The sequence below is a fragment of the Bidens hawaiensis genome, unplaced genomic scaffold (genome assembly GCF_021521415.1).
Source record: "Bidens hawaiensis isolate Kalapana, Puna unplaced genomic scaffold, B.hawaiensis_p1.1 tig00000369_1, whole genome shotgun sequence".
NCBI lineage: Eukaryota > Viridiplantae > Streptophyta > Magnoliopsida > Asterales > Asteraceae > Bidens > Bidens hawaiensis.
Window position 1 is genome coordinate 179001 of NW_027491028.1, and position 72089 is coordinate 251089.

The window sequence follows — 72089 nt, forward strand, 5'->3', positions numbered from 1 at the left end:
ACAGTTAGTAAGATACATAAGTGCCCCAATTGCACTGAGGTATGGTACTTCGGGACCAAGAATTTCTTCATTATCTTCGCAAGGACGAAATGGATCATTGTCAACATTGAGTGATCTAACAACCATCGGTGTGCTTAAAGGATTTGCTTTGTCCATATTGAAACGTTTTAAGAGTTTCTCAGTATAAGTTGACTGATGCACAAGTATCCCATTATGCATATGCTCAATTTGTAAACCAAGACAATATTTGGTTTTTCCAAGATCTTTCATTTCGAATTCTTTCTTTAAAAGAGCAATTGCTTCATTAATTTCTTTTTGTGTCCCAATTAAATTTAGATCGTCAACATACACAGCTATGATCACATATCCTGATGTTGTCTTCTTGATGAAGACACATGGACAAATAAGATTATTTGTGTATCCTTTGCTTATCAAATAATCACTCAAACGATTGTACCACATCCTTCCAGATTGTTTCAGTCCATACAAGGATCTTTGTAATTTGATGGAATACATTTCCTTAGGCTTTGAGCTTATTGCATCGGGGAGTTTAAATCCTTCGGGAATTTTCATATAGATGTCACTATCTAGTGATCCATACAAGTAAGCCGTGACAACATCCATAAGACGCATCTCTAAATTTTTAGAGACTGCTAAGCTGATTAAATATCTAAACGTAATAGCATCCATGACAGGAGAATACGTTTCTTCATAGTCAATTCCTGGCCTCTGAGAAAAACCTTGAGCTACAAGTCTTGCTTTATATCTTGTAACTTCATTTTTCTCATTTCGTTTTCTCACAAAAACCCATTTATATCCTACAGGTTTCATTGACTTTGGTGTAATGACAATAGGTCCAAAAACCTTTCGATTGTTTAGTGAGTTTAATTCAGCTTGCATAGCATCTTTCCATTTGTTCCAATCTTGTCGATTTTTACAATCATCTACAGATTTTGGTTCAGGGTCATCATTTTCTTCCATGATATCGCTTGCCACAGAATAAGAAAATATATCATCAATATTTTCCATTTTATCTCGATCCCACATTATATGTGATTTACCATAGTTTATTGACAATTCTTTATTGGAATCATTTATTTCTTCCTGAGGAAATGTTATATCATTTATTCTTTCCTGAGGGAAGGTTTTGTCAATCATTCTTTCCTTAGGGTCAGTATCCTTCTCAGAACCCTTTCTTTTTCGAGGATTTTTATCCTTTGAACCGATTGGCCTTCCACGTTTTAAACGTTTTTGAGATTCATGAGGTGCATTATTATGGTTTTGCTTGCTTGGAATCTCCACTCGAGCTGGAGCATTAGCAGCTGGTATATGAGATTTAGTGACCCTGTTTATATCAGTAAATGCATCAGGTAACTGATTTGCAATTTCTTGTAGATGTATTATTTTTTGAACCTCTGTCTCACTTTGTTTTGATCTTGGGTCTAGGTGTAACAATGATGGCACACACCATGATATATCTCTTTCTTGCTTTTTCATTTCTCCCCCTAATGTCGGGAACATTGTCTCGTTAAAATGACAATCAGCAAAACGTGCTGTAAATACATCACCTGTTAAAGGTTCAAGGTATCTTATGATGGAAGATGTTTCATATCCAACATATATTCCCAACCTTCTTTGGGGACCCATTTTTGTGCGTTGTGGTGGTGCAATAGGAACATACACAGCACAACCAAAAATTCTAAGATGAGAGATATTTGGCTCATTTCCATAAACAAGTTGTGTGGGAGAGTATTTATGATTTGCACTTGGTCTTACGCGGATTAATGATCCAGCATGCATAATTGCATGACCCCAAATAGAAACAGGGAGTTTTGTCCTCATTATTAATGGTCTAGCTATTAGCTGTAGGCGTTTGATCAACGACTCGGCTAAGCCATTTTGTGTGTGTACATGAGCAACAGGGTGTTCTACAACAATCCCCACAGACATGCAATAATCATCAAAAGCATGTGATGTAAATTCTCCCGCATTATCAAGCCTTACTCTTTTAATGGTATAATCCGGAAAATGTGCACGTAATTTGATAATTTGAGCAAGAAATTTTGCAAAAGCAACATTACGATTCGATAATAAAGAGATATTAGACCATCTGCTGGATGCGTCTATTAAGACCATGAAGTATCTAAATGGTCCACATGGTGGATGAATTGGTCCACATATGTCACCTTGAATTCTTTCAAGAAACATTGGTGTTTCTTTATCGACTTTTAATGGCGAAGGCCTTGTAATTAATTTTCCAAGAGAACAAGATGTACATTGAGGCATTTTATCTATTTTGTGGATCTTTTGACCTTTCAGTGGATGCCCATGTGTATTTTCAATGATCCTTTTCATCATTGTGGATCCTGGATGGCCTAATCTGTCATGCCATAAGTTTATGATACCAGAATCGCAACAATTTTCTTTGACTGCCATATGTGCTTGAGGCACATTTATATATGTATAATGCAAACCAGAATGGAGCATTGGCAATTTTTCCAATATTTGATCTTTGCTTATGATATGCAAATATTTTTCATTACTAACAGTCATTGACTGAGTATCATATCCATTATGATATATGTTTCTGAAACTCAACAAATTTCTTGTTGATTTTGGGGAAAATAAAGCATTTTCTATTTTGAGCTTTGTACCATTTGGTAATGCTAAATTAGCTTTTCCCACTCTTTCTATCAAGTTTGTAGGACCTGATATTGTATTGATGATCCCTTTTGTTGATTTCAGTTTATAAAAATATTTTTTAGATCTAAGTATAGTATGCGTGGCTCCACTATCCGCTATACATATATCTTCTTCATTTGTTTGATCTTGTGCTCCGGTGATTTTCATTTTAAATCTTGAAAAATATTAAGAAAAAAAAAATAAGTGTATAACGAAGACATATGATATTTTAATAAGAACTTTATTTAATTGAAACACAAGTAGTACATGAAAGAGGAACTACATAATTAAAGATAATGAGAACACACTTAATAACTGCATCTAATTATAGTAGTCAAGCAACTTTGTTTCAAAGTTCTACCCCAAAGTCTTCAACGCTCAGCTCAGCATTGATATTATTAAAGTTATCAACATGGTTCACTTCTTTCTCTTTTCCTTTTAGAGAGGCTTGGTACAGTTCACACAGATGTGGAGCTGTGCGACAAGCCTTTGCCCAGTGGTTTGTACTTCCACATCTAAAACATGAAGTGCCATTGTTTTCGGACCTACCAGCTTCATTCCATTTATTTTGGTGGTTGGAATTAGTATTGTGTGGGACATGATAATTATTGGCTCTCTGGTTACGACCACGGCCACGACCACGACCGTAAGAGTTATTGTTCCATTTGAATGGACGCTTACGATCATTAAAATGCCTTTTGTCAAAATGACCACGTCCACGTCCATGGCCTCGTCCTCGACTTTGTTCCCATTTATGATCAGAATTTTTATGAGAACTTTTGTGAGCAACATGTGCTTCTGGTATTGCTAATGAACCCGTGGGACGAGATTGATGATTTTTCATCAATAATTCATTATTTTTCTCTGCTACAAGGAGTAATGCATTTAGATCAGAGTATCTCTTAAAATTCTGCAAACGATAATGTGTTTGCAAGTTTATATTTGATGCATGAAACATGGAGAAAGTTTTCTCTAACTTTTCTTCCTCTGTTACGGGATACCCACAAAATTCTAGCTTTGAACAAATTCGGTATAAAGCAGAGGTGTAATCATTTACCCTCTTAAAATCTTGGAACCTAAGACTGTTCCATTCATCTCTAGAAGTAGGAAGTAAAACTTCCTTTAGATGACCGAATCTGCTTTTCAAATCTTCCCATATCATATATGGGTTATCATAATTAAAATACTCATGCTGTAGTAATTCATCAATATGTTTATGGATGAAAACATCAGCTCTTGCTTTATCCTGGTCAGAGCAATCATTGTATTCTTGGATTGCGTCTAACACATCCATAGATTTTAAATGTCTTTTGACATTTGCTGTCCAAGACATATAATTTTCTCCAGAAATGTTGAGTGCAGGGAATTCGAGTTTTGCTATATTTGACATTTTGTTGCTAAACATAATAAGATAAATATTAGAATCCATATATATATCAATCAACAATGAGATACAATACATTGGTAGAGCTATAAACATATAAAAGAAAATTCAGATGGGAGATTAAAAATTAGAATGAGAAGTAGTATAAGCATTATAGTGACCAACAGTAAAACCGGGTGAATCATTTTGAGAACTTTATCTTGGATAAATTTAATAAAAAAAATGTTTGTTGTAAATGAAATGGGGTTAATGATTGGTTATTTATAGTGAAAATTTATAACCTTTTACAACGGTTATATTACCGTTTATAACGGTAACATTACCGTTTGTGTGTATATATATAATATATAATATTAATTATTTTAAAGTAAGATAATAAATAAGATATTAAATACAGTTTATTTTATAAAATATATATAATTAGTATGCACAATAATAAGAATAGAATTGTTAGTGTAAATAAATCTAACTTCTAAATGAGATATTAGTGTGCATATATAAATAAAAGTTAGAATAGTTATCAAATTTTAATAACAATGTTTATACACATTATTGCTATTACTCAGTATATTAGTTAGTATATGTATATGCATAGATATATATCTAATGTACATAATTAAAGAAGTGTTTATGATGCTTATGTAGATACATTTGGGTCTATTACCTTTCTTGGTTAGGATATAAGCGGCTCGTGCTGATAACGTGTTATAATATTAGCTCTAACTATAACAATATTATTAGTGTAATATGAGAAGTTGAAGATAACAAAACAAGAGGATAAGCAAATATATGATTCAGTAACTTTTTTGATGGTGTCTTCTTAGATTACAAAGGTAGATATATATACAAAAAGGTAATACTATTTAGGGGACATGTTCATTAGTTGGGATTGAAAATTTGGCATCCATCACATGGATGTGTCTTACCGACACTTTCATAATACTTATGTGGAGTGTTCATGTGGCCAAGACTTTTGACAAATGTGAAAATGTGTTATACAACTTGTAAAATCGTCGGTGGTTTCACAACAAAAAACAATAATTCAAGAATTCACCCGATTCATATTATTCATTCAAGCTCTATATGCAAAATTATCATTTCCTAGAATTAAAAATGAAAACCCTACCCCTAAATCTAAAATTACACTAAAACATACTATATGTTCTCTCTCATTTACAATTAAATAATATTTTTTATAACTTTATCATTACTATTTCTCTCTCCTTCATTCACAACCACTTTCAAAATATATTAAAAAATTATAGGGGATGAACAGTAATTTTTCAAATATACAGAAAAATCACTACGTTTTCTAAAATATAAAAACACTTCACTCACAACACCCTAAATCATTCTCTAAATTATAAAAACACTCTTCACATACTATAGGGCATTGGATGAGAATGCTCAAGTGTTAACACAATCTGCTTCATATACTTGTTAGCTCCAAATAGAAAACATAGACGTTACATTATACACTTATGAAGGAAGACATGCGATTGAGGGTTGGTGACCTAAGGTTTAATCGATTGGAATTTGAATGAAGTTTGGAACTAAGGAGAGACACAGAGAGCTAATTGGAAACATCAATGGAAATTGTCAATTGGAATGAGGTGGTCGACGACCCACCATTGTCGGAGAGGGGGGAGTACAGATTTATGTGATTCAGGATTTTAAGGCCCCTTCGGGCGTGAGGGTGGGGCCCAATGCACTTCGAGGCGTTAATTTTGTTTTTTATACATAAATATACAAATTATATTACCATTTCCAACTTAGTCAATAGTTTTTTTCAGTTCACTAAAGAAACCGACTCCAACCAATTCGTACGCGAATCGAGAACTTTATAAACCAAAAAGAAAATATCTAACCACCACCCATTGCCGTTCCAAATTTTTATCGCATCACTGCACTTCCCAAAAAGTGATCTACAGACTCAAGTGTTCGCATAAACTAAGCCGGGTAGGAAGATGATCCAATCAATCATCGCACAATGATGTTAACCTTCCTCGAGGTAAATCTACTCCATCTAGTAGCTTGAAACCCCATTCGGAAAAGACGCTAATAAACTTACCGGAATTCATCCTCAAGATCCAATCCCACAATCATTTATCGTTAGATCCAACCATGTTAACGTTAGCCACAACCAATCGTAACCCGAGAACCTGAGCATCACTCACCCAACCCGCGAGGATCTTTCCAAACCCAATTCAACCCGAACTTTTCACCTGATCACTAATCAAACAATCTTTGTGAATCTCTGTATTAAATACTCTTGGAAATCGCAAGCACATGGGAGCATTATACCACCAAAAATCTTTTCCAAAGTAACGCATTTCCCCATTTTCTTCTTTCATTCGAATAGCCGAAAGAGGAATCAAATCGTCATCACTCAGAGCATTCTCATCCCATTCTCCATCCTTATCTTTATAATTACACTAAAAACACTAGATTTCTCTATCCTGTTCAATTAAATAATATTTTTTATACATTTATCATTACAGTTTTCTCTCTCCTCTACTCACAACCAATCCAACAAATATTAAAAAATAAATAGGGCAAACAATGTTCCCCAAATTTACAAAAAAATCACTACATTTTTCTCTCCACCCTATAATTTACACTCACAACCACTTAAAACCTCACCCTATAATTTACATACTCTCCTCACATAAATTTAGGGGATGGGATGTGAATGCTCTCATATGATAAACAAATTTGATAATTTCAGCACACACCCCTTTTCCTTTAATAATTCTAGTCATCTCAGAATTATCTAATTTATCCCCATAGATGTTACAACATTCAAACTCATAACAAATTAGGATTATTGACAAACCTCCAATATCATTTGTATAAAGAGACAGGTTAAAGCTCATTAGCCAAAATACTGCCTCCAATTAAACCCAAGGAATTTTTCGAGACTTCCCTAACCCCCCCCCCCCCCCCAAAACCCCTCCCAAGAAATACAAGCCTTACATGGCCTTTAATTCTGTAGCGATACAAAGAAGATTAACATGAATTAAAGGCCATGTAAGGCTTGTATTTCTTGGGAGGGGTTTTGGGGGGGGGGGGGTTAGGGAAGTCTCGAAAAATTCCTTGTATTACACGGGCAATTAATTAAAATTTTAATATTTAAACATCAAGCAAAATACAATCAATAACACAATTGTCATATATTGTTAATACAATCACAAATTACATTAAAATTACAAAAATTAAAAAATAAAACATTACCCACGTATTTTATAAATAAGAAAAAATTTCCTTGTACACAACATGTGTTGTTGTATTGGTCAGATTACCTTGTTTATCAAGAATCAGAATCTTTAGGCCACACCTGCTTGTAACTCTTGACAAGGAGACGTATAGTTGTCCATGTGAAAATACAGGTTCTTTTAAGTACAAACCAACCCTTGATAATGATTGACCTTGGCTTTTTTTTATCGTCGTCGCGAAACATACTGCAAGGGGAAATTGTCGTCTTTGAAATTGGTATGCTATTTTGTTGTCTGATGGAGTCAGTGGCGATCTATGGATCAAAACTCTATGACCAATGTTAGTTCTAGAAATAATTTTGGCTTCAACTACGCGAGTACCTAAAGATATAATTTGGAGTCGAGTATCGTTACATAAGCCTTCTTTCTGGTTAAGATTTCTAAGGAGCATATCAGGAACACCAACTTTTAGCACCAGTTTGTGGTTTGGTAGTCCGGAAATTCTTAGACCATTAAGCAGTTCAGGAGAGTATAAAGTTGTATCAACAGTGTCATTGACATATTCTGAACTGCATATTGTATCTGAACTTAAGTACTCGACTTCATCACTTGGAAAAAACTTAAGCAAACTATCATTAATCTCATCAACATTTCGTTTGTTGGTTCAAGTATCGCTCTATCCTGAAAGTGTTGGGTTTATTGTGGAGGCTCGATTATTTTGGGTCCGGTTCAAGAGAACTATGGAGCAGAAAATTAGAGATCAAATGGGTTGGCCCGATTTGTTTAATTAAAGCCCATATTAGTTGTCTTGGTGAACAAGTAGAAAACCCTAATCTTGTATCTATATATTTAGACTTGTACTTGTAATTCCTCATCACGAGTGAGGCAGTAGCAATAATAAAATACCCTGGTTGCAGCCTGTGGACGTAGGTCAGTTTAGACCGAACCACGTTAAATCTCGCGTGTTCATCTTCGTAATATTTTTCTCTTGCAGATTATTTGTGTTTGTGTGTGTGTTGAAATACCCGAATCCCTAACAGAAACTAACGTTGGTTCTCGTAATTCTATAGAATATCAAAATATACAAAGTCAAAAAGTTTTGATATAGGATCAACTGAATTTTTTATAAGTAGATTATCAGGTATATCTATCGTTGCAACACCATCATTAGGACCGCCAATATTACCTTCACCTATACCTAAAATCCATTTAGCAAATAATCTGGTTTCTTCAACATCAGATGACGGCGTACCCATAGTTAACCTTAGGTTGTTTGTTAATCTCAAGACATTGCATTCACTCTAAATGTAAGAAGAACATAGAGAGGCGTTTACGATGTCTTGTCTAGCGCCCTTTTGAACTACAGGTAGTATTTGTCGAAAGTTTCCTCCATATACAACAACTTTTCCTCCAAATAGCAAATTAGAATATAAAAATCTTTTAAAGACCTGTCAAGAGCTTGAAAGCCATGTTTGTGGTGCATTGGAGCTTCGTCCCAAATTATTAATTTGGTTTTTTCTAATAATTGTGCCTCATCTGTACCTGGATCCATGTAACAAGTAGAATCCTCATTAAGATTTACCGGAATATGAAACCTGGAATGTGCTGTGCGACCTCCAATTAACAATAACGAAGCAATTCCACTTGAAGCAACAGTTGGGACGATTTCGCCTTTTGATCTTATGGCAGTTGATAAAGTCTTCCATAAGTACTTTTTACCTGTTCCACCATAACCATATACGAAGAACACACCCCCTTAATTATATTGAACAACCATCATTATACGATCAAAAACATTTTTTTGCTCATTAGTAATTGAATTAAATAGAGTTTGGAACTCTACTTTTAGCAAATTTTGATCGTATGACAACTCTTCTTGAATCAAACTATTAGATGCAATAGATATATACTCGGCATCGGGGAAAGGCATGGTTTGATATTTTCTTAAGCTTGAGTTGTTGCGCAGCAAGATTTTTTCAATCTAAAATAAAGTGAGGTTCTTGATTTGATCTTCAGTTAGCGATAACTCTATGAAAATTGAATAAAAAATTAAGTTGGTAATATTAAAGACTATATATATATATAGATATAAATATTGTAAAAGTAACTTCCAAAATATTGATACCTGGTGACTTTAAAAGACGTCGTTGGTTATAAAGAATGTCATCAGAAAGCCATTTCCAAGTATTTATCCAGACATGCTCTGGTCTAGAAAGGCAGTTGACAACGTTGTAGCGAACAATGTGCGTACTCCGTGACCCAACGATGAATGTCTTGCCTCTTCAATTGCCTCAATGTATTCTTGATCATCTTCTAACAATCCAAGAGAGTAGCAGGCGTCTCTAAACGAAGGTTGAAGACGACCGTTAACGGTACGGATTTCTTCGAACGATGTTGGACCTTTAACTCTGTTCAAAAGAATTCATAAGAAGTACGTTTCCCCAGCAGCAGGAGACACGGCATGAATTCTTCCTATGAAAAATCCCGATTTTCTTGGTTCCCAAAGACGGGGTTGAGCATCCAAACAAATTCAGTAGGTAATTCAACATAAGTCAATTTACGTGCGTTAGTATACTTTTGGTTGAATTTCATCCAAGCAGTAAACATGGAAGAGGAGACGCTTTCAACTTTTTCCAAGACATTATCAAGATCATCATCCGCACCATAAACTACATGTTCTTGTCCAGGAAAATGGAAAGGTAGGCGGGTAACAGAAGGCATCCTGTATTTTCGGTATGATGTCCATTACAGAATGCCTTATGTTACCCGCCTACCTTTCCATACGGCAAGCTTCCTCAGAAGCAGATAAATGACGACAATCATAAAATTGTTTGATCTCAACAACCTCTGGTTGTTCCACGTTTTCTTGTGTGTCGTTTTTGGAAAAATAAACAGTAGCTCGATCAGGTCCTTTATTTAAACAAATACTTCATAGATGACATCTGATTGCACCATTCAACATTAAACACATAACATAACATACCTCTTCATCAATTAAGACCATTGTCACACCCCGACCAAAGGCGGCGGAACATGCCGGGGTGCAACGAATTGCTGAAGAACACAAGACACTATTAAAGTGACAATATTTAAACAACTCATTAATTTCATTCAGTCACCAAAGTAACACATCTTGTTCATACAAATAAACACCAAATACAAGAAATAAATATTGTTCATTCTTCTAATAACCTGGCGGTATCAAATAGAATGACGTCTTCGAACTCCTAGTCAAGTAATAATCAAACCTGTAACAATACATAAAATAATATTTGTCAACATGTATGTTGGTGAGCAATTTCATAGTTTTGAGTATATATATCATATGAGCGAAATCCAAAAACATATATGAGACTATAAATAAAAAAGCATCAATCGTGGTATATAAAACATACGTAAATGAGGATCCTTTCTAATCGATAACAACCGGCATACTTGGATAATAAGGCCCTATTCCACTAGCACAATGCTAAAGTAGTTGGGGGAGCGTATGATCATACTTATTAAGGCTCAACAACAACATAAAAATAAACACTCGTGCAAGTAAAGCATATGAAACATATAACACACAATAGAGCAAGTATTTTAAGTATCATACACCCCAAAGTTTGTGGTTTGAATATCGAGTATATTAAATCATTCTTGTTTTGAATAATTATGCATGTTACCCCAAAAACATAAAAGGGAAAACGGGGGATGAAATGTACTCACGTTAACTAAGTAACTTGAAAGATTGATTCGTGAATAATCGGAGATCGGTTTAACGAGCAAGACCTAGATTAAACGGGTCTTAAGTTAGTAGGTAGTCTTGAAAGAGTTTAAAGTAAAATATGACAAGTAAATAAATGAAGTTTATGGTTTAAAATGTAAATATTTGAAAAATTAAAGACATGTTCTAAAAAAATAAGTTTACCCGAAACCGGGTCTTGGTATTCCATTCATAAATATTACTCAACCTATGTCAAGTAATTATGTGGGTTATTATGCACTACTACAAGACTCTTGGTTATATAAATACCAAAACGAGGTTTTAATCGAGTGTTCGGATTTGTCAATTTGAGTCTAGATAATTAACTAAACTCAAAGTCAACTTTCCAAAGAGATAAATGGTATGAGATAACTCAATAAAAATCAAAAGACTTAACCAAGTATATAGCTCTATTGTGAAGAACATTAACGTCCGTTAAGCGAGTATTTGGTTTCACCGGTCCAAACTTGTTATAAGATCAAGTTGGGTTCCGACACACCAAGTATGTTGAGAAAATAATTTAAAGTTAGTTTAAATACATTCTTGAAGAAAATATTAGTTTTGGTGGCCCAAAACACACTTGTGTGTCTTAAGCGAGTGAACTCGCTTTAGTTCGGTTTTGGTTCGGTCCTTGAATCGGAATGATACTGAGGATGGTTGCCACATACCCAAATACCATAGAACTATCAAAACGATTTTAGAAGTTATAATATTCAAATCTTACATAAACATGTTTATTTAAATATTTAAAACAAAACTAGTAAACAAGAGTTCGGTTTTGGTTTGGTTCTCAACTCAGGATAAAACCGAGGCTAGTGATCACATACCCAATACCATGGAACTCTTTAAACTTGAATTAGAAACTTTAAGGCCCCGTTGTCGGTGCCTCACATTTGGACGTTGGATTTACTCATAAACACAGTTCATAATATCAGAGTTAATAAAAACATTCGTGGAATATTAAAACATTCAACCATAACATTACATAATCATCCATTCTCGTCTCAACGGGCATTCAAAACATTTAAACATAAAATATTGTCTTTAAAATAACATAACATTTCTTGAGATGCCAGCTTCTTCAAGTTCATGCCATGTGCTTCCCCTTATGCAAGCCGCCTCAATCTACTCACCTGCGTGCATACTAAAAGTCAGCTACGCTGAGTGAGTTCTAGTTAATCATACAACATACAATCTGTTCTCATACCTGCACACGTGCCCGAAGGTGTGTACACTGTTCATACTTTACTTTATATACATAACTATCCGTACTATTTAAAGAGTCTTCCGCCCTATAACCTCACAGATATTATAAGGGTCTGGTCCCCAGCATCACATATATTATTAGGGTCTGGTCCCTATCATCACATATATTATAAGGGTTGGGTCCCTACCATCACAGATATTATAAGGGTCTGGTCCCTATCCTCACAGATATTATTTGGGTCTGGTCCCTATCCTCACAGATATTATTAGGGTCTGGTTCCTTTGTATCATACTACTGTAACATACATATCTTTTACATACATGCCTTAATAACACGTGCAATAACCGAAGATCGTTCACGTACTATCGACATAACATACATAGCATACATAACATACATACATACATACATACATACATACATACATACATACATACATACATACATACATACATCATTCATACATCATACATATATCAATCATATCTTTAACTACCACCTGGCGGTACATGCAATATCCGAAGATCGTTCACGCACCGTCAAGCAATCATCATACAGAAATCATGCAAGGCATACACTTACCACTTAAAGTAAGTGTATTAACTATCACATCGAGTATGCACACAACCCCGGAAACATAACAAGGAAATGGGGCTAGAAACTCACCTGAACTCGATTACGTTCACCATTAACTGTTATTCCTTTTCTTAGCTGTGCTCGACTAACTGTATAACAATTACACGTATCAATTAACTATTACTACTCACATCGCGTTTCTAGTTATAACCTTCAACGAACGGGGGTCCGGGGGCAGCGCCCCTGGCAGCGGGGTCTAGGGGCGGAAGCCCTTAGCAGGGTCCAAGGCGGCAGCCCTTAGCAGGGTCCAACGAATTTTATTTCCATTAACTGTCTTATCACATTTTCCATTAGAATTTTGAATCAATAATTAATTGGCTAACTTAAAAGTTCAAGGGCTTCTTTGTAATTAAATCATTCTTTTTCTAAGTCCATGGACCATTCTGTCATTTTATCAAACTTCTAATTCGTTACTTGGTTCTTAACGAATTGGCTTATCTTAGCGAACTGGTTGTTATAACGAATTGAACCCTTTAACGAACTGGTCCTTTTGACGAATCGGTCCATATAACGAATCAGTCGCGTAACGAATTGGTCCTTTTTAATTCTTTATCTCCTTTAACGAACTGACTATCACGAATCAAGGGTGATTCGTTATCTTTTCCCCTTAACGAATTGAACACGAACTGTAGCTAGTTCGTTATGCTCCTTTAGACGAATCAGCTAGCGAATCACCTTTAATTGGTTAAATTCCCATTAGCGAACTAGGGTTAGGTCAGAGAATGTCAGAACATTCTCTGACATTCCTCTTAACCTCGTACCACTTTCCGGCGCCGTCGCCGGAAAAACGCGGTTTCACCGGAAAAACGAGTTTTGACTCGTTTTTCACCGTTTTTCACCCCGTTCGATCCAGTTCTGAGCTAGGGTGATTCCTAAGCTAATCTTAGGTTCGGTTTATACCCAATTCCACCCGGATCTCGTGACTTAAACGGTTTAACGGTGTCGGCTCGTTGTTTCGTGACCATATCTAACGGGTTTAAGCTCATACAATATCATACTATCATTACCTTGGATCGGGATCGGTTTTTCTTCTACGTTTTGGCTAGAGAGAGAATTTGAGAGAGAGAGAGATTAAGTGTGTGTTTTGATGGTGTATGGAATATGTGTGAAATGAAATTAAATGGGTGATTAATGGTTTATATAATTATGGATCATGAGCTTAAGCCCATGGTCTTTTCCTCTTTCCTTTATAACCCAAGTCCATAACCCATATCCAATTAACCCAACACTAGCCCGACTCACAATAAATTCTCATTTTAGTAACCGAAACTAGAAAACGGGATGTTACAGAAACTAAACTACTTATAATTTAAACAAGACTAGTAAGCATTAAAGGAAATATAGTATAATCAAGGACTATAATGAGTCCTCCATGTAGCCTTGCCTTGTAGCGTATCACCTCAACCGACCATGGCCGGAGAATATGAAAGCCGAAGGAAACAAGGGGTGCATATTTTATATATATATGTTGTGCCACAAGCTTCAATTACTAAGTAAAAAAACAAAAGGTTAAACAACGTGAATGAAGTGAATGAACAAGGTGAAATGAAGAAGATAAGCTTGTTTATATAGGGTAATGGTCAAAGTTTATTTCCATGTTTTATATCAAGACTTGCATGTGTTTTAAAAGGTTAAACAAGTCAAATAATGCAAACAAACAACAAAAATCCGAGTTTGAGAGTGCAGGTGTGTGTGTGGGGGGGGGGGGTGTTTTAAAAGGTTAAACCAGGCCACCTCCCATGGTCGCGCGACGCGGCGTGGTAAGGGGGTGGGGTGGTCTGGTTCGTTTCGCGAGTCGTTTGGTCGTTTTCGATGCGTTTTAAGCGTTTTAAAAGCCGTAAAAAGGTGTTTTCGAAATCCGACAAGTATGAGATGATTATGTAACATAAAAACCCATTATTTTATATTATCGAAAGATCCGGTTTATAAATCGGGTCGGTTTATAGTTTAATCGTACAAACAAATAATCCAAAATTGACAAATGTCACAACCATGTCCTTTGAGATTATTTGATGGGGTTTGTCCCAGACATGATTTTCCCAAAGTCGGGTCACACGCACTTGGATGATTGAGTCATCCATACAGTCCTTTGATGAGGGAAGTTGATTTAGCATGATGATGTTCTTGTCACCGACCCATCTGTATTGAAATAATTCAAGTTTTTTTTAAATTTATTACAATTAACAATCATATGAAAACTTGAAAATATTAGATATGGAATGCAAATGGGAGGAATATATTAAAATAAAATATACTAACTTGTTGTTTGTCATATTTGTTCTATAGTTGAGTTCTGTGTGAGGTAGTAGTGGATCCTACGAAGGTTGTTGTGTGTTATATATAGGACTTAAAAATAGTAGATAAGAAAAGTTTTAGAATTTAAATTATTCCCCTAAAATTAGAGGATATTTGAAGAAGTCTCAATACTTGTCTAAAACAATTAATATATCAAAGTTTATTCCATCAGAATTATTATGCATAGTATCAGAATCCAGATAATAAATAATCAATACGCAATAAGCTTAATAATAATAATAATAATGATAATAACATTAGTAATTCCATAATCCATTTTAAATCGTATGTATATAGGTGATCCCAGAATCTATTTTAAAATTAAAAATCGTATTATTATTAATTTTATGTCAAACACCAAACTTAATATAAACAGTTGACCAGGTCCATAAGTTACTCAAATTATTAGATTTCTTCCATATAAAACTCTAACTTAGTTATAGATATTGGTTTGAAAACTAATAGATAACTTTCATATAAAACTCTAAGTTAATTAAGTTATTGAGTTATAATTACACATTTTTAAAAAAATCGTATTATTATTAATATTAACCGAAACTTTATATTCAACATTAATATAAAAGTAAAAATCATAAAACAGTTTTATATGACACAAGAATAGCTAATCGCATGTATAAATATGATATGATGTATATCAGTATATGACATGATGTTCAATAATACTATTAAAAATGATATTAGTGTTATCACTAAAAGTTCATTGCTTGACTTTTGAAGTCAAATAGCTGGTTTGTTTTTATTTATATAATTGATATATGTTTTTAAAGATTTTAAGAAAAAGCTGGTAAGTAGATAAAAGGAATGCATTTAGGTGAAAATTCGTAAGCTCGTAACATCTAAATTTTATAAACATCGAGTTTGACTTCTAAATGTCAAAGTTTAAATCTTTCTATGCAATGCAAAATTGTATTGTAGCAGTTTATCTTTGATATATTAGTTAGTGATTATTACAAATAACTATAAAACTTAGCGTCAAAAGTTGTAATCTCGTAACAAAATCTGAATTTGATAATCGATGAGTTTGACTTCTAAATGTCAAGGTTTAAAACTTTTTATGCAATGCAAATTTGTACTGTATCATAATAGTTACTTCTGATATATAGTTTAGTGATTATTACAACTAACATGAAAAATTGGGATGAAAAGTTGTAATCTTGTAAAAAATCTGAATTTGATAAATAATGAGGTAGACTTCTAAATGTCAAAGTGCATAACTTTATATTCAATGAAGAATTATTCTAAATTGAATTTTAGAGGATTGAAAACCAAGTGAACAGATATATTTGTCAAGTAGAGTCTCAGTCAAATAAGTTATGAAAACGAAAACCCGTTATGGCTTGGAAAAATCTGGAGCTCAACATAATCAAGTGGTGCAACAGGATCAATTCTTCTTTCCATCTTTAACAACCTGAATCAATAAAAATCATAATTCAGCTTCCAATCCATTTCAATTCCTGAAAAATTCTACATAAACTCACTTTCAACAACAATGCAAAACATCATACAAGCAAATTCTTCAATTCAATAGTAACATCTCACTCCAAATTTCCATACAGATCAACACTTACATCCATTCTAAACTCACACATAACATATCATCAACAAAATGAATCAACAAAATTCATAATTTAGCTTCCAATCAATTTCAACTCCTAAAATAACTCTTCATAAACTCACTTTCAACAATAAGGTAAACAACATACAAGTAAATTCAGCAGTTCAATATTAACATCTCACTCCAGATTTTCATAGAGATCATCACCTACATCCATTCTAAACTAACATATAACAAATTATCAATAATAATAATAATAATAATAATAATAATATAATAATAATAATATCAAATACACATGATCTGTAGTAGTAGTTACACAATCGGTAAACAGCTAATTAGTACACAAATCTCAAATTGAATATATTAAACCTAAACCTTCAATCAATCTAATATCAAAATTCAATCAAAAGAGTTAATAATAATAATATTATTACCTGGTCAAGATGAGAGAAAGAGATTTAGGGGGTTTGAGGTCCACTGTTGCGTCGTATATGTATATATATAGTAGATATAGTGGATAGGGGCGATAGTAGTGGTGATGGTGGCCGTGGAGAGGGTATATTTCGTTGTCGGAACAGGGGGTGGTGGTGGAGGCCATGGAGAGGGCCGATAGGTCGTGATGGAGTTGGGAGAAATTTTGGATCTAGGGTTTGATTAGATAAAATATAGTAGGTTTGAATAACTAATAATTTGGGTGGGTAATGACCTATGTAGGATCCATATTTAAGAAAATGGGTTAAAAAGTTTGAGAATGGATGAGAGTGTGACAAGTGGCATGTATTAGTAGTTATTTATTATAGTAGTAAGACTTTAATTACCATGCACTTTTTATGTTGGTTGTTGTGTTTGGGTTAGTTAAATGACCACATGACTGCCATATAAGCAATGGACTTTAACTAAGGGAAAATTCCCTAAATAACCCTTTAGAGGTGAAAAAATGGAAAATAGCCCAAAATCCCTACATATTCCCAAAATAGCCCACTAAATTTGGACTGAGGTGACGAGATTTGACGAAATATTTAAACCAATAGAAATCTGACAAGTGTTATTTATTTATTTTTTTAAATATAATGAGTTATTTGAAAATGTTAGGGGACCAGTCCATATTTTCCACAAGTGTTCTTCTAATAAAACAGTCTTGTCAGATGGTTTAATAATGTTTCCTATCAGATCCCTTCATATTTCAAAAACTTAGGAAATTGTGCCTTTAAATTCAGTTTTTCAAGACACATTTGTGGTGAATTTGTACCAAGAAAACCATTATTTTGTAAATATTGAGGGACACGTCCATATTTCTTCACTAAATCTTATTCTCAAAAGCTTTCTTTCCAGACGGTTTATTAAGGTTTCCTATCTGACCCATACAAATTTTAAACACATGGAAAAATGTGTTTAAATTGTATCTTTTAAGACACATATTTGGTAGATTTGTACTAAGGGGACCATAATTTTGAAAATATTGAGGGACCCGTCCATATTTCTTCACTAAATCTTATTACTAAAAGCTGTCTTGCTAGACGGTTTATTAAGGATTCCTACATGACCCCTACAAGTTTAAACACATGAATAAATGTGTCTTTCAAGACACATTTGTTAAATTTGTACTAAGGAGACGATATTTTAGTCAAACTCTTACGGGTTCGTCCATATTTTACATTATACGTAGAATATCATTTTCCTCAATAATTCACCTCTCTTCCACAATCAACTTTAACACTTGTTCTTGAATCAAAACTATGAAGTTTAGGAGGGGTGATTATGTGGAGGTTATGGATATGGGTCATGGGTTCATTGGATCCTATTACCACCATAACAAACAACAGCACTATCAAATTCCATGAAAGTTGAAGGTTTAGGGTGGTATGAGCCGGTTTATTTAAAGGACGAAGGAGGAAGATGAAACACATGTATATGAAAAATAATGTAAGTAATATTCATTGGATGATTATGTCGGAGTAGACGGAATCACATAAATTCTTGTCGGTGTAGACGGATTAAAAAATAATATCGTAGGTATGGACTAGATTTCAACACCTAAGAAATACCTACTAGCTCGTCTTCTTGGTACAAATTCACCCCAAATGCATCTTGAAAGACTGAGTTTAAACGCACAATTTCCCAAGTTTTTGGAATTTGAAGGGATTTGGTAGGAAACATTATTAAAACCGTCTGACAAGACTGTTTTATCAGAAGAACATTTAGTGGAAAATATGGACTGGTCCCCAAACATTTTCAAATAACTCATCAGATTTTCAAAAACAATTACACTTGTCAGATTTCTATTGGTTTAAAGATTTCATCGCCTCAGTCCAAATTTAGTGGGCTATTTTGAGAATATGTAGGGATTTTGGGCTATTTCACATTTTCTCTCTTCTCAAAAGGGTTATTTAGGGAATTTTCCCATTTAACTAATCTATCTTTTAACAAATGCGTTGTCATTTAACTAGATATTTAAAAAACCAAAACAACAAATGTGATTTCCAGATATTAAAAAAATACAAAAAAAAAACATTATTGGCTGAAACAAGTTAGGGGTCTACCATTCATCTCTTTAGCGCTCGTTATCGTACTACCCCTCCATCGTGACCCCACCCCCATAAGTCGGGGCGGACATTAAGGGGTAACCACGTCACCCTTGGTATGAGTTTGCAGCCCCACAACTAGAGCTGTAAACGAACTGAACGAACACGAACAAGCCTTGTTCATGTTCGTTTACTACGAAAATTATTTGTTCACGAACGATTCACAAACACTTACCGAACGACATTTTATGGTCTTGTTCGTTCATTAAGGAGATGAATGTATTCACGAACACAAATAATATCGGCAAAGCCTAAAGACCGAAACCAATGTACTCATCAATGTGAATAATAAAAGTTTGTAAACGAATCGAACGAACACAGACAATGGCATGGTCACGTTCGTTTATGTACGCATGTTTAAAATCTAAAGGAACAAAACTGAAAAAAGATGAATGAACGTAAATGAACAAAAATGAAAACACTTATATGAACACAAATTAACATATATAAACCTTTAAATACATGAGTCATCCAAATAATATTTAATTATTTTATATTAATATATAAACAACCATAAATAAACAAATTTTTCACCAAACGATTCATGAATAATTCACTGAACATTTGAATCATTTACAGAACCACCCACAAAAAGCTATAATTAGTAAGATAAAGTAAAACATAATAATCTTATGCCAGTGAAAGCAACCCAAAAATAAAACGTACCCCAATTGTTTGGTTCAATGATTATAATATCAAACCAAAAATGTAACATTGTTCATTGTTAATGTGTCGGGTAGTTTGAGACCATACTCCTATTATTTTGATGAAACGTGACAAACTAGTTTGTCCTCGTACGGTAGTTGTTGGAAACATAACTACACAAGCCAAGCCAAGCCAAGCCGATATGAACTTAAACCGGCTCACCCAGCAACCGGAAACAGCCGGTGAAAACAAGTAGAAAACAATGTGACCGTACAACATGTCTTATTCATTTGCAGGTCATTCCAATAGCAGCAGTTGGTAGTAGTACAGTAACTATTTACTTACTTCATCACTCTAAACCCACAGTCACATGCTCTGTTTCTGCTCTGTTTAATTTTAATTTCACCATCAAAAACCCAAAACCCTTGATTCACCCATCAATCAGTTATCACAAACTCATATACCCATCAAATTACATGCATTTTGTAACACAAATCATCCATTAATTTCAATCTTTATTCCCCAAAACCCTAATCAACTCTGTTTTCACATTCTGGGTATTGTTACAGGTAATTCTTGTTAGTTTGGTTTCAATGCATTTAAATTTAAGCTTGATTTGTAATTTCTTAATTAATTTGATCATTTTTTTTTTCAAGAATAGATTGAATGTTATTAAGCTCAAGTTTTAATTTTTATGATCAGAGGGACAAAATTAAGGCTCAAAATGCCATGCAATTACTTTTTCTACGATTTTGTGAAATGGGTATACTTTTTTTTATATAACAAAATATTGGTTAGTGATGAAAGAGGGGTTCATTTATTGCTACCAAATAGAGTCTGTGAGTTTTATGGAGATTTAATGACAACTATGAGTGTATGGGTCATAATAATATTGCATTTGCATTCAACATTCTCTTAAACTGCAACTTGTCAGATTTTTCAAGATTCAAAATTTTTTAGCATATAAACAAGTAAAGAATACAACAAGTCTTTCTCTCTCTCACACACCGGCTTTATCTCAAAAAAAGTATGTTTCTTTATTAAGAAGATGGTACAACACCCTAAAGCATGCTTGTATCACTTCTCCTAAACTAGAGTGCTGACTATTTCAAATATTATTATTTTTTTTTTTGAACGGCAAATTTAGGATCACTCACGGACCACTGGAGTAGTGTTACCAGCAGAACCACGCGATCATATCCATCTCCACTAGGCAATAATGCCTAACCACCAATTCAGGAGGAAAGCCAACAAAAGTTGGGAAAACCCCCCTTATGGGATTCGAACCCAGGACCTTATGGTCCCTAAGCCTTATCCCACCACCAAGATGCCACTAGGCTACAAAGCCATGGACTTCAAATATTATTATTAATTCTTTATTGTAAATTAACATTTTTTTGTTATAAAATATATTGGGGGGGGGGGGGGGGGGAAGTTAAAAACACGTAGTTGGTGGTACCTTTTGTCCAGAGTCTGATCACTCTTGCAGGGTTTAGTATTCTTTTTACATTCTAATTTAAAAGTCAAGTATGAATGTTTGAAAAATCAATCACCCTTCATACCCATATGGAATTAGGTTAAAAGATTGAATTTTTTGAAAAAGTTCATGATATTAGAGTACTTTAATCTGTTATATATACAAATGTAATGTTGTGAAAATTTGATCTTGGTGTTTAAATTTATACATACATTTTACTTATGTTTTTATTTTCAATTATGGGTAAAGTTTCAGATTATTGATCAATGTGGTGTGGATAAAATAGCAGATTTTGTATTAAAAATATTATCTTTATTGGATCTTTGAAGATTATTGATAAACTGTTAAGATCAAGAATGCTGGAAACTGAGCTTTATTCTTCTAGAATCTTCTCACACTTCCGTGAAGATTGCGGTGACGAAGAGCTTTCGCTTCTTCCGAGGCATACGAAAGTTATTGTGACCGGAAATAATCGAACAAAGTCGGTTTTGGTTGGTCTTCAAGGCATTGTGAAGAAAGCTGTTGGTCTTGGTGGCTGGCATTGGCTGGTATTTTCTTTTACTTGTTAATATTGTTATTATCATTATTTTAGTTCAGTTTTGACATACCTATGTTGGTTTGAAATTTGAATCTTTTAGCAATATAAATATATAAATGAACAAGAAAAAGAAAAACTTAGCAACTTGGCATATTGAAATGATTAAGAATAATATCATGTTTTTAAATTTGTGTCTTATTCGCGTTGTTCGGGTCCAACAACTCAACACGCCAACCAGACTCTGTTGACACCCCTAATAAGACATGGTTAATTGTTTTCAGGTTTTGAAGAATGGAGTGGAAGTGAAGCTACAAAGAAATGCTTTGAGTGTTCTTGAACCCCCAACGGGCCAAGAAGACGATGGCGATTTTGAGCTTGATAATTCTAGCTGTGGTTCAGATGATGGTGAAAAAGACAATATCTTTTGTAAGTTTTATACATAAATATTCCCCCAAAAGTCCTTGCATGAAGATGAATTTGCAATTTTTTTTATTTTTTTTCTTTAATTTGTTGTAGCAGCTGCTGCTATGGAGTTTAGCAAACCGAGCAAGCCGAGGGTTCGGTACACAAGACCGTGGAGCCCACCCCGTTCAATGAAGCCTGTTAATCGTAGCGGTTGCAAAGAAAATCAATCCAATAACCATTCATGCCATTTGGTAAGTAGAAAAGAAAACACTCTTTTTTTGACATTAAACAATATTATGATTTTCCTTTTGACTTTTATAGGTTAAAGGTGTGTATATTTTTAACTTCATTATATGGTTGGTTATCTGAGTTTTTTAGGTCAAAGTATCTTTATATGCTTTGACCTAAAAAGTCAAATACAAGAGTAGGAAGCATGAACACAGAACGGAATTTGAAAATTAAACCACGTTAATTACGGGCTTTATGCGTTGTCATATTGGAAATTACATCTGTTTTTCTCTAAATTTATCGTTCTTTCATGTGTTTGACCAGAAAGTCAACTTCGCAAAGCTTGGAAGCAACACGCTGGGGCGATATTATAGCACCTTCAACCTTGTAAGTCAACCCCCCCCCACACACTCCTCACCCAAAAACACACACACACACACACATTCTTCTGAAGGCCTCATTTTGAAACTGTTTATCTTAATCTCTTTAGGGAAATATTCTTTCAAATCCTACAAAGGAGCAGCTGGTTAATGCCATCCAAAAGCATTTTGCTTCACAGGTATCACAAACACACATAAAATAAAAACACACAATTTAAGGCTTATGGTGATTATGAAACTGATTTATGTGTCTTTTTCGTACAACAGAAAGTGAGTGAAGTGGAAGTGATAATGGAGTTCATTCATGCGGCAAAAAGACAAAAATCTGAAAGAACAAAGAAGGATCAAAGTTGAGGGGATCTGATATAAGAACTATGTAATCTAATCGTATGCTAACCGATTTAGCTCTTACTTAGGAACCAAGTAACCCGAGAGATACGAAAGCATATTTGTCAATTGAGTTGGTACTCACTGCTTCATCTTTAACCATGTAATGTTCTTCGTGTCGGTTTATAAAGTCTAAATTCCTCTATAGCATATCCATGTTGATTGTGTTAAATTCATATTTAGGACTTTTATCATGTCTTTATAACGTTGGATGTGGTACGACACACATAATTTTCAGTTAGCGTTAACTAAAAGATAGATACTTAGTATTTTAACAAACATAAGCAACGGAAGTATGAGCTGGAATTGAGAGTTTTAGAGTTAACAATGGACTTAAACTCGTAAATAGAACTCTGAGCGATAAAAGGCTGATAAAGTTTTGATTAGAATAAGGTTGGACTTTAAATTTGAAGTCTCTCACATTGGACAAGCTAACGTTAGACATGTTAGAATAAGTGTAAAAACTCATTGATGAATTGAGAGTTATTGAAAACAAACATGACTCTACACTAGACTTATTGAAAACACCAGACCATGCTACCTTTGTGACTTTCTCTAGAAACAATACATCTCTTAAGAACAATCAGTGTCTCAAAAACTGCAAAATACATTAATATTTTTCTACAATGGGCTCAAAACCGGTTGATAATGTCTATAATGATCTTTACAATAACAATATTAAATTGTAGTAAAAAAGAAAAAGAAGGAAAACATCTTGAAAATTTAAATCACCATCGCCATAAAACAAGTCAAACTTTTACCACATTATTCTAGTCAAACTTTACCAACTCTCACGAAAATAATAACCAAGACAAGCGCAACATAAATACGATACAAATCACGCCCCGAGAAGAGTCTCAAGTGCTTCAAAGAATAACGGGGCCATTTCTGGGCTCGGAGATTTGATTGCACACTTGACGCCAGGAACACCAATGACTGCTGTAAGTTCAATCAAGAACGGTATTCCTTTCGGGATTTTAGCTGATAAATATAAGACCTCCTGATTCCCGTTCCTACGTTTCGCAATAAAGAACATGTTGGAAGAACCCAACTGTTCAATAGTCGCTTCCACATTGTTTATCACAATACCAGCAATATCCTTTGACACCTCGTTTGAGTCCGGTAACGACTTCCATGTCTGCAATAAATTTCATCAATATTTCATACTTTAGAATTTGGTCAATGCATGCGAATAAGGTGTAAACAACTAAAAGCGCCAACCAGCCAAGCTTAAACGAGCTCGAGCCTGACAACAAGCCCATTTAATAAACGAGTCTGAACCAGAGCTTCATATACCAAACTCAGCTAGGCTGGTGCATATGATATAGATATATTAACCTATATTTATTCTGTGTGCATGCAACCGAAATAAACGAACCCAGACGAAAACCAACAGTCAAGCCCAAATTCATTATTTAGGGCCAACGTTTGTTGGCCATAAAATTTCAAGCCAAAATGGTAAAACTGAAACCAAAAAAACCTAAGCCAAACAGTATTCAAAGCTCAAAACCCCCAAATTTTCAGTTTAGTTATAACTCAAACTGACCTATGCGTACCCCTAATTTATATATAGAAGAAACATAAAAACAACTGAATAATACATATTATGTTAAAAAATATATATATATATAATTATATTATAAAATATAAATAAAAATACAATTACGAACATATAATAATTATTATATATGTATATAAACAAAAATAACTTAATAATTAACAAATAATACACTAGCCAAGCCGAGCTCGAGCTTAAAAAATTCACAAGGCGAGCTTGGAGCTTTGAATATAAGCTCGAAATGAAACTGAGCTCGAGCTCAATCTCAGTTCGGCTCAAATCATTTACAATCCTACATGTGAAATAGAAAAGAGTTCATTTTACCTCAAGGAAGGTAGATCGTTCCATTCGTCCATCCTCGGTGAACAAAACGAGTAATGATAATCTATCATTAAAGTACCAAACAGGCTGTTGATTGTTCTTCACCGCAACCTGCAACATTGAGTTAGGTGGACCTGGTGCTATATTCTGGAACAGAACCATAGGAAGAAGTGTTCGTGCCGATGTTCCCGGTTGAATTTGTGGGACCTAACAACAAAATATACATTTTACTCAAAACCAGAATAACAAGATGCGGATATTGCAACCCAATGATAAATTATAGGTACCTGAAGTGGTCCACCAGCAGCAAGACCAAATGTGTTTTTGTTGAATTGGATCATAAATCCATCCAGTGGGATGTCTGTGTTGTTCTCAAACATTAAACTGTAGAATATTTGACCGTCCCTTAGTACCAGCTGGGCGCTAATTTCTAGACCTTGACCATTAGCTGCTGGTAATAATATGGGTAGAGGCGGCCTGCGATGGTAGCAAAACTGTTGAGTGAATTTTATACTTTTTGGTAATGGGTGAGTTGTGCAGGTTGGGTTGACCATTGACCAACATGCACCTTTTGTTGTCTTGTTTGAAAAATGAAATCTTTTAAACAATCGGGATTATAAAAACAAGATTATTAATTCAAAGTACAGTTTGAACCACTCAAAACCAGTTTGGCCCATTCTACTTTTAGCTGCATTTTTTTATAAAAATCAATTGACTCGTTTGTAGGCTTGTAAACGAAATGAACGTTCAGTGAACTATTCGGTGGGAAATTGTTTTAGTTTATTTAATAAACGAACGAACATGAACAAGCAAATGTGCTTGTTTAGTTAAACGAACAAACACAAACACATGCATTGTTCGTCAATTATATTCGTTTATACCCGTTCATTTATGTTCGTTAGTTTACGCTTGATTAAATTTGTTAGTTTTAGTTTGTTAATATATTAATTCAAACTTTTTAGCCCATTGCAATATAATCCTGTTTTAATAACTTTTTAGGTCCAACACACTGATTTCCGCGTTTACTTCTAATTGACTAATTGTTATAGCTGAGTTATATTTGTTCATATATGTTTAGTTCGTTTACGTTCATGAACCGTTTATTTATGTTGTCAACAAACAAACATAAACAAATAAAAACTAGAAAATCTCATTTGTTTTGTTCGTTTTCGATCGTTTATTCAGTTAAAAGTAAAACGAACGAACACGAGTATGCTTCATTGCTCCGTTCGTGTTCGTTCAGTTCATTTACAGGCATCCGGTTGAGATAAAACAAAATACAAACACAGCCATTAATAATCAAACGGGTATCTTTTTGGTATTTTATGTTACTAAATAAGTCAATAACACATACCCTGCATCGATTGCAGGTTGATCTACCGGAACAATAGCATTATCATCACCACCATCAAGACCCATAAGATCAAGTAAATCTGGCACAGGAGCAGAGGCGGCAGTTAGCTGATTAGCGGCAGAAGTAGGCGGTGGAGGTGCAACACCATCAGACACCAGTGTAGATGATGTCTCAGGATACCCACCTTCAACACCATCAGGGAACTCCTCTTCTTCTGTTCTTTGAACAGTCCTTACACGTGTTATAAATGTTTCGGGTGGTTTGTGATACACAGAAGACAAAGTAGCAACATTTGCAAGAAGCTCATCAAGAAGAGATGAATCATATTGATTTGAATCATCACTTATCACTGGTTTCTCAGCTAAAACAACATCTTTAGCAGCCTAATATATGTTATACGAGTCATTAGTATAAAAGGATTTACAAATTATAAGTAATAACGATTTAAAAAAAAATGAATTGTAATTAAGAACCTCGGGATCGGTTGAAAGAAGGCGCCAGTATATGTAAGCACGATCGCGCAAATCCGGATTGTCGGTTTCCACAGTGGCATTATTCAAAACAACCTATGAAGACAACGTTATAACTTCAAATCAGATTTATCGAAACAGATATACAAAAGTTTGACATTTAAAAAGCCTAATTGATACTAGGCTGTAAAGTAAAAAACTAACTAAATGCTCAGTGGACTGTTAGGTGGGAAGTTCGTTTATGTTCGTTTATATAAAAATGAATGAACATGAGTAAGATTTTTGTTCATTTGGTTAATGAACGGGCATTAACACATGTCTCGTTCATTCATTTATGTTCATGAGCGTTCGTTTGTGTTCATTTATACTCAGCTTACGTTTAAGTTCGTCTGTTAACATTCATTAATATATTCATTTAACTTTTCAGCCCATTACAATTTAGTCTAATTTTATTAATTTTTCAGGCCCAACAATTTTGTCTATTTTAATTGTTCTTGTTCAATCGCCTTTTCAGTTAAAGTTAAACGCACGAACACGAACATGCCCAGTTCGTGTCCGTTCGGTTCGTTTACAGGCCTGATTGATATCATGAACTTAAGTGTATTTAAAAAAAAATGTTACCTGAATCATTTGCTGTGGTCCTTCAGTTGGCTTTTTAAGAAAAAGTTTGACCGTGGCCGTCAACAACTGTAACTGGACTTGTGCAGGTTCTTCAGGGAAACTCTCTAGAAAGCTTTCAAGAAGTTCATCAGCATTATCAATTCTTTCAGCATATTCACCAATGATCCAAATCATTGACGCCTGTTACAAAATAATAAACAAATATATACCGGCAAGGTTGTAATACATATTAATATATTATAACCCTAGAACTTCGCAATATTAATAATACCTTGGCTTCTGGCTCATCCAAAGTGTCCAAACTCTCACAAAGTGTGGCAATGATAGATTCATAACTGAAATGAAAGCATGCAATTAACATTATGATTATAAAGCTGATTATCAAATGGAGAAACGAAAGCTTACGTGTTGGGATATCTTCTAAAAATATCCTTAATAACTATAATAGCTTCTTGAACAACATAATTAACTTTAATTTTTATCAGCTCTAGAAGAACACTAATGCAACGTTCAGCAGCTCGTTCTAACTTGATAGCACAACGCCCAATAGCACGCACGGCTTTTCTCACAAAATCAACATCTACTTCGGTGGCATATTCTTTGAACTCCAATAATACCTGCATGATCAGATTCATTGAAAAAATTAGGCATAACAATTTTGACCCTTTTACCTAAATGGTTTGAGTCAGGTTATATTCTCTCTCTAATGGGTCAAACAGAAATTAAAGAAAAGTTAGATTAAAGGGAAACAGGTCAAAAGGCTCTCGGCGTGGATTTTTAGTGAAACAAAAAAAAGACTCGGCTTCATACATTCTCCAGGTCCGAAGGGAAATCTTCTTAAATAAAAAATATATATTATTATCAAAACAGTCTAACATTTGTGATCATGTTTGTAAATGAACCGAATGTTTGGTGAATCGTTCGTGAACTGTTCAGAGGGAAGTTCGTTTATTTAACAAACAAATGAGCATGAACAACTTTTTTAAAACGAACGAACATGAGGACATGTCTCATTCGTTCATTTATGTTCATGAACATTGCTTTATATTCGTCCATTGTGCTCGTTTACTTATGTTTGTTGGTTTATGTTTATTTAAGTTCGCTTATATATTCATTTAAAACATTTAAGCCCATTACAATTTAGTTTAGTTTTATGCAATTAATAATTATACTATTACCTCTTACAATTCGGTTTTTCAAAATTTTTAGGCCCAACAAGTTAATGTTTACGTTAACTTTCAGTTGGGGTTTACTTGGTTATGTTTGTTCATCTGTGTTCAATTATGTTTGTTCATTTGCATTCGTTTACATATGTTAACCGTTCGTTTATACTATTAACAAACATGAACACACACATTTTCTTAACGAACGAACACGGACAAGAAAACTCAGTTCATTAGTTGTTCGGGTTCAATTGTTTGTACGGTGAAAGCTAAATGAACGAACATGAACACGCCGTGATCGTGTTCATTAGGTTCTTTTACAGGCCTAAGTATCTGACTCACTATTTATAAAATAAAACAAATAACTTTGGTCTGATAAATACCAAAAGTACCCATTTTGACATGTTGCCTCGCCTATCTGACTAAGTCCAAGTTACTGCCTCTTAACATATATGCTAAAGACATAATTATTTTAAAGAAATATAATTACCTGGTCAATATTTCTATCTGAAGCAAGCTTTATCATGATCTCTAACTTTTCCATCTTCACGTAAATCGGATCATTGTACTTGCAGAAGAACACCTACAAAGTACGTGTAATTTAGATGGTCCATTCTAAATCCTATGAATGGTGGTCAAAGGAAAAAAATGTTAAATCATTATACCTTAATTTCATGAGCAAGGATTGTGGGACGCCGTTGTACAATAAGGTTGATGTTCCTTAATGCAACATATTGAATCTCGGGTTCTGCAGAAAGTAGTGTTACAAGAGGAGGGGCCATTTTCTTGCAAAGGTTCCGAATCACATCTGGACTAGTGATGAGTTCCATTTGTTGAAGGATCATCTGTTAAGGTAAAAATATTACAATTTAAAACAAGAAAAGTCAGAACATGAATATAGGAAACCATGCATACAACCTCCTGAGATTGTTTTTAATCAAAGATGTAGTTTATTATTGCTTTTGTGAACATATGTTTAGGACTGTGAACGAATCGAACCAAACCTAGAGGAACCTTGTTCATGCTCGTTTGTTAAGCATTTACCGGACAAATGCATGGTCCACAAACACATAACTGAACATAATTTCTTGTTTGTGGCTGTTCATTAAGGAAACAGTTTTGTTTGTGTGCGTTTATTAATTTCATAAACAGACACAAAGAAACATATATTAATTTAAAAAATAAAAATCAACACTCTTAAACTCAAGAATTAGACATCATCATCATCATCATCATCATCATCATCGTACTCAGTATATCCCACCAATAGCAAAGCTATAGTAGGGTCTGAGGAGGGTAAGATGTAGACAGCCTTACCTCTACCCCATAAGGATAGAGAGGCTGCTTCCAGCCCATCAAGAATTAGACATAATCATCTAAAATAAATATAAAGTTAAGTGTTTGGCATAATTATTAAAAATACTTGACAAAATAAACTAAATATTAATATATAGAAAATCTAAAAAGCGTTTACAGACCAAACATAAACAAACGAACATGAACATACGTAAACGAACAAACGTGAATGAACAAACTCAATACGGAATATTCACTAACACCGCTGAACGAGTGCGACCTCTGTTCATGTTCATTCTTTTATTTAATGAACATAAACTAACTTCCCACCTGACGGTTCACGAACAGTTCGCTGAATGTTCGGTTCATTACAGCCCCACATATGTTCATATTTAATGCATTTCTGATATACAAAGGTTAAAAAAGAAAAAACAAGGACAAAAGAGTGTTTGCAGGTCAACCCAATCTGTTTCGACCAGTAACAAAAACGACCCGTTAAACCCAAACCATTTAACAAGACAGGTCACCCTCGTAACTACCTATAACAACTACATGAAATAAAAATCAAACAAATCCACCTTAACAGCTGAAAGAACAACAGCAGAATTTGCATGTTGTAATCTTGGAGTGACTCTCTCAACAATATTTTCAGCTTCACGAGCATCAGCTGCCTTGTACTTAGACAGAGCATCTAATATGAAGACTTGACCCCACCTGTTGTCATTTTATTAAAAAAAACATTTAAAAACACAAAATAACAAACAAAAAATATGGCAAAATATAACTTAAAGAATCACACTCACTCAGTGCATTCATTTAGAGCAGTAAGAAGCTTTGTAAGTGTAACGCTGGTGATCTCAAAGATGGGTTTACTGCTGTTATCTTGAATTTCTGCAAGAGCTGCAACAGCATTTGCTACAACCATAGGGTTATTATCAGATATCAAATCCTTAAGACCATCCAGAAAGCCCCTATCTTCAACTAACTCGGCATTAATGTCATAAAGTTTAGCAACACATATAGCTGCTGTCTTTCGAACATAAGGATCATCATCCTGATAATAAAGAACATAAAGATGCCCATACAGGGAAGTAGCGTGTTAAATCCTGAAATACTGTGTTTAATCGGTAATTAAAAATTTTAAAAACAGAGATATGTGTTACCTTAAGGCACCTCTCCAGAGGATCACAAAGATATTCTGTAATTTTATCAACTCGGATGCATCCCATTGTTCGAACAGCTAACGCGCGGATCAAAGGATTTGGGTCCTGTGTGTCCTGTAATATTCATTCACAATCTTATTAGAAATTCGCTATGGAAATTTGAAGTACTTATTACGACTTGAGAGGATGATTTGAGTGCTTATTCCTGGCATGCTTAAGATATTCAAAGAAAAAGTAATATATAATACACTAAAGAAAATATTTCATTCATTAGCAGATGGTGCCATTACAACGACTATAAAATTTTTCATCTAATAAAAGTTCTTCACTAGTAGCACTATCAAGTATCACTTTTCATCTTATACAAAATGAGGACTGAATCGACATTGCCTCTCAAGACTTAAGATCCTTCACCATCACTGGATATAGTCATCAAACAGATGTTCACCAATCACACTAGTTAGAAGATAAGCTTGAAAGTAAACATGAATAAATTCTTCATTCAGTAACATATCACCAAAATAAGAGCAATGAAAATAATTCCAAAAACCACATTACAGTGAGCAACAGCATATAGTGAATGATTCATTGGTCCCCCTCATTCTTATTTCATATAAAGCAGTTCAGGATTATAGGTTACAAACTAATAAATAATCAACCTAAGCAACTGGTTCTTGAGGCAAAAGCATAGTTTGGTACTTTGGTTACTTTAATAATTTACTTAGCAAAGAATGATGATTTACAGGAGCATGCATAGTATGAGCGATTCTATTAGATATAGGATGATTAGGATCACATTCCACAAAGATAAAACACCAAAGAGCATGCATTAAGTTAAACAGAGAATTTTGCTACTTCTTGCCTTCACAAATGTATTGACTGCAAGTATAGCTAGATCAGGTTGGCTTTTAGCATAATTGATGAGATACAAGTACACAAGCTTTTTGAGCTCCAAAATTTCTGTCTGCATACAGTTCAGGACATCTGTGAATAGTGAAGAGACATCCTTCCCCACAGTCATGGCAGCAATCACCTTTTTGACAGCATCTTTTCTCTTATCCTGGACGTCAGGAAAAAAGCGCATCAAGCAATATTATAACTAACAGTCAATTACTCAAAAAAAACACATCTTTTCTCCAAAGAGTAAAAGATTCCAAAGAACCAACGACTTCGGTTTTCAATTGCAAAACCAGCCGTTCAAATTATGAATAATTTTCTAGTCCATCTTAGCGTACATATTATGTGTCTTACATCAGCTTAAAAAAAGAAATCTTCCTGAAACAGAAAACTATAGAACTTGCCAAATGCAAAGGTGTGCTCACAGTAACTAGGCGGTTCAATATTTGAAGCTATTATGCAGTAGCACGCTCATTCAAGTAATACAGTACTTAACTAACAGACAAAGTTTTATTGTTTCCGAATTCCAAGGTGTTTAATGCAAATAAACGTAGAACTTTTGTTCTACGTCTGCGAGCAATATGATACGTGCAAGACCCTTGTCATCCCATGTTCACCATGCAACTTATTAATTTCTTATTAGTTTCATTACTTGTTTGTTTATTATAGGTTAGTGGGAAGTTATCTTAGTTAGTGGTCTAGTTCATGGTCATGTTACCTTTTATTTCGTTCAATTACTTTCAAGTGTAAGCCTATAAAAGGCATTCCAAGTTTATGAATGAATTAAGAAGAAAATTAGCAAAGTTTTATTGTCTCTTTCTCTCTAATGTTTCTTGGAGTCTAACCCGCTCAAAGGGTCATATTTTGGGAGACCGCCGATCTCGAATCCGGCTTCTATCACAATATATCCCCGTCTAATTCCGGTCAATGAATAAATGAAACTTTAACGAATAACTAACAGATTTCCTTTCTTTCAGTTATTCTTTTGCCCCGTATATTAACAACAAAACTGATTTTTCCAATGTAACGATTTTCTAGTACATCTTTACATTCATATTATGTGCGTTAACTCTAAAATATGGCGAAAACAGATATAACTCTGGAACTTACAGTAATTATGAGTTGGTTCAGTATTATGCAGTAGTACACTGATAACTCATACAATGTTTGAAACTTGTAATAAGATGCAGCAGCAGCAACTACTACTAAGTACTACTAACTAACAACATCTAAATGCGTAGAATGATAAACTTGATACAGGAATCATAATTAGGTCAAATAAACCCGACCTAATTGAGTAATTGCATATCAAAGTTACAGATCTGACAATACATCCGGCATAATAACGAAATTACTAATCAAATTACAACAATAGAAGAAAACTGAAGCAATATTAGGTGATTTAATCATCAGATCAGGAAGTAATAATAATAATAGGTATACCTTGTACTGAGAGTTGAGTTCTTCTTTAAGCTCAGGTATTTCTCCCTTTTTAGTAGTGGAGAAGTACTTGGAATCGTGGCCGCTCATATTATCCGGTGATCGGAGTCAACCACGGAGATTCGACGATGATGGACTGGATCCGAAACGGAGGAGAATGTGTGAAAGAAACAAAGACTGAAAGAAATGGAGATTGAAGAAAACAAACGGGTGCTTTGAAAAGTTGGACTGGATCCGACCCGATTACCAGATTTGAAACTCAAAGTACAACGCAAGTGGAAAGGTAAAAAAAAGACAAAAACATCTTTTTTGTAATTTTAAATGGGTTATGAATAATTTTTAGAGTTTTAAAACCTATGTAGATTTTGAGAGTTTTTACTGCGTCACAGTATAAATAACTGAAGTGAATATGTGATAAAAGTAAAAAAGACAGTCAAATATTATAAAACACGTAAATAAAAATGCACAAGTGGAATTCTGTTATGACTTTTATAGTTGTAGTATGTAGGTAATAAAAAAAAAAGATTGGCTCACATTAATATGGACGCGTAAATATACCAGAAATGGCAATATTTATGATTCTTTAAAAGTTCGTTAATAAATAATGAAACACGTTTCATTTATACATAACTCATTTGTATTATCATTTTAAACAATTATATTTTATATATTAAGAGGTTAGTTACCCGTATAGCACACGGGTTAGAATAAATAATTTTTTTAAATAATAATATAATGTGAATTAAAAAAAAATTATAATGATATATTATACGGTAAAAAAGTTACACATTACGCAATTTGGAAATAAAAAGTTGTTAGAAAATTCATAAATCATAAATTATTTATTTGTTATTTTCTATATCAAAACTTAGTTGTAAATGACTACTTTTTTAAACCAACCCGTGGACCGAAAATCATTCTAATATTAAACCGTTTTGACATGAACAATGTTTGATATTTTAATCGGTTAAAGAAACTCACGCCTTTCGTATTGGTTACTTATAAAAATCTAATATTAATAACTAATGCAATATGTTTTATATTAAACAAATTAACATATTTATGATGGTATTAATTCTTTTAAATTAGGATGGAAGTATTAAAAATTAAAAATGAAATATTAAAAAGAGAAATATACTTAATATGAGAGAGATGAAGGAAAATTTTGTAAGGATCAAAATAGTGATAACATATGTCATTTAGAAAACTTTATTTATTAAATAGTATAGATTATCTACCTATTCTAATGATGTAAAATAATTACAGACACTTGCATGTTTTGGTTAATTCTTACAATTTTTTCCCTCCAAAACCAATATCTTAATTTATCTATACTACTAGTTTATCCCCCCGTATTACGGGGGTTGTTTTATATTATTTGTTTTTAATATTTATTTATTTTTTAAATTTTCTATTTTTTTTATTATATGAACGTTAATAATATACTTATGGTTTGTTGATAAAATTGTTTCACAAATAAATGAGATGTTATAATCCGGTTTAAAAGTTGTATGTGTTTGACGAGACTCAAGACTCGTTTATTTTTTTACTATAAAATTGGTTTTTTGATTGTAAATAATATATATTTATTTTTAAATAAATCAGATACTAACTTTTAGTATATATCTACTTTATAGGATTTTTATTTCAAATATTTGGTGAGATTAGATTTTAATTTAATGAGATGTTATAACCCATTTAAGAAATATATGGGTTTGATGAGACCCATGTTGGTGCATAAATGTCAGTAGTTCATAGTCTAGTGTCTGTAATCGAGTCTGTATTGTTATTTATGTTTTTGTTTAAAGCGAAGTTGTTAACAAGTTCGCCTAGGCGAACTTGTTGAACAAGCGAAGTTATGGACAACTTCGCCTGAACATATCAGGCGAAGTTGTCGTGTATTTATATATAGGTTACGGATTGTTTAGTAACGAGTTGTTTAGTGAATCGTGTGATAGTTGTTAGCAGTGTTGGTTAACGAGTCTGTAATAGTGATATCGTATCACGTGTTCGGTAATCAATATAACGTGTTCGTTTATCGTATCGTGTTTGTTTGATTTGCTTTCTAACTCGTAACGATCTACGCAGGGATTCCGCACCTGAGTAGAACGCGATATCTCGTGTGATCCGTCCAGGGAACCTACAATTGGTATCAGAGCATTTGGTCGATTGTGTGGTTCGGGATATTCACGCGGGTGTAGAAATCGTCCCGTTTCGACTATTCGCGGGACGTGTTTTTGGTGTTTTGATCATTCTTACCTCCTACCATCGTGTTCAAGCCTTTACACCGTCAAAAACCTCGTTAAAATCCGATTTACAGATCTGCAGAAACTTCGTGTTCATCAGGCGAAGTTGCCGTCACTATGCGTAGGGTTTCGGCGAAGATATAAGGTTAAGCGAAGTTATCCACAACTTCGCCTACCTTCTCAAGTTCGCTTAACTCAAGCGAAGTTCTCTACAACTTCGCCTACCTCTTAAGTTCGCTTACCTCAAGCGAAGTTAAAAATCAGCGAAGTTAATCAGCAGTGTTATCAGCGAAGTTCTTCAGCGAAGTTCTCTACAACTTCGCCTACTTCAAGCGAAGTTATCCGTAACTTCGCCTACAGGACTTTAAAAAAAAAAAAAAAAAAAAAAAACTTTTAACTTTTCAGGTTTCTTACTTTCGGGAAAGATGTCGTCGATCAACATCTCTGAGTTAGTGAAGATGGAAGTTGAAGCAGGGTCGGCTACCAAGGCCCCAAGATTGCTGAAGGGAACCGATTTCGTTGCATGGAAGGATCGGTTCATACAGTACGTCAAATACCAGGATGCGAAGATATGCATCCAGGATGGGTATATTCCACCAATTATGGAGTATGAAGGTCGTGACCAAATCAAGAAGTATAGTAAAATGGAAGAAGAAGAGAAAAAGATGTATGAGGCCGAGAGCAAGGCTCATGCTGCTATTACTATGGCTCTTCCACAAGAGATCCTTCATACGTTTAGAAAGTACACATCAGCAAGAGAGCTTTGGGAAGCTCTTGAGAGCAGATTTGAAGGGAATGTAGGAATCCGGGCTTCAAAGATAAAATTGCTCAAAACCCAGTTCTCAGTCTTCAAGTATTTGAAGAATGAATCTTTAGATGATATTATCACTCGATACTACCATCTGATGACTGAATTGAGCAACTATTCCATTTCCTACCGAGAAGAAGAAATAGTTGAGAAGCTTCTAGATGCTCTCCCACCAAAATGGGAGATGTACACTGTGCTGATGAGGGAAGACAAAGACTTTCCCACATATGATCTAGAAACGGCAGTCAACAAGCTCAGAACCTTTGAGCTTAACATGGCCAGAAAAGAGACCTCTATGGATCAGGTTCAAGATCCAGGTATGTATGGAGCTAAAGTCAACACTAGCTCAGGATCGAAGACTGAATCGGCTGCCTACTACACAAAGGGAGAGTCGGGCCCCAACTCATCTCATGCGGGGCATGTGTCAGTTAACACAAATGGGGATGTTTGCTATGTAGCAGCTGGATCGAGTGGTTCTCAACCCCAGGTAAGCAAGAGTAGTTGCTCTTCAAGTGTTCCCAGCAACAACTACTCCAAGATGCCTATGAGTGTCAAGTCTGCTGAAGAGCAGTTTGGTCTCTATGCTTCTTTTATCGCTTCCTATGAGAACTATATTCAAGGGAAGATTGTTGATCCAGCTATGTTGGATGAAGATTACGATCAGATTGATGCTGACGATATGGAAGAAATGGATCTACAATGGCAGATGGCCATGATTGTGAGGAGGGTGAAAAGGTTTATGAATAAGACCGGTAGAAAGTTTGTTGGAGGAAGACCAGGGTTCGACAAGTCAAAGGTGAGATGCTACAATTGTCAACAAAACGGTCACTTTGCAAAGGAGTGTAGGAATGAGCGTGTAGAACGTGGTCAAGGAAGTCTACACCGCATAATGAGGGAAGAAAAGATTATAGTGCCATGATTTCCAGAGGAGATGGTGAATACAACTGGAACCTGCTTTCTAAAGAAACTTTTGAGCAGGCAAATTTGGCAAAGGTTGAAACTGAAGAAAGTGAGAGGGCTACCAAAGAAGAAAAAGCTCTTATGGCAGATGACAATGACCAGCTCTCCGAGGTATGTTCTAAACCTATATGTTCAAAATGTGAGAACTTGTCTGAGCAACTAGCAACCATAACTAATCAGTATGTTAGGTTGGATGCTGAATTTAAAACCATAAAAGAAGATCATCACTTTATTAAATCAAGAGAAAATAATTATAAAATTAAAATAAAAGCTTGTGAAAAAGATGTTAAAAGTTTAAAAACTAAACTTGCTGAAAAAATTGAAGTGATTGATTTAAGTTATGAGGTTTTGGAAGAAAAGACCAAACTAATTGCTGAGAGAGAAAAACAGATTGCTGACCACCAGGTGAAAGTGGTGGAACTGAATCGAAAACTGGAGCAGTTCAGAAATTCCTCTGCTATACTTGATCACCTTGTTAGTGATCAAGGTTCCTCAGTCAAGAGGGGAGGAATCGGTTATCATGAGGTTCCACCACCGTACAATCACAATTACACTTTTAACCCTAGTGTTCAGAAATCTGTTGACTTTGAGGTTGCTCAGACAGTGCCAATTAAAGTAACCATTAAAGAACCAAATGTTAGTAGAGGCGAAACAAGTTCGCCTGTTTCAAGTGTTGAAATTTCTGATCAAAGTCTAGTCTCATCAGATTCGGATAAGTCATCCGAGTCTGGTAAGGCAAAAGAGGAGGTTGTGTTACCCAAGAGTGAAGAAAAAGATAAAACGAATAAAAAGAGTACTCCACTAAACCCGTACGTCCCACCTTATGTGAGACGAACGGGCAGTAATATAGCCTCGACATCTAAAACACCTGTTGATAAAAAGGTTGAACATAGGTGTTGTTTTAGATATAATCAATTAGGACATCTTGTTGCAAATTGCCCTCTGAAGCAGCGATTCAGAGGTGTAAGGCCTACTAAAGCTGAGAATAGACCTAATAGTAATTATTATGCTCCTAAAAATGAAAACCACTTAAAATTCAAAAATGTGAATAATTCAGGTTTTCATAGAAACAAATCTCAGTTTTACACTTCTAATAACCAAACCACAAGCTATAATACTTTCAATTCTCAAAGGTTTGGAAGGCCTTACAATCAATCTTCAATAAGATATCCTAATGGGACTTACAGGAGTTATCGAGATACTAACTTTGGAAAGCCAAAGTTTGGGATGTATAGATCCAAGACCAATTGGTCTTGGGTCCCTAAATTCTAATCTTTTGCTTTATTGTGCAGGAACAGTTGAACAGAGCTGCCAACAATCTTTGGGTTGTAGATAGCGGCTGTTCCCGGCACATGACGGGTAACAAATACTTGTTACACGATTTGAAACCTGTTCAAGGAGGGAGAGTAAGCTTTGCCGGAGAAAGTGGAGGCAATATTACTGGAAGGGGAACAGTGTCGAACGGAAAGATGACATTGGAGAATGTTAACTTTGTAGAAGAATTGAAATACAATCTGCTAAGTGTGTCGCAGATTTGTGATAAGGAGTACACCGTTCATTTTACAAAGAACGAGGCGATTGTGTTGAAACCAGGTTTTCAGATACCTGAGGAGTGGATTTTGATGAAGGCTCCACGTGAAAGAAATACGTACACTATGGATATGAGATCAACTGAAATGGCCACGGCAGAATCATGCCTTATGACAAAAGCGAGTGAAACAGAGTCCGAATTATGGCATAGGAGAATGGGGCACATTCATCTTCGGAAGATGAACCACATTGTCAGGAATGGGCTTGTGCTGGGCGTTCCCTTGAAAAATTTCAATTTTGAAGATAAATGTATAGCGTGCAAGAAGGGAAAGCAGCATAAGAAATCCCATCTCACCAAGAAAGTCAATTCAATTACCAGTACTCTGGAGTTGCTTCACATGGATCTCTTCGGTTCCGTGAATGCAAAAAGTCTTGGAGGAACTTCTTATTGCTTGGTGATCACTGATGACTACTCACGATATTCGTGGGTGTATTTCCTGAAATCAAAAGACGAAACGGCTCAGATGGTGAAGAATTTGATTACCAAAGTTGAGAATGTTATGGATAAAAGGGTTAAGTTCATCAGGAGTGACAATGGAACGGAGTTCAAGAATTTTGAGATGGAGATCTTCTGCCTTCAGAGAGGGATTGAACACCAATACAGCGCTCCGTATACACCGCAACAGAATGGAGTGGCTGAAAGGAAGAACAGAACGTTAATTGAAGGAGCCAGAACTATGCTGGCTGATTCGAAGCTTCCTGTGGTGTTTTGGGCTGAAGCTGTTGCTACAGCTTGTTATGTTCTGAATAGGGTCTTAACTGTTAAAAGACTTGGTAAAACGTGTTATGAGCTTATGCATGGGAGAAAGCCCAACTTGAGTGGTCTTGAACCATTCGGGTCCCATTGTTCGATTTTGAAGACAAATTCTAAGTTTGGTGAAGTAGCCGATGAAGGAATCTTAGTCGGTTATGTTGTTGGGACTCCCAACAGACGTGTCTTCAATACATCGACCAGCAAGGTTGAGGTGGTGTGTAACACCGATATCACAAGTTACCAACCGCCAAAACCAAGCAACGGACCTGCGGAGTTTTTCGACTATGTTAAACTTTTTAAGTCTTTTAACATACCGTATTTGGATATTGCTGAAGAAGAAGAGAGAGTTGCTACGAAGATGATCCTTGATGAGGAAGAAGAACTATTGCAAAGACAGCTGATCGATAAATGTCAACCTTCCTCATCAAATGCTGTCGATACCCCTGCTACCTCGACTGAAGAAGAATTTTTCAATCCGTTTCACTCTCAGCATGAAACAACCATAGACGAGCTCTCTTCTAACTTGGAAGACAATTTGCATGTCGGTTCTGTTCCGACCACGAGAATTCATAAAGATCACCCTTTGGAGAATGTGATTGGTGATGTGTCCTCCGGTGTACAAACAAGACGTAGCTTGAATGAGCACACCTGTGTTTACACAAGCATCAAGGAGACAGGGATAATCAACGAATGCTTGTACACCTGCTTTATCAGCCAGATTGAGACGGAGAATTATCAAATGGCTTTAAAGGACAGCTCATGGGTCGAAGCTATGCAAGAAGAGTTGGCTCAGTTTAAGAAAATGGAAGTATGGGATTTGGTTGAAAAACCGAAAAATGTGCATGCGATAGGCACAAAATGGGTGTTTAAGTGCAAGAGAGATGAGAAAGGGATTATCATAAGAAACAAGGCGAGGCTAGTTGTGAAAGGATTTAATCAACAAGAGGGTATTGATTATAATGAAGTGTTCGCTCCTGTGGCAAGGTTGTAAGCCATTAGATTGTTTTTGGCGTTTGCTGCATATAAAAAGATGAAGGTATTTCAGTTGTATGTGAAGAGTGCGTTTCTGAATGGGAAAGTTGATGAGGTAGTGTATGTTGAGCAACCTCCGGGTTTTCCTGACCCAGACTTTCCTGATCACGTGTACAAGTTAAGCAAGGCATTGTATGGACTACATCAGGCACCTCGTGCCTGGTATTCAACTTTATCAGATTACTTGCATGAAAATGGTTTTGAAAGAGGAAAGATTGATAGCACGTTGTTCGTTAAGAGAGAAGGAAGCGACTTCCTGCTGGTGCAAGTCTACGTGGATGACATTATCTTTGCTGCATCAAAAGTCTCCATGTGTCAGGAGTTTGAGGCCGTCATGAAGAAAAGGTTTGAAATGAGTGCTATGGGTGAATTAACTTTCTTTTTAGGATTGCAGGTTGATCAGAAGAAGGATGGGATGTTCATTCATCAGACCAAGTATGTCCATGATGTGCTCAAACGATTCAAGATGGAGGACAACTCTCCATTCGACACTCCAATCTGCGTCAATCACAAATTGGGTGCTGAGTCAGACGGTGATGCAGATGTGGACCCAACTCAATATCGGGCTATTATAGGTTCTTTAATGTACTTAACTGCTTCTAGGCCTGATATAATGTTTGCTGTTTGTCTTTGTGCTCGTTTTCAGGCAAACCCAAAGGAATCTCACATGAAGGGTGTGAAGAGGATCTTGCGGTATCTCAAGGGCAAACCGAAGCTGGGGTTGTGGTACCCGAGAGGAGGAGACTTGGAGCTAGTCGCTTACACAGATTCTGATTATGGAGGGTGCAATCAGAGTCGGAAGTCAACAACTGGAGGATGTCAGTTTCTTGGTGGCAGATTGGTGTCGTGGCAATGCAAGAAACAGACTTCGGTCGCAATTTCAACCTGTGAGGCAGAATACATAGCAGCATCCAACTGCTGCTCCCAGGTTCTTTGGATTCAACAACAGTTGCGCGACTATGGTCTGAATTTCTTACTTACTCCTATTTGCATTGATAACACAGCTGCTATCTCAGTAACTAACAATCCCGTTAAACATAGTAAAACTAAACATATTGACATACGTCATCATTTTATACGGGATTGTGTTGAGAAGAAACTGATTGTGCTTGAAAAGGTGGATACGTTGATAATTTCGCTGATCTTTATACTAAAGCGTTTGACAAATCAAGATTTCAAAACCTTATCGAGTTTAATGGGATGATCAATCCCGAGTAGCCATGTTTTTCATGTTATATTAAAAATAAAAAAAAATAAAAAAAAGGGTCACTATCGCTTAAAATTATGTCGGTTACCACAGTTTGAAGGACATGTCTTAGGATATGTTTTGGTCCTCATTTCTACTTGTAGAATATGAGGATAGCCATTAACCAGATGACTGAAAGTGACCGGGGCGGTTTATGATGAGTTTTCTTTCTTTCGCTGAAAATTAGTCGATCATACTCAGTTAGAAGGACACATACTTGTATGTGATCGGTCCAGCTGATCCATTGGATCTTCGGGATAGCCGTTCACCTGAAGACTTGATTTGATCGGGGCGATTGAAGTCAAAATTTTTTTGGGAAATGAAATTATTTTTCAAGTCTACTACTTCGTAAGAAGTACGTTTGCTATGTTAAACAGAAAATTGATCCAACCTTGGAAAATGATAGATATACTAACTTTGTGTGCTTAACTAGTGAAGTTATTAGGCTTAAAAGGCTTTAGGACAGTCATTGTATGTCATGGTAACTTTTTATGGTGCGTAAAAGTAGACGTGATACAAACTAAATCCACTTGATTTTACGTGGAAACTCCTTACGAGTTTTGCATGTCTTCATATATATCTTTCCGAATGATAGGCAGAAAAGCGATTACCCAGTCATACACGAGCCCATGTGTGTTCTGATTCTCGTGAAGATAGCGTTTCAAGAAACTGCAGTGATCCAGATTCGGGACTTGCAGTTGGTTTACTACTCTGAAGTCTATGTAAATTTGTGAGTTATTAAAAAAAAAATTGAGTTATTGAAACATTCTATAGCTGAAAATGTCAAGACTTCTCAATCATAGAGTAAGAAGGAGAACGGGAAGCAGATGAAGAGTAATTACAAACCTAATCAGACACTATGGGTCGAGGTCAATTCGGGGTGACTTGGGGAAAGCCAAATACGCTTTGAGGATAGATAGGAGGCATCAATATTTCTGAGTTGTTGCCCACTTAAATTTTGAGGCATAATTGAACCTAACTCGTATCACAGAAACGATGAAAACCATCTTAAGTTATTTACCTGCTTACAACCTGTTTCCTTATGTCATAATACAGCTAAACACGGATCTATGTGACAGTCACATACTTAGTATGATTCCTGTTCGGATCTTTTCTAAAACGTAGCAGTCCCTATCGAGACTGAAATTTGATCCCTTATACTTAAATTGTTTAAAGTTTTCTTTTTATGTAGTTGTATTTTTTTTTATAACAGGTTACTTGGACTTGATCGTGTCATTTAGTTCTTAAAGGAAAGTTTTATAACTTGATTGAAAAAATGTTAAAATTATAAGGTTAAATTTTGTAAATATAGGCGATGTTGTTGAACAGGCGAAGTTGTGGATAACTTCGCCTAGGCGAAGTTATCCGTAACTTCGCCTGTATAACTTCGCCCCTATATAAGGATTTTCAAGAGTCAAACAGTTCATTATTCTCAACTCAGCGAACTTATATCCTCCGTTTTCACAGCGAACTTATATACAGATCCATACTTGTTTTCTTTCTTCGTTCTCAAACCGATTTAAAGGTTGGTTGGGTTATTACATCGTATTATCCGTTCATTGATGTTAATCTAAGGTTGTTTCGACAACCGGGTAATAACCTCGGACGACCGATCCTTAAACCCGATTTCAAAACCTGTTTTCACGTGGTCATGTACAACCTGGTCATTTAGTTATCATTAATATCATGTGTTTTAGCCTCCTCAATCGTCAAAATTAATCGAAACATCGGATTTTCGAGTTTGAATTAAACTCACTGTCGCCGATTCGTATTCAGGCGAACTTAAGGTTTAGGCGAAGTTATCCGTAACTTCGCCTGATGCTCAACTTCGCCTGAAGCTTAAATTCGCCTGAGGCGATGTTGTGGTGAGGCGAACTTAAAGATGAAGCGAAGTTGTTCCCAACTTCGCCCCAACTTTAACTTCGCCTGGATCCTTTTAACTTAACAATTATTAGACGAACTTAAAGATGAAGCGAAGTTGTTCCCAACTTCGCCTCAACTTTAACTTCGCCTATACAGTTTTTATCACAACTTCGCTCATGGTAACAAGCGAACTTGTGTTATGTCTTAATGTTTATCTAACTTGGTTCGTTTGTTGTAGATATGGCTGCTGTTGCCGGTGCTGGAGGTGCTGGAGGCGATGACGGAGGAGACAATCAGAGGCAATTCTTCCCGGGTCACAATATGTACATTACCTTAGACCCGGAAGCGAGCGGAGTAGAAGACTACCGTGAGATCATTTCTTTCCTCATTCACTCGAGGATATTTCACGCAATCACGACGACTCTGCCGATATCCTTACCCAATATCGAGGATTTCTGGCAGACGGTGGAGTATGATTGTCGTGTTGAGCCCCCGGTCATGAGAGCAACAGTAAATAATCAAGAAGTTCAGTTCTCATCTGAACAAATTCGGGTGGCGTTACGCTTTGGAGAGGAGACTTGGGACGACCCGACTGACTTTGTGGCTCCGTTTCGTGATGGAGCGTTTCTGCGAATGGGCTATTCTGGTCCATTGGGCGATACCCAGAGACGGAAGGGGTTCCTGCTCGATCAGTGGCGCTTCCTCATGCATGTTATGATAGTATGCATGTCTGGGAGGAAGGCGGGCACTGACGGTATGGGTGCGACCATGCAGTCAGCAATGACTGCTCTGACTTATAACAAACGTTATAGCTTTAGTCAGATGGTCTTTTACGAGATCGACAGACAGAGGAGGGCGATAGCTCGGGAACGGTTCATAACGTATCCAAGATTCATCCAGATGATCTTGAACCATGTGGCTCCGAATTTGCCTCAACGACGCCCGATAAGATACGTGGAGAGTGTGAGCAAACGTATCTTTGCTCAATGTCGCACATCCAGTGCGAGGAGCAAGCCTGAACTGCGTCCAAGGCATACTCCACTCTTCGGGTACTTGATAAACCCGGGGTATGTGCCAGCTCGGGGGGACGAGTTCAGAGACCCTCAACCACAACAGGCAGGAGCAACTCGTGATGTACCTACTGTGCCTGTTGTATCGGCTGAGGAGGATGTTGACCTTGATGCTGCATTTGGCGGCCAAGGTTTCTTTGACATGGATCGTTTTGATCCACATGATGAAGTGCAGGTCTCTGCTGCACAGGTGAGGGAAGTGATTGTGACTAGAGCAGCTACGACGGTGGCTGACTCAGATCTTGACGACGTTATGGATGAGGCGAGGAGGATGTTGGTGACTAGAGAGAGGACGTTGGGGAAGAGAAAGAGGACGGTGGATGATAGTGAGTCAGAGGAAGAAGAGGAGGACATACACAAGTTGATCAGACGTTCGAGACGTGAAAGGACAGGTGCTGGTATGGGAGCTGGAGAGACTTCACGTGTTATACGTTTTGCTCCATCCGCACTGTCAGGTATGTCAATTGTTCCTACTTCTGTACAGGTTACAAGCGCTACAGATGTTCCTGTGGTGGCTACATCAGCTGTTGGCATCCCATCCATCACACTACAGACGACGACTCCAGAGATTGTGTCGTTACCACCTCCAACACTTACTCCTTCAGAGGTGGTGGCACGGTTTGTAGAGTCGACGGTCGTCGCAACTGCAGGGTTGTCGGTCACGATACCACCTGCGGTTACGTCCACAACTGCTTCTGAAGTCCCGGTTACATTCGAGATCCCTCCTCAGTATACTCAAGACACATCTAACATGAGGTTTGATTTCGATGCAACCCTCTCAGACTCGGAGAGAATAGCTGCACTTGAGCGGGTCGTGGCAGAGCAATCGAGGATAAACTTTATCCAGACCCAGGCTATTCAGCGCCTTGTAGCAGAGAATCAACTACAGTCGTCCCTCCTGGTTGAACATGTGCGTATTATAGATGCTATGAAGGAGTTCTTGGCATCTCAGGGGGAGACAGGCTGTAGAGGCGACAAGTTAAGGACGAAGAAGAGAAACGACAGAGACGATGATCCCAATGCACCGAAAGGTGCAGGTGGTGAGTTGCCAAGAACTACTCAAGCTCTTGGGACTTCCACAGCTCAGGGGGAGTCTCCAGGTGCAGTTGGTGGTGATGAGGTGGTGATGGTTGATGATGAAGATGATGTGATTGATGCGTTGAGAGAATTAGATGATGATATGCTAGAGGATGATGATGTGTTTGATGATGATGTGCTGCCGTTTGAGGAGATTGAGAAGATTGGAGCACAAATTGTGATTGAAGATGAGATTGAAGAGGGTGAGATAGTAGAAGAAAATGTTGAACACGAGATCCCAGATGTGGAGAAAGCCAATATGGGTACTGAGATGGAAAACGATGAGACTGAGTGGGAGGAGCAGCCTAGGTGGAAGGAAGGCTGTGCTCATTGGTTTATTAAGACCAAGAAGCCTGCTGTTCCAACCATGTTCAAGAAGAGTTATAACATCAAAGGCTATGCTGAGTCGAAGAAGGGAATTATCTGTTGGATATATGATGAACATATAAAGTTGTTTGTGGTGAAGCGTTTTGATGGTATTCAGTACTTCAAGAGAACCTTGAGATCTCTCAATACATTGCCGGAATGTGAGGTGAAGGATTTGGCTAGGTTGGGCCTGATTAATAGAAGTGACAACAACATGGCAAGAGTTATTGGGAAGATCGTGTGGAAAGAAAGCATAAAAGAGAAGAAGTTTGATTTATTAAAGCCACAGAAGGGAAAGCTCGTGGAAGATACAGAAAGGGGAATGAGAGCAGATGGCAAGCCATGGATGGTGATGAAGTACAAACCGATTCGATGCATTAAGGAGGTTCCAATGAAGACTATGCCTCAAGATGTGTTGAAGAATCTTAAATGGTGGTATGTTGATTGCCAGACTGCTGAAGCCGTGATGGAAGACGAAGACGAACAAGAAGTGCTGAGGGTGTATGATCCGATGCATCTTGTTAACTTATTGAAAGCTGATCTGCAAGTGTTGAATGAAAAGAAGATATTCTATATTCCTGCTTGGAAGGACGAAGCAAGGAAATATCAGCGAGTAGTCACGGTATGTGTTAGAGAAGGAGTGCATGCGTGAAGATACAGGATTACAAGACAAGAGCTTAAAGATCGAGATATGAAGCTACTGCCAAGGGGGAGTCTGTTGGTGCATAAATGTCAGTAGTTCATAGTCTAGTGTCTGTAATCGAGTCTGTATTGTTATTTATGTTTTTGTTTAAAGTGAAGTTGTTAACAAGTTCGCCTAGGCGAACTTGTTGAACAAGCGAAGTTATGGACAACTTCGCCTGAACATATCAGGCGAAGTTGTCGTGTATTTATATATAGGTTACGGATTGTTTAGTAACGAGTTGTTTAGTGAATCGTGTGATAGTTGTTAGCAGTGTTGGTTAACGAGTCTGTAATAGTGATATCGTATCACGTGTTCGGTTATCAATATAACGTGTTCGTTTATCGTATCGTGTTTGTTTGATTTGCTTTCTACACTCGTAACGATCTACGCATGGATTCCGCACCTGAGTAGAACGCGATATCTCGTGTCATCCATCCAGGGAACCTACAACCCATACCCGTGAATTCGGGTCAAATGCATGAGAAGCCACAATTTAAAAATCAAGCAAATCTGGTGACTCCAAAAAAAGAGGGAGCGATCACATCACGACACGTAGGATTTTTATGTTTTCGTTTATATATATTATAGATATATAATACACCAAACAAGGGCAAATTAAGACACTTGATTTTATGGGATTTAAAATTGCTAATGCAAAAGGTACATGTGTTAGTAAGGGTAAACTTGTCTTTTAAACACAATTCATTCAACTTACAAGTTTGGTCCATCATCTTTAACCATATTATGTTTTTAATTTAAACTTTAAACTAACTTCCCACCATGATTTTTAAATGACTATAGCATTTTCATACGTTAATATTTTTATAAAAAAATTACATCATAAAAACGAGCATTTTATTCTCTTTAATTTGAATATGATATTTTTTAATTTTTTCAATTTAAATAAATTAATATGTTACGTATGGGTGATTAGTGTAGGTTTTGATGGTTTTAAGTTAAACTTGTGAGCCTAACCGTTAATACTGATTTTTTGTCGTCCAAAACCAAACTCAACCATTGAAAGTTGAAACCGAATCGTTACCAACGGCTTTGTTCCAGTTTGGTTTCACAGTTTAGACTTTAATAATAAATTTAGTTTAAAATAATTATTAATTTAAATGTATCATCAATTATAACTAAACACCAACATAATATGACACTTTTGAGAATCATAAATAAATAATGATAATTTTAGCCACATAAATGGTAAATACTAATGGAAGATCTAGGATGCGAAATGATAACAACAAATATCACAAAAAGAATCATATTACAGTTAGGTTAATTTAAAGTTGTATAGCCAAGTTATTTGTAATGAAAAGATTTATGTTCAATTACATTTTAACTATATATATATATATATATATATATATATATATATATATGTAACTAAACCTATCTAATAATTAATAATAAAAAGATTAAAATGCATTTAACATTTACAATCTGGTCTGGTGTCATATGGTCGGTTCAGTATAAACCGCGAACCAATCGTTCACTACGTTTTGTATTTGAAACCGACCAACTAAACATGAGTAAAAACTAAAAAAAGAAAAAGAAAAAAGAAGCCAAACCAATGACCGGTTTAAAGGATTTCAAGGTTTTAACCAAGCCATAAACACTCATATTTGTTACGTGATTAATAGGGTCAAACACCCGCTGCATCGCGCGGGTACCCGTCTAGTCCTAGTATATGCAGTATATCAATAATTATTCATTTTCCTTTTACACTCTACTTATATTATATTTATACACTTTTATAAAAATAAATATTGACATATATTTTATTATATATTTCAGAATATTGGTGAAATAAAAAATCAACAACAAACCATGGTTCTTAAATATCGGAAAAAATATAATTTCAAATGTAATCATTAACATATTGTAGTATGCATATTTGTATAAGATGGTAAAAAAATAATAAAACTCGAATATGCTTTCAATTTACAAAATAATTTTTTTAATTATTAAATTATAAATATATGTTTAAAGTCGATCCATTTTTTTAAAATCAATCAATTTATCTATTATTATTATTATTATTATTATTATTATTATTGTAAATTGTCATATAAATTTATAAATTATAAATATATGCTTTAAATATATCCATTTATTTTTTTGGTTAATTTAGTAATATATATATATATATATATAATGGCAATGAATGGCAAATTAAGACGGTGATTTTAAGTACTTTACAAAGTTTCAAGCACATGGTACAAGTTTAAAGAATGACAAAATAGTCTTTCTAACATAAAAACTCACGGGCATTCCATAATTTTCCAAAATATTTACAACATATACCTCTTAACTTTAATTAATTTTTGTAAAATAAAAGAATAGTTACAACTTTTATCATTCATCTTTTATGTATATATTCTTTATATTTTCATTTTTAAACCAACTACCCCCGCGATTGTTAAACGGTCATAACTTTTTCGTACGTTAATAATTTTTTTAAAAAAACTACACCATATAAACGAACATTTAATTCTCTTTAATTTGAGTATGATATTGTCATAGTTTTTTTTTCCAGTTAAAAATAACATTTTACGTATATGTGTTTGTGGTTCGATTTTGATGGTTTTAAATTAAACCGCGAGCCAAGCTGTTATCAACGCTTTTTTCGCCGAAAATTAATACTGGACCGTTGAAAATTTAACTCAACAAACCAAACCATTAGCAATATTTAGGTTCCGGTTTTGTTTGTACTTCGATACTAAATTGAATTTAAAATAAGAATTATTAATCTACCTATACCAATAAACGGTTTCACGATTATAAAAGAAACAATGAACACCCATAAATCTTTTACGTGATTAATTATCAAGGTTTGTATTTCCGACTGCATCGCGCGGGCATCCGTCTAGTATATATATATATATATATATATGTTAAAATGTAAGAATAGTATATGACAAAGTTTATCATATTTGATTTTTTAGTATTTTTTTTACTAGGGATTGTTTCAGGTTTTTTTGTAAATTTGATTTTTATGGGTAAAAAGTTGGTACAAGTTAACTACATTTAGGTCAAAATATGTTACGGTTCAAAAATGAGAAATATAACTATTTTTTAAAGTTGAGAATGCAAAAAGATTTATCACCAAATTTGTTATTGGTTCAAAGTGTTGACTTTAAAATATCAAACGGATTAAAGTTATAAATTTATATATGATTCGGTTTCAAATTTATTTTCAATGACATTTTTAGAAATAATCACAAGTTTTGGGATTTGACAAATTGACTATTTTCAATCGACTATTAAAATATAAGAAAAGATTGCGAACACTTTCGACATGCCATCGCATGCCTATCGATGCTTCTAACTTTTATCAAATTTGAAATATTTATGGTAGAATTAACTTTTCCTTCAATGGTGATCAGAATGTTGTATGAGAATCATGTCATGTAAAACTATACTCAAATGAAACAAAATATTCACAAAATTGAATGGGTTAATGTTTTGGTCAAAAATAACTGAGGATAATGTAACCAAATCCGTTAGGTGATGTTTAGTGCTTTTAATGTTGGTAGTGAATATGCAAATGAAATATAGATTGTTTTGGATAAAAATCTGCTAAGGATCAAGTATCCAAATCTGTTAAGTGATGTAAGGTGCTAACTTAATAATGACAAGTGTGTAATCGTAATATCACACAAAGGTTTGATCACGAGGGAAAAAGCCCTTAATCAAGATAGTCCTACTTTGGTCAAAACTTATCAAGGCAATCTTTGATAAAATAGCTTCGGTCAAGGATTAATGGGATAATCTTTGGTCGAATTACTCTAGTCAATGATCGACAAGGTAACCTTTGGTCGAGGAGTATATGATTATCGTGATCTCCGGCACAAAAAACCCCCGGACGGTGAAAATTATCACCGTCAAGTTTATTAATGGTAAAAATCGGGTTACAAATGTGGTGGAGTTTATGATCGAGATTACAAAGTTTGCTAGTGTGTAGAGAGAGTATTTACTTCTGCTCTAGTGTGTGGAGAGAGTATTTACTTCTGCTCTAGTGTGTGTGTCAGTACATGTGTGTTTTCTTACTTGATCATAGCTCATTTAAATAAGATAATAACAATAACAATATCTCCTAATTATCCAGACTTCTTCCACTTAGCCGCTCCACGATCTTTGACCACGTGCCATTAGCCATCCAGCAGCGACATAAGCGGTAGACCAAGTCTAAATACCATTGTTGTTATTTAAACATCAATCTTCTAGAGAATTCATCCATAATCAGCTATGTTGAAGTAGGATCCTGGATCCATGCTCCAGCTAGAGGTTGCTCTACGAAGATAGTTGATACAAATACGTCTTAAAGTTGCCACACCTGTCTAACACATCACCATACTAAACGCAATCATTAGTAAACAAGTAATACCGAGGATCATCGATCCTTTATATCTCGATACATATTTCAAGGATAACCTATCCATAAGACAGTTAAGGATAAAGGATCCTCAGTATAAAATTCATGGCCTAACAATTGCCCCCAAAATGGCGGGTGACAGTGGAATACAGCTGTTATTTTGAAATTCAAAATCCTGCAAAACAGAAGGTGATTAGACGTGTGTCAGGCGGTTTAATATCCACAAACCATAATTACACGCCGCCTATATATGTGATAACTATAATATTCTTATAATCACATATCCAAGCGTCTTTCAGGTATCCTTCTTTCTTTTTGTTAATCTTCCTTCGATATGTCAACTGCTTCTACATCTTCTTCCTCTTCTTTTTTCCATCCCGATGACCTTTATTCACAAAATCTCCTTCAATCACCCTCTTCCGAAACCTGTAAATTCACATATTCGGATATCGATGAAATCCGATCATACTTCCCAGTCGACACAGTTTTTTGACCCTTCGATCCTGCAGCTCGTAGTGACAGCATTTCGAAAAACTGGGTTTGCTTTCCGGCCCAACTGTTTCTCATTGGTTATAAGTATCCTTTCCTCAGTTTCACTCAAAGGTTCTTCAATTTAGCGGGAATTTTTTATATCCAGGCCATGCCAATGTTGTGGAGATCCTTCATACCATAGAAAGGATAATCGTTGAGGAAGGAGTCGAGTTCGGCTTAGCAGAATTAGCATATCAATACAATCTTGTTACCCACGGTTCCCAACGCTATATCTTTAAATCGAAACCTCACCAAGAAAATCCCATTTCCAAAGTCACCCTTAATAGTAACCTTTGGAAAAACCAATTTTTCTTCGTAAGACGAGATTCTATTCCGGGTGGAACTAATCTTCCCAAAAAGTGGATACCAAAGGGTAGGATCCAGGATCCTTAGGTTACCAAGATAGGATATTCTATTCTTCTGCTAATAACTTTTATCACTTATGCAGTTGAAAATTTCGAATTGTTGGCTGATCTTCCGGGAGTTGAAGATAGAGTGAAGAGGTTTCTGTCATTGGATCCTGCAATTAGGACTTTTCAAGCAAAGTTTGTTGAAGCTTTTCAAAGATCAAACTTAGAATCAGTTATGTCAAGTAAGAATAATAACTCTTAGTATAAAAAGTATTAATAATTTGAAAACTTATCTGTCAATTGCTGTTTATAGGTGCTCCGAAATCAGGAAAATCTGCTTCCAAGTTTTCCCTCAAGGATATTGATTGCATGCTTACCAAGAAAAAGACCCCGAAATCAACCCCTACATCCAAGCCTTGCCTGATCACAACTCGAACAAAGTCAGGATCCAAGAGAAAGAGGAGTTCAGATACGGAGAATCCCTTTGATGCTGAAAAGCAGATTCTGGACATGCTTTCTACTGTAAGGATCCTTTATCTTTGTCAATTCCTATTATTCCAAGCATCTTCCCAAGATTATTCCGCTTTCACTCATAGGCCATTAATTCTGCCCGACACCACTATGAGAAGACTATCGCAGAGCATGAAAAGACCCTCACTGTGCTGAGATCAACGGCTGCTGCTAAGCAGAAGGCCCTCTCGAAGATGACCAAAGAGAAAAGAGAGATAGAGGCACATTCTGCTGCCTTGGCCGTCCAGATGCAGGACGAAATCAACCGGGTTGCCGAAGAAGCGAAAGTATGGGCAGCCAAGTCGAGCCTCGAGGCCAGAATCAAAATGTTTACCGAAGCCAATGATTCATCTTTTGATAAGTCTTCATGGGAAATCAAAGAATGGAAGCAAGCCTTGATCGACTTGGATGGAGGCGAGGATGAAACTGAAGCTATAATGGTTGAAGCGGGCGAAGCAGGAACAAGCGGTGTGAAGGATCTGGATGAAGCTGAAGGTGGAAACGATACACCGGTGGAGGTGAAGACAATCGTATGAACGGGCGATGAAGGATACGAAAGACAAGGCCCAAGCCTACTTTTTTATTTTGCTTTTATGGTGTTTTTAAGAACAATTTCCATGGTTTGTAATAAACGATAGAAATTAGGATAAAGGATCGATGATCCTTAAGACAATTGGCGGGGGTGACAAAGGTGGAGGGATCCTCTGTTTGTGGGGATGAAGTCTTTGTTGCCCCTGTTAATTAATTTCCCTGCACTTTATGAACAATTAGTAACTTTCACTTAACCGGGATGGATGGTCCATCTTTTCGTATTGTGAAGTCCGGGTTAGGAATTTTGGATAAGTCCTTGGGGCTTATTTTAATTAATATATAAATCTTTTGACTTTTTACTTGTTATTTATTTTCAAAATTTTTATTAGATATAATATTAACATTGTTGATAGTTTTGCAAAATAATATTAAGTAAAAGATTTTTAGGATAAAAATCCTTATTACGATTTCTTAGGATAGAATATCCTTAAAGGTTGATAAAAGTTTTTAGGATAAAGTATCCTTAAAATAGGGTAAAAGTTATTAGGATATAGTATCCTTAAAATAGGGTAAAATATCTTTAGTAGTAAAACAACTTTAAGTGAATAACCTTCTAAACTGAAATATTCAAAACTATTGCAACAAATATGATACATAAATTAATAGAGATCGTACCAGAGGGTCTAGATAGACCTAAGTTACCAAAAGATCCTTGAAGGAATAGCTTTAGGATCCGGGATCCTTAGATTTTTGATCTTCACAAAGAACTTAGTAAGTATGTTGCAAATAATTCATAAGGTTAACTGGGATCAAACCCATTAAGCTGGGGACAAGCCCAAATAATATACTAGGGACAAGCCCGTGCAGCTGGGGACAAGCCCGTGTAATCTGGGGACAAGCCCGTGCATTCTGGTGTTAAACTGGGGACAAGCCCAAATACTGGGGACAAGCCCAAACTGGGGACTGGCCCAAAAATACGAATGTTAACTGGCGACATGGCCCTTGAGAAAAGGTGAAAACCCCTTAAACCTTAGGAAATGGTACGTCTACCATTATTCGTAAGATCCTCCATATAGCCGGAGACAACGAAATTGTCAGCCACTAAGCGTGTACTGGTCCCGCTGCCCCGAACTATACGTCGGATAACGTGCGCAACTGACGATCGTGAGAAAGGTGAAAACCTTTAAACCTTAGGGGATATGACCATCGGGGGTCATATCCAATCGTGGGCAAGACCAAGGGAAATAGTAAAGTACCTTATATGTAAAGGAGAGGTGGCCAACCTCTTAGACTTTGAACCTCTTATTGAAATCTGCATTGTTACTTAAAAACTTGGAAAAGATAAATGTTAAGAATATATTATCTTTAGAATAACAAGAATAAAGAATAGATAAGTAATCAGATAGATATTACCGATTTCAGGATCCTTGATCCTTTAAGGATAATATATCCTCTCAGGATACCGGATCCTGATTAGAAAAAATACTTCTTTAGGTGGATAGCATTCCATGCTCTTGGTAGTCTATTGCCTTCCATTGTGAGCAAATGATATGCCCCCTTTCCTGCTTCCGACTCAATCTGATAAGGTCCTTCCATTTGGGCGCTAGCTTCCCATCAGCTGGATTTGTTGTGTTTTGGAAGGCTTTCCTTAATACTAGATCTCCTTCTTGAAATCTTCTGATTCTGATATTTTTGTTATATGCCCCAGCTACCCTTTGTTGATAAACTACCATTCTGATCTTTGCTAGGTCTCTGAGTTCTTCTATGGTATCCAAGTCTTTAAGAAGGATTTCATCATTGGCTTGAGGATCACGGATGCTCGTTCTCGCTGTAGGAACCACCATTTCTGTGGGAATTACTGCTTCAGATCCAAACACCAATGAAAAGGGTGTTTGACCTGTTGCATTCTTTGGAGTTGTCCTGTCTGCCCAAAGAACATAAGGAAGTTGTTCAGCCCATTTTCCCTTCTTGGATCCTAGCTTCTTCTTTAGATTGTTGATGATGATCTTGTTGCTAGACTCTGCTTGACCATTGGCTTGAGGATCAACCGGAGTAGAAGTAATCATTTTGATGCCCCAACTGTCACAAAAGTTAGTGGTTCTATTCCCGATAAACTGGGAACCATTGTCACAAATAATTTCAGTAGGAATACCAAATCTAGTTATAATATTTCGTTTAATAAAAGATATTACTTCCCTTTCTCGGACTTGTACAAATGCTTCTGCCTCGATCCATTTGGAGAAGTAGTCAGTCATAGCAAGCATAAAGACTTTTCCACCGGGTGCTTTTGGTAGCTTGCCTACAATATCCATACCCCATTTCATGAAAGGCCATGAGGAGGATATAGGATATAAAGGCTCCGCTGGATGATGAAGGATGTTTGCATGTCTTTGACAAGCATCACATTTCTTGAATACGCCACTGCATCCTTCTTCATTGTTGGCCAGAAGTATCCAGTTCTAAGTATTCTAGAAAACAATGCTCTTCCACCTGTGTGATTGCCGCAGTCTACTTCATGAAAATCCTTGAGTACTTCTTTGATCTCAGGATCCTCGATGCACCTCAAGTATGGACCTGCAAGAGATTTCCTATATAGTATATCATCTAATAAAATGTACTGCGATACCTTGAGTTTGAAGGATCTGGGATTCTCTGTTGTTGGAATTTCTCCTATTTGGATGTACTTTTTGATCGGGAGGATCCAGGATCCTTGATTGTCCGAGGATAATGGATCCCAAAGTATAATCTGCTTATCACTTGTTATTTCCCCAATTTCTTGCTCTCCTATTGCTGGCGAGAGTATGTGAATAATTGGGATCTTCGTATTCTCTGGTATTTTTAGGGATGAGGCTAAATTTGCCAAAGCGTCTGCCCCGGCATTTTCTTCTCTTGGTACCTGTACTATACTAAACACTTCGAAGGATTTTGCTAATTCCTTCATAATTTCTAAATATTTGATCATATTTACACCTTTTACGGTATAGGAACCGTTAAAGTGGTTAGTAATGAGTAAAGAATCCATATACACATGAAGATACCTGATCCTCATACTTTTGGCTAAAAGTAAACCTGCTATGAGTGCTTCGTATTATGCTTCATTGTTGGTAGCTTGGAATGCACATGCAATGGACTGGGGTATTATGTCCCCCTGTGGCGATTTCAGTAGTATGCCCAATCCCGTTCCTCTTACATTGGATGCTCCATCTGTGAAGAGGATCAAAGGATCCTTGGTCTTTTCCAATTGTTGGACCTCCAAGTCAGCTTCTTTTTGTAGATCACTAGTGAAATCAGCCACAAAGTCCGTCAGTGCTTGAGACTTGATTGCTGTTCTCGGCTCGTACTGGATATCATATGCACTTAACTTCACTGCCCATTTGGCCATTCTACCTGATAACTCTGGTTTTCTAAGAACATTCTTCACAGGATAATTAGTTCTCAAAATAATAGGATGAGTTTCAAAATAATGTCTTAATTTAGTGGATGCCATAATGAGTGCAAGAATTAACTTTTCTAAATGAGAATACATGGCTTCCGTATCTAGAAGACTTTTACTTACATAGTAAACGGGATGTTGTTCACCTTCATAATCCTTCACCAAAACGGCACTTACTGCGTTTCCTGAGACAGCTAAATACAGGTATAAGGATACTCCATCCACAGGTTTCATTAGGGCTGGAGCTGAGGATAAGTAATCCTTCAAGGCTGTAAGCGCAGCCTCATGCCTTTCCGTCCATTCAAACTTTTTATTCTTCCTAATAATGTCGTAGAAGTCCTTGCACTTCTCGGAGGATCTTGAGATGAACCTATTGAGGGCGGCTATTCTTCCTGTGAGCCTTTGGACATCCTTTGTGTTTGCAAGAGATTTCAAATTGAGGATGGCTTCAATTTGCTCGGGGCTTGCTTCAATTTCTCTCTTCGTCACCAAGTATCACAGAAATTTTCCAGCCTTAACACCAAAGTGGCATTTTGACGGATTCAATTTCATGTTATATTGGTCGAGGATATTGAACGCTTCCTCGAGGTCTCTAAGGTGATCCTCAGCTTTCTTTGATTTTACCACCATATCATCTATGTAGACCTCCATAGTCTTACCCAACTAATCCTTGAACATCATGTTGACTAATCTTTGGTATGTTTCCCCTGCATTTCTTAGTCCAAACGGCATAGCAGTATAACAGTATACGCCGGTAGGAGTCATGAATGCTGTATCCTCTTGATCAGATGGTTCCATCTGAATTTGTTGAAATCTAGAGGAAGCATCCATAAAGGTAAGCATTTCATGTCCTGCCGTTGCATCCACCATGGAATCTATATGTGGTAATGGGAAAGGATCCTTGGGGCATGCCTTGTTTAAATCAGTAAAATCGACACACACCCTCCACTTTACATTCTTTTTTGAAACAACGACCACATTAGCTAGCCATCGAGGATATTGAACCTCTCTGATCATACCGGCCTTAAGAAGTTTTTCAACTTCTTCTTGTATGATCTTGTTCCTCTCAGGAGCAAATTTCCTTCGCTTCTGATGGACGGGTATAACAGATAAATCAAGGTCGAGTTTATGAGTGATTACCTCTTTTGAAATACCTGTCATGTCCGAGTGCTTGAAGGAAAAAGTAGATCTTCTTCGTCCTAAGAAGGATATTATATCCTCCTCAATCTTACTGGGGATACTGGATCCTAAGAACACTTTTATTTCTGGATCTTCGGGGTCCAATGATACTTCTTTAAGGTCTTTCTCCAGAGCTTCCAGCACGTTCCTAGGATGTTGCTGTAATTGCTATGCTATGGTTGGCTTGGCTGTTGGCTTCATTGATGACGAATAATAGTTCTTGGCCTCCGCTTGGTCACCTACTATCTTTACAACTCCCCAAGGAGTAGGTAGCTTGATGCACTGGTGATAAGTTGAGGCTACAGCCTTCATTCCATGGAGCCACGACCTACCTAAAATGACATTGCAACAGGAAAGGTTATCTATAACACAAAATTTTTGGTATGAATTTAACCCTTCGATATAAATTGGGAGGTTGATGTCCCCAGTGTCTTCTTGGTTTCGCCACTGAAACCGACTAGCACCGAAGTTCTAGGAATGATTTCAGAATCCGGGATGTTCATTTTCTTAAGGACATCATGTTGGATAATGTTGACCGAGCTGCCGCCGTCTACTAGGATCCTGCGTACATAATGGTCAGAGATAAATAAAGTAATAATCAAACCGTCGTGATGAGGATCCTGTATGTTCATTTTGTCTTCGTCATCGAAGAAGATTCTCTTGTCTGTTGTTAGGGTGGTTGACAATATTGGTTGATCTCCGTTATCCATCTTTATCTCTTTAGCGAGTCTTTTTGCTGCAGAGAAAGAAGTTCCACATATGTCTGAACCTCCTGATATGAAATTGACCTTTCGCACATCCAGCTTGTCTTGGTGAGGATCCTGGATCCTTGAATTGAAGAAGATTCTCTGATCAGTCACTCGAGTAGTGGGGATGAGCGGTCTTCTCTCGTCGTCCAGTTCGAATTCTACTACGGTATCTTCTCTTATGGCATAAGAATCTTGAAATAATTCGTAGTTTCTGGAGACAAAGTTGATCACATGAGCACCTGGCGGTGGCGGTGTTGCTTTCTGTGGAAGGTCTTCAGGATCTTGGATCTTGGATTTCTTCATTCCCAAGAGTTCTTTAAAGTGACCCTTGCTTAGGAGGTAACCAATTTCCCTCCTTAGGCTGATGCATTCGTCTGTTGCGTGGCCAAAATCTTCGTGGAAAGCGCACCACTTAGACTTGTCCTTGAAGCCGACAACCTTTTCATTTTTTCGGGGCCACCTTGCTTTTTCTCCCAGATCCTTCATGGCACAGATCAAGCCATGAGTATCCACATAGAAACAATAATCGGAGATGCAAGGATAGTCTTCATCATCATCTCCTTCTTCAACTGCCCGCACGTTGTGATTATTGGGCTTGCCGTACGGCTTTGAATTGTTGTTCCTATTCCAGGATCCTTTATTCTTCTCGGGAGTTTCTTGTTTTGTTTGTCCTCCAAGACGAGCCTGGATCCTTTTATCTTCCTCTAATCAGATGTATCTTAATGCCCTTTTTTTGACTTCGTCTAATGTCCTGCATGGAGTCATCACTAAATCATCATAAAAGGGGGAGCTATTCTGAATTCCCATCTTGAATGCTTCAACAGCAGTAGTCATGTCAAGATTTGAGATTTCTAGAGCTTCCTTGCCGAATCTGGTGACGAAATCCCTAAGGCATTCATCACTAGGTTGGACAACACGATATAAATCACTGGTTAACCTCTCAAATTTCCGACTACAGGAAAATTAAGTGTTAAACAAGTTAACTAAGTGAGAGAAAGAAGTAATTGAAAAGGGAGGAAGACTTAGCAGCCATTTCAGAGCGGCTCCCGTTAGTGTGGATCCAAATCCCTTTCATAGACAAGCTTCTTTGAGTCTCTCCGGAATAGGGTTGATCTCCATCCTTTCCCTATACTGTGCTACATGTTCTTCAGGATCAGTGGTCCCGTCGTAAGTCTTCACATTCAGAGTCTGGAACCGCTTCGGGATTTCAGCATCACAGATAGGCGGAGCGAATCTGGATACTCTGTGGCTTCCCTCAGGTATCTCAGGAATTGGTCTTATGACCCCGGGAACACTGGATATCATATCCTTGAGCTTCTGCAGCTCCTTGGCCATAGCTTGGTTGATACCTACATCCTGCATGGAACCACGGTTAGCATCTAAGGATAAAGGATCGTACAAGTTACCTCTTTGCTGAGTGAAGGTTGGCATCTCGGATGAGTAGATGGGATAGGAGGAGTCTGCGATGAGAGTTGGTCCTCCAGAGGCTATAGTCTGCATGGGGATTATGTCCCCTTCATGGACTTCGGAGGATCGTTGATGTTGGACGACCGAGGATCCTTGATTCGGAAAGACGGATCCTTGATTCGGGATGAAGGATCCTTGAGGTTGGGTACCATAGGATCCTTGATTCGGGATGAAGGATCCTTGGGGTTGGGTACCATAGGATCCTTGTGGAAGGATGACCGATCCTTGCCGATAATATGAGGATCCTTGATTCTGCTGACCCATGGATCCCTATTGAAGGATAGATGATCCTGGCTGAAATAGTGAGGATCCTTGAGTCTGTTGACCCATGAACCCCTGTTGAAGGATATATGATCCTTGAGAGAACTGAGCCTTGGATTCTGGACTGGTGAAATCTAGCATCCTTGGCATCAGGGGGGTGAGATCCTCTGCTGGCCTCTTGTTCTTCTTGAGATCCTCTATCTCACGGAGGATCCTCTGATTAGTCTTGTTCTGCTGCTACATGTATGCTTTAACCTGCGAAAACATAGATGAAACATCACTGTTAGTATTAACCACCGGGGTAGCAGCAACAACATTTTTCGAGCTCTGGAAGACTGGTAGTTGCGTCTTGCTCCCAGCAGCAGCAGGCCGTTGCATTCCCGTGATTGGCGGAGGCATCGGTGGCAAAGTCCTTGATGAGAGAGAAACCGTAGCTGGCATGGTTGATGAAGCAGAGGTTGATTGAGAGGCCATTGATAGTGATATGGGTATGAAAAGGTTGAGAATGATAAGAATAATATGGATTATAGCACCAATTTCCCCACGGTGGGCGCCAAATTGTTTTGGATAAAAATCTGCTAAGGATCAAGTATCCAAATCTGTTAAGTGAGGTAAGGTGCTAACTTAATAATGACAAGTGTGTAATCGTAATATTGGAGAACACAAAGGTTTGATCACGAGGGAAAAAACCCTAAATCAAGATAGTCCTAGTTCGGTCAAAACTTATCAAGGCAATCTTTGATAAAATAGCTTCGTCAAGGTTTAATGAGATAATCTTTGGTCGAATTACTTTAGTCAATGATCGACAAGGTAACCTTGGTCGAGGAGTATATGATTATCGTGATCTCCGGCACAAAAAAACCCCGGACGGTGAAAATTATCACCGTCAAGTTTGTTAATGGTAAAAATCGGGTTACAAATGTGGTGGAGTTTATGATCGAGATTACAAAGTTTGCTAGTGTGTAGAGAGAGTATTTACTTCTTCTCTAGTATGTAGAGAGAGTATTTACTTCTGCTCTAGTGTTTGTGTCAGTACATGTGTGTTTTCCTACTCGATCATAGCTCATTTAAATAAGATAATAACAATAACAATATCTCCTAATTATCCGGAAGTCTTCCACTTAGCCGCTCCACGATCTTTGACCACGTGCCATTAGCCATCCAGCAGCGATATAAGCGGTAGACCAAGTCTAAATACCGTTGTTGTTCTAGAGAATTCATCCATAATCAGCTATGTTGAAGTAGGATCCTGGATCCATGCTCCAGCTAGAGGTTTCTCTACGAAGATAGTTGATACAAATACATCTTAAAATTGCCACACCTATCTAACACATCACCATACTAAATGCAATCATAAGTAAACAAGTAATACCGAGGATCTTCGATCCTTTATATCCTGATACATATTTCAAGGATAACCTATCCATAAGACAGTTAAGGATAAAGGATCCTCAGTATAAAATTCATGGCCTAACATAGATGAACACAATGATTTGTTGCGAGGAAAAGCCCTTGATCTTGGTCAGATCGCCGGCACAAAAACCTCGGGTGATGACAATCGTCTATCACCACTTTATTAATCAAAAATCGGGTTACAATGGTTGGAGATAATGATCAGTAATACAAGAATATCTAAGTGTGTGTGTTGCTAGAGAGAACTCTGAATAATACTGATTAGTGCGAAGTAAATAAGTTGTGTGACCTAGCTGATCAAATATATCTTTATAAACGAAAATAACAAATAACTAAACTTCCTATTATTACGCCACTCTCCCACTATCCATTTCCATCTCTTTGACCACGTGCATTATGAGTCCAGTAGCGATTAAATAGGTGGACCAGGTCTTCCAGCCGTTATACATATCAAATATTAACCTACACATAGGAAACAATCGTTAATAATATCAATTACTGAGGATCCGTGATCCTGACATAACTCCGGAACTCTTGAGAAGGATAATTGATCAAGAAATATCTTCAAGAATAACATATCCTCAGCACTGATTATTCGTGACCCAACAGTTAACATGCTATTTTTTATGTTGTCATTATGACAAGGTCAAGAAGCCTTTGAAACTTATCAAAATGTTTTTCATGGTGTAGCTCATAAAAACGCAGTTCTTAAAGAACATCCGTCATTACAATTTAATGTTCTTTCCTTCGATGAGTTGTAAATTGATAAATATATCAATAAAGGTAATTCTCCTTCTGTATTTAGATTGAGTTGTTAGAACTACTAGCGTATGAGAAGTTTTATTTCCGAAATTGGTTCATAACCAAAATTTTTTCAATTATACATATATGACACTGAGAATGAAATTTTCAATAGAAAGAACCATTCTCGGGTACGTTTTTGCAGGTGCATTTTTTATTAAGTTAATTTAAAAAAGTGATTTTTTGATATAAATAAAATTAATTTATGTACACATAGCATAGATACAAACATATATGTAATACATTTTTTCATATACACTATGTAATTATTTGCTTTACTAGTAATTTTATAATTTGAATTATTCCGTGTGTGACACCGACTCTAAAACTAGTTCTTAGGTCACGGATAATCTAACTGAGAATATGTTATCCTTGATGTCACACCCCAACCTACGGCGGAAATGTCGGGGCGTGAACTGATTGCCACAGCTCGCAAGGTACTATCATTCAACTGTAAAGCGACAATATCTAATTAATTTATTTATTATCAAACATTTATATACAACAAAATAAAGAAAATTACAAATACAAAACCAACTATTATTGTATATGTTTTATCCTAAAGTCATCTCTACGTGAGCTTCAGTTCGATAAGCAATCCAAATCTATAACCTGCAAATGCGTACAAAATATATATTTGTCAACAACACATGTTGAGTGAGTAGATCACCAGTTTTGACACAAACAAAAATGATAATAATGTATAATGATATAAATGAATAAAAATAGGCAAAACTGTTATCTGTGAGTATAAACAATGAAATCGTTAAGCAAGTAATGAGATGTCGGTGAAACCATTGCCAATGCGATCGGGCTCCGACCACTACGACGGTCGTATGATCATACTATAATGAGATTATGTTGGACCTCTCCGAATGCGGTTCAAGTAAGCAAGTAAGCAAATATCAAGTAACAAACAGTCATTCAATTGATACACAACACAAAGATCACAGTTTGCGTTTGAGAAATAATAAAGTAAATAGCTTGATAAATGGTACGCAAGTGTCCCCAAAACATTTGAAAACAAGTAAAATAGGGAAGTGATTACTCACCTGATCAGATGAACGAAATACAAATGAGGATGATGAGAAAAGTAAATCCTTCGGGATATATTGACAAGGATTCCTAGTTAAATAGGATAATATAAATTAGTTATAAATGATTTAACATTATGAATTACTAACAAATGAGATAATGCGTATAATAGGTTTGAGATTTCGACATGATTTGAGGTATGATTGTGATTAGAATATTATTGATTGAACGATTTATTTCTATATGGATTATTATTGCAAAATATTAATATTATTTTTCATCATATATTTATAAAAAGATTAACTTTATAAAAATATCATTGTTTGTACTTGAACCAAATATACTAATGAAATAAGTTAGAATATATAGATTTAGTATAAAATATACTTATAACAATATTGAGATACATATATATTTAGATAAATAACTAAAATAAAATACTTTAATAAAATATGAGATACGCTTGTAATATTTGAATAAATACAATCCAATATTTAAATATTTAATATATAATCATAATATAAATATATAAGAAAATCATTAAATAAGTTAAATAATTATAATAATAATATTTAGGCGAATATATATTTTAAGTCCCTAACGAAAGTTAGTTTATGAACGATTGATAAATATATACTTTACGTGTTTATTAGTTTTATACCTTTTTATTTAAAAGAAAACAATTTACACACATACATATATACACACACACACACACTAACGATTCATAAAATTGCTCACAACAAGCTACGTTAAGCTAGACGTGTCGGATTCACAAAAATAAAGTTTATTTGGCATTTATATTGATGTAAGGATTTAATTAAAAAAACATAACATTTAAAAACAAACAAAAACGCGCTGGCCAGGGCTCGAACCCGCGCCTGGCCGGCTCACATATGATTAACAAACACCCAACAAACCAGTTGATCCAAGTGATATGTTGTTTAAGAAACGAGAAAAATAGATTAAATATAGCAGCCCCAAATAACCCCCAAATCATAAGAACCCTAAATCAAGAACTCGTTCAATTCGTTATTAATTATTCGATTAAGCATAGGGTTACTGATTAAGTGTTACAAACGACCAAAATGCGAGGTTTAATTACCAGATATGATGGAGAGTAGATGGAGAACGACGAGGGAGGGACGGCGGCCAATACAGCATCGGATTTTGATAACAGCAGCGTGTTATAATCCAATTAAACTTGAGGAATGGATCGCGAGGTGCATCAGACAACGTCTACAAGATTAATTGTAATATGTTCAATTCTAGATGGTATATCGCTATAATGGTATAATTGGTTTGCATATTTTCGTAAATTCGTATATTATTGATTGTGTTTTCCAAATTAACGAAGTCGGTTAAGCCTATTTTTGGTTAGTGATGATTTACCAAATCAAAATTGATTAATATCCGTAAATTTTGGTGCAAGAAAGATAAACGGGTCGCGGTTATGGTTAAGAATACGGGTTGGGTTTAGGATTCAGGTTTGGTTGATGATGTAATATGATCTTTTAAGTTAATTGTTGAAGGGTCCCTGAACTTTAAGTGGGGAAACAATAATAGAATAAAGTTTAGTTTAGGGTATATTTTGAATGTAAACCAAAGTCATTTGTATGTATTGATAAAATATTATAAACAATTATTAATAAAATATTATCAGCGCAAATACGCGGTATTTCTTGGTAAAAATTTCCCGAATATAAAAGCGGGTCGGGTAACGGTTATAGAATACTAGTTTGAAACTCGAGTTGTTACAATAAGGGCTCCCCATTTTATGACGATCATGTTATGACCCCATGCAGGACGTTGGATGAAGTCAGAAACAGGGCACTCATGTTTATAAGGCTAGAGGATGATAAGAAGATCCAAGAACGGTTGGGAACTCCAACAAAACAGGAGTCACCTGACAAGAAACAAGGATCCTCATTCAGAAATAACAACCCCAAGCCTTATTCAAAGTTCAACAACCAATCAGTCTGCGCGGACGAAGAAGAAGATGATAATGATGAGGATTATCCAAGAATTTCCGAGTATTGCTTCTCTATTGATACTCATGGCTTAATATGTGCTATGAAGGATCTTGGAGAAAAAGCAATGTGGCCTCGTAAAAATAAGAAGTCAACGTCCTTCAAGGATAAGTCCAAGTGGTGTGCATTCCACGAAGATTTTGGCCATATGACCAATGAATGTATTGGCCTGAGGAGAGAAATTGGGTATCTTTTAAGCAAACTAAACCCTACTTTCAACATCCACAACATGTCTTCCCAACCGAAAATTGTTTCTTCTTCTGTCGTGGCTTTAGATTCCTCTGTGAGGCCTTCTATGCCTCCTCCTCCTGCTGGTGGTATCCCGAAGAAACCTGACAACACTCAGAAGAAACCTGCTACTCCCGTGTTCTCGGGATCAAGGCCGTCTCCCCAAGATCCCATCATGGTGTCCAACAACGACCAGCTGTCTCTTTATAGACGGTTACAAGAACAGATGGATCGCCAGAATAAGACCAACCAGATGCTTATGAAAGAACTGGAAGATATGAGGAAGGCGAAAAAGCCGGTGGAAGAATTTACACCACTAATCCCGAGATCTATGGATTTCACTCCTCCAGGATCTTTAGGATTGGTGCGTCCGGAGTCGGCCATGGCGTACAACCCTGGATCCTAATCATTCCAACAGTCTGGATCCTTAGGATTGTTCCATCCGGGTGGGATCCTCAGGATTGTCCCACCAGACGGGATCCTCATTTCTTTATCAGCAGGCGTTGTCCTCAGGATTGTCGCAGTAGGGAGGACTCTCAGAATCTCTTCAACAGTCTGGATCCTCAGGATTGTTCCATCAGGTGGGATCCTCAGGATTGTCCCACCAGACGAGATCCTCAGGTCTTTATCAGCAGGCGTTATCTTCAGGATTGTCGCAGCAGGGAGGACTCTCAGGATCGCTTCAACAGTTTGGATCCTCATGATTGTCCCACCAGACGGGATCCTTAGGTCTTTATCAGCAGGCGTTATCCTCAGGATTTCAGCAACAAGCAGGATTCTCAGGAGTGCCTCCATCAGGGTCCTTCAATCTTCAACAACCATTTGCTCAGACTCAGCAGTTTGCAGGGTCCTCTGAGGTGCACCGGGGAGACTTCATCCCGATGCAGGCTAACACTTCGGCCGCTCCATTTGTCACTCCAGGAAATACTGTGTTTGAGAATGCAAGCTACAACACCCAGACCGCTCCTCAGGGTAACACTTCAATACAATTCCCTTTAATGCTAATCAAGGATTTTTGCAGGATGCAGGTATAAGTTTAAGTTTAGCTCGGGAATTACAGAAGCTCAAGGACATGATATCAAATGTTCCTGGTGTAATTCGTCCCATAGCTGAAGTTCCCGCTGATAGTCACAGAGTATCCCGATTTGTACCATCAATTGGTGACGTATAGATCCCTAAACGGTTTCAAACCCCAAATATGAAGCTATATGATGGTTTGACGGACCCAGAGGAACACGTTGCACAGTATAGAGAGCGTATGGAGATCAACCCAATCCCTATGGAAATCAAGGAAGCATGTCTTTGCAAGGGGTTTGGATCTACCTTGACCGGAGCAGCCATGAAATGGCTACTGAGTATTCCTCCTAATACTATCACTTCCTTTTCTCATTTAATTAACTTGGTCAATAACCAGTTTTTTTGCAGTAGAATATTTGAGAAAATGACAGATGATCTTTACAGGGTTACCCAGAATCCTGGGGAATCCTTGAGAGATTTATTACCAGGTTTAGCAAGGAGTCACTGGAAATTCCAAATCTAAACCCGGTTTCGGCAGTGGAAGCTCTTAAGTTGGGGTTAGAAAAAGGCTCCTCTTTCTATGATGATCTTGTTATGACTCAATGCAGGTCATTAGACGAAGCAAGAAGCAGAGCTCTGAGGTTTATCAGGCTAGAAGATGACAAGAAAAACTATAAGATCGGTATCCCGAAATACGATCAGACGAACAGGAAGGCCGAATCCCCGGGAAATCATATCGATCAAAGCCTTACTATAAGCCTGATAACCCAAGGATCAATGCAGTAGACGACGAAGATAATGAAGAAAATCCTAAGGTCTCTGAATATTTTTTTTCTGTTGATATTGGTGGATTAATGTGTGCCATGCAGGATTTAGGTGAAAAAGCCAGGTGGTCAAAGAAGATTGAAAAACAAGGAGCCTACAAAGACAAATCAAAGTGGTGTGCCTTACACGAAGACTTTGGGAACTTGACTGATGATTGCATTGCACTGAGAAGAGAGAATAGCTATCTTCTCAGCAAAGGCCACTTAAAAGAGCTACTTGGCCGGAAGAAGGGAAAGGAACAAAATCCTGAAAATATTCATGAAAAGGAGACTACTCCACCAACAGACGCAAGAACAATCATGTTCATATCCAGAGGATCTGACATCTGTGGAACCTCTTATTCTGATGCAAAAATAAATGCTGATCAAAGGAAGTTAGAAGTGGCTGACAGACCAACAAAGACATCCATTCTCACTCAAGCAAAGACCATGACCTTCGATGAAAGCGATAGAGTTGACATTCAGGATCCTCACCAAGATAGTTTGGTAATAACATTATATGTGGCTAACCATTATATGCGCAGGATCCTCGTAGATGGTGGAAGCTCTATCAACATTATTCAATTAGATGTGCTGAGAAAGATGAATATTCTTGAGGATGAGATCGTTCCCAGTTCCTCAGTATTGGTTGGATTCAGTGGAGAGACTAAGAGCACTATTGGGGAAATAAAACTCTCGGTATACGTCGAAGGGGTAAATAAAATACAAATTTTTTTTGTTATTGACTGTTTGTCTTGTTGCAATATTATATTAGGCAGGCACTGGATACACGACATGAAAGCAATATTATATTGACTGTTGGGTGTAGAATTTTTATCCTCAGGATTGAATACAATTCAAGAATTCCGAGCTATCCTGCCGACGCTGATATTCCGAGGATGTTATTTGACTAATTCAATTGTCCTATATTATTTTTATTTGTTTTGCAGATAAGACCACGTGTTAAATATGCTAATATGAACGTGGGTTTGCAATGGCTAGTGATTAGAATTCTTCAACTCGAACGTGGGCAAGCAACGGATTATGGAAGAATTAGTTTAGGGTTTCTGGATTATTCGGGATTTCAGTTGTAACTTTTTATTATTTAAACGAGCTGATAGATTCGTTTAGAACACACACTACACTTGCTTAGCTACTAGCAATTACTGTAACACTTAGCACTTGATATTTTATCAGCTCCATACTTGTAATCACCCTTTTACTATTAATAAAATTGACGGTGATAGTTTTCACCGTCCGGGGGTTTTTTGTGCCGGAGATTATCATTATCAAGGGCTTTTTCCCTCGTAATAAAATCGTTGTGTTCACTCATTTTACCATCAAGCACTCTACCTCACGTACTAATTTGATCAAAAGTTACTTTGTTAATTTTTGACCGAAACATAGATAACTTGTCTTGTTGTAATGTAATTATTGGCAGGCCATGGATACACGGAATGAAAGTTGTAGCATGTACTTATCATCAGTGTATCAAACTACCAACTCCTTGGGGGTAGTGAGAATAGACGGCGACCAAGTAGAAGCTAAGAACTACTATTCTTCATCCATGAAACCTACGGCTAAACAAACAGTAACATAGCAACTACAACAACATCCTAGGAATGTACTGGAGGCTCGAGAACAAGACCTGAAAGAAGTATCCTTGGACCCGAGGATCCAGATGTAAAAGTTTTCCTAGGATCCAGTATCCCTACTAATATTGAAGAGGATCTAGTATCCTTCCTCAAATAACGAAAATCTACATTTGCCTTCAAGCACGACATGACAGGTATATCAAAAGAGGTAATTACTCATAAACTAGGCCTTGATAATTCTATCAAAGCCATTCACCAAAAGCGAAGAAAGTTCGCTACTGAGAGGAATGCGACCATACAAAAAGAAGTTGAAAAACTTCTTAAGGCCGGTATGATCAGAGAGGTTAAGTATCCTCGATTGTTGGCTAATGTTGTGGTTGTTTCAAAAAAGAATGGAAAGTGGAGGGTATGTGTCGATTGCACCGATTTAAACAAGGCATGTCCCAAGGATCCTTTCCCATTACCACACATTGACTCCATGGTGGATGCAACAACAGGACATGAGATGCTTACTTTTATGGATGCTTCCTCTGGATTTTAACAAATTCAGATGGAACCATTTGATCAAGATGACACGACATTCATGACTCCCACTGGAATATATTGCTATACCTTTTGGACTAAGAATGCAGGTGCGACCTATCAACGCTTAGTCAACATGATGTTCAAAGATCAACTAGGGAAGACCATGGAAGTCTATATAGATGATATGGTAGTCAAATCCAAGAAGGCTAAAGATCACCTCAAAGATTTGGAAATAGCCTTCAACATCCTCGACCAGTATAACATGAAACTCAACCCATCTAAATGCCATTTTGGTGTTAAAGCGGGAAAGTCCCTTGGTTATATGGTCACTAAGAGGGGTATAGAGGCTAGCCCAGAACAAATAAAGGCAATCATTAATTTGAAGTCACCCGTGAATGCAAAAGATGTGCAAAGGTTGACTTGCAGGATCACAGCCCTGGATAGATTCATCTCCCGATCATCGAAAATGTAAAGACTTATATGATATCCTTAGAAAGAACAAAAAGTTCGAATGGACGGAAAAACATGAGGGTGCCCTCAACGCCTTAAAGAACTACTTCTCTTCAGCACCAGCACTGATGAAGCCACTAGATGGGGAACCCCTATCCTTGTACTTAGCCGTCTCGGGTAATGCAGTAAGTGTTGTCCTTGTAAAGGATCATGAAGGGGAACAATATCCTGTTTATTATGTAAGTAAAAGTCTTCTAGATGCTGAAGCCAGGTACTCTCATTTAGAAAAATTAATTCTTGCACTAATTACGGCTTCTACTAAGTTAAGGCATTAATTTAAAACTCATGCTATAATTGTGAAAACTAACTATCCTATCAAGAATGTTCTTAGAAAACCAGAGATGTTGACGGGTGAACTGTAGGGAAGCGAGATAAAATGCGTATGCTTAACCAATTAATTTCATAGAATTAGTTGACTATGGTTACATGTATAATTGCAGGTATGAGAAGATAGAGGATGAAATTACGAGAACGTGGGCGAAAACGGAGTTGAAACGAGAAAGTTATGAAGAAAACAATGAGGCAAGAATGGAAGCCACCGTAAACTATGGTGGCCCCTGAAGAAAATGGTCACCGTAAGGCAGTTTTTGCCCACCGTAGCTTTTTGGAAGCCACCGTAAGCTACGGTGGCCACCGTAGCTTACAGTGGGCCCGGCGCAGAAATTTGTAACAGCCATATAAACTCGTTTTTGAGACGGATTTTGACATTCTTATCATTATCTTCCATTTGTGGATGACCTAAGGGCGATTTTCAGGTGCCATAGATCAATTGTGAGTTGTGTAACCATAAAACACTTGTTTTCGAATCGTATGATTACTATAATTGAAGGGATGATGAACCGAATCATGCTCGGCTTGTTCTCTTTGTTTTTTCCCTCGGATTGTAAGGTTTATTTATAAATGTTTGTTTGAATGTTTATGCAATTTCTGAGATAATAGTTTGATCTTATTGATTTCATTATTATGGTGTTTATGAATTGATTGATAGATTGTTAGTTTATTGAGTTCGTGTTCTAAACCACCAGTTCTTGGTGTTTTAAGCAATCGAGATTAATCGGAAGGGATTTGGGGTTGGATAAACTAATTGGTTTTTGAATGATTACCTTGCTTTATGTAATCCAAGTACTTTATCTTCAATTATCGCAATCGTTTTCATAAACTTGAACTTTATTTATTGTTCATCTCAGTTTAAACATTAACTTTGACATTCATAGAAACCTGAAACTAAGGGAAGACATATTTTCTCATACTGTTTTAAAACTCGTTAAATTGCTTTTAAGTTCTTTTTGTTAATCAAACCAAACAACCAAATCTTTGAGTTTATTTTATGCACTTAGATTAATATAGATAAATTACTTTGCTACTTAATAAC

At 36.4% G+C, this 72089-nt stretch overlaps 2 protein-coding genes across 3 annotated transcripts; one reads left to right on the forward strand and one right to left on the reverse strand.

Moving 5' to 3' along the window:
* Positions 1 to 20326: 20326 nt before the first annotated feature.
* On the forward strand, positions 20327 to 23604 carry LOC143623503 (uncharacterized). 2 transcript variants are annotated; one of them, XM_077094404.1, is made up of 7 exons: positions 20327 to 20560; positions 21800 to 21998; positions 22270 to 22414; positions 22508 to 22644; positions 22946 to 23008; positions 23112 to 23180; positions 23269 to 23604. In XM_077094404.1, the coding sequence occupies exons 2-7, from the start codon at positions 21807 to 21809 to the stop codon at positions 23353 to 23355; spliced, it is 693 nt and encodes a 230-aa protein (XP_076950519.1). In that variant the 5' UTR covers positions 20327 to 20560; positions 21800 to 21806; the 3' UTR covers positions 23356 to 23604. The 2 variants fall into 2 exon arrangements, with proteins under 2 accessions (XP_076950519.1, XP_076950514.1); XM_077094399.1 differs by lacking the exon at positions 20327 to 20560 and having other exon boundaries at positions 21626 to 21998.
* A 519-nt stretch (positions 23605 to 24123) lies between these two features.
* On the reverse strand, positions 24124 to 33848 carry LOC143624128 (beta-adaptin-like protein C). Its single transcript, XM_077094861.1, has 15 exons — positions 33675 to 33848; positions 32197 to 32394; positions 31335 to 31448; positions 30975 to 31225; positions 30750 to 30885; positions 29541 to 29720; positions 29366 to 29458; positions 28118 to 28329; positions 27984 to 28047; positions 27713 to 27892; positions 27095 to 27187; positions 26622 to 27004; positions 25555 to 25744; positions 25271 to 25474; positions 24124 to 24526 (listed from the first exon to the last, which is right to left on the reverse strand). The coding sequence occupies exons 1-15, from the start codon at positions 33759 to 33761 to the stop codon at positions 24227 to 24229; spliced, it is 2685 nt and encodes an 894-aa protein (XP_076950976.1). The 5' UTR covers positions 33762 to 33848; the 3' UTR covers positions 24124 to 24226.
* Positions 33849 to 72089: the final 38241 nt, after the last annotated feature.

Excerpts from the sequence above, each read along its gene's own strand:
- LOC143623503 (XM_077094404.1), top strand. The coding sequence starts at position 21,807 with ATGCTGGAAACTGAGCTTTATTCTTCTAGAATCTTCTCACACTTCCGT. Across the intron at positions 22,415-22,507 it reads TGAAAAAGACAATATCTTTT|CTGCTGCTATGGAGTTTAGC; the intron begins GTAAGTTTTATA and ends TTGTTGTAGCAG. Across the intron at positions 23,181-23,268 it reads AAAAGCATTTTGCTTCACAG|AAAGTGAGTGAAGTGGAAGT; the intron begins GTATCACAAACA and ends TTCGTACAACAG.
- LOC143624128 (XM_077094861.1), bottom strand. The coding sequence starts at position 33,761 with ATGAGCGGCCACGATTCCAAGTACTTCTCCACTACTAAAAAGGGAGAA. Across the intron at positions 32,395-33,674 it reads AACTCAACTCTCAGTACAAG|GATAAGAGAAAAGATGCTGT; the intron begins GTATACCTATTA and ends CCTGACGTCCAG. Across the intron at positions 25,745-26,621 it reads CAACCTGCAATCGATGCAGG|GCCGCCTCTACCCATATTAT; the intron begins GTATGTGTTATT and ends CTACCATCGCAG.